Source organism: Tenrec ecaudatus, chromosome 9 (genome assembly GCF_050624435.1).
Source record: "Tenrec ecaudatus isolate mTenEca1 chromosome 9, mTenEca1.hap1, whole genome shotgun sequence".
NCBI lineage: Eukaryota > Metazoa > Chordata > Mammalia > Afrosoricida > Tenrecidae > Tenrec > Tenrec ecaudatus.
Genome location: NC_134538.1, coordinates 132,119,870 through 132,180,817, shown reverse-complemented (window position 1 = coordinate 132,180,817; position 60,948 = coordinate 132,119,870). Strand labels below are relative to the sequence as shown.

General features: G+C 40.7%; 1 protein-coding gene across 2 annotated transcripts; it reads left to right on the top strand.

Annotated features, from left to right (window-relative positions):
• Positions 1 to 700: 700 nt before the first annotated feature.
• TMEM168 (transmembrane protein 168) lies at positions 701 to 37,381 on the top strand. 2 transcript variants are annotated; one of them, XM_075558573.1, is made up of 5 exons: positions 701 to 885; positions 6,528 to 7,784; positions 22,937 to 23,079; positions 23,861 to 24,135; positions 31,918 to 37,381. In XM_075558573.1, exons 2-5 carry the CDS (start codon positions 6,657 to 6,659, stop codon positions 32,463 to 32,465), a joined length of 2,094 nt encoding a protein of 697 aa, XP_075414688.1. In that variant the 5' UTR covers positions 701 to 885; positions 6,528 to 6,656; the 3' UTR covers positions 32,466 to 37,381. The 2 variants fall into 2 exon arrangements, with proteins under 2 accessions (XP_075414688.1, XP_075414687.1); XM_075558572.1 differs by having other exon boundaries at positions 701 to 943.
• Positions 37,382 to 60,948: the final 23,567 nt, after the last annotated feature.

The window sequence follows — 60,948 nt, the reverse complement described above, 5'->3', positions numbered from 1 at the left end:
AATTTGCTTCCCAATAACACAAGGGACCTTCAAAAGTTCATGGGAACTGGGAAGGAAAAGGGCATGGGATTTTCCTATCGATTTTTTGAAGGCCCTTTGCATGAATTTCCATCGGGAATTCCGTGTGTTCAGAACAGAGACAAGAATCACTAGAACCTGAAGCACCTTTCTCATAGGAGAGGGGACCAGTCAGGGGTGCAGAGGGAGGATGAATGGCCAGGGCTGGAGTGTGGAGGACTCTTGGGGGGGGGGGTGGGCAGGCCTGGGGATTACAGGAAAGGGGCTTTACTGAGGGCGGCTGGGCCCAGTCCAAAAGGGCTCTTTGAAGGACAGCCCAAGGGGCTGGGCATTTAGCTCGTCTCTGGACAGAAGGCTGCATGAAAGGGCTACAAAGCCTCGCAGGGTTTATGGTCCACGTGCAGCCGCCCCGCCCATGCTGCCCCAGTTTCGGTCTGGCTGGAGGCGGCGGCGGCCTGGGAGCTTCTTGGGCGCCAGCAGCCTGCCCCTCGCTGATCCCCGCGCTCCCCGTTCTCCAACCCCGTGTTTGGGTCTCGGGGCCGGGCGCGGCCTGGCCTGGCGGGCGCTCGCTCGGGGCCGCGCGCCGGGTCTGCAGGCCGGGCCGGGCCCGGAGGTGCGCTGGGAGGGGCCGCGGCGCGGGCCGCCCCGGGCAGGAAGCGCGCGGCGCGGCTTGGTCCCCGCGGCGCTCCGTACCGCCGCGGATTCGGCGGCGGGAACATGGCGGCCGCGGCGGGGCCCGTAACGGAGAAAGTTTCCAGCGAGACGGACCAGGAGCGCGAGCCCGCGGCCTCGGGTCCCTGAAGCCCTGGGCGTGCCGCCTGCCCTGTCCGAGTCGCAGGCCAGTCCCCAGAGCCCCCTTTCCGCGAGGTGAGCCCGCAGTGGGCTCGCAGGGTTGAGGAAGCGTTGGTGGCGGCGGCCGAGTCAGGTAGGGGAGCCGCGAGGGGACCGGCGGGGCGGCGAGACCCGGGCGCACACCTCCCAGGGCTCCGCGTGGTCCGGGCCGCAGGCTCCGCCCAGCCGGGCTCCCGGGGCGGGGGGTGGGGACCGCCGGCTGGAGAGGAGCTGAAGGTGGGGTGTGGAGGACGCCGGCTCTGGGGCGCCCCCCACCCCCGCTCCCGCCGACGGTCCCCTTCCGCGCGGCGCCGCGTTGGGTGCTTTCCCGTGGTGCTAGCTCTTCCTTCGGGCCTCCCACCTGCCCCTGGGAGGAGGCCGAGCGGGCGACGCAGGGCACTGCCGCCCCGTTGCTGAGAGATGGACTCGTTGAGGTGCCGTTCTGGTCGGTGGAAGTGATCCCCAAAGCCACCGCGGGACTTCAAATAGCACCCAAGCACTGGAATTCCCCGGGCCGGGCTTTTCTGTATCTTTCAGCCATTGCCACTTCCCTTCAAGGAAGACAGAGATAGTTTCTTGGTTGAAAGATGATGCAAATGATAGGTGGTATCGCGCACAGCTCTGGGAACCACTCCTTGGAGGTGGGGCAGGGAAGGAGAACTTCCTGGTTTGTAGGAATTTGGGGGAAGGTGTAACCGTGCCAGGCTTCAGTGAGACTATCTATCTATCTATCTATCTATCTATCTATCTATCTATCTATCTATCTATCTATCTATCTATACAATAATAATGGTTTGATAACTGAGAGCCCTTATTACTGAACTAGCTGTCTCTCTTAATTGTTCATTCAAATGTTCGTGAATGCCTACTTGAGAATGGAGACATTAAACAAGTGGAGTATTTTACGATTTCAGAGGAAGGAACAGCCACTGCCACGGGGTAGATTCCATCCTGTTGTGGCCCTCCCTGCAGGACAGAGTAGAGGTACTTGATCGCCTTTCTGAAAGTAAGTTTTTACAGTAGAGCCAGCTCATCTTTCTGCCAAAGAGAAGGTCAGTTTGTACAGCCAACCATGCCGGCAGTTAGAACCGAGTGATTAGCCCATGGTGCATCAGAACTCCTTCCAAGGAAGCCTAAAAATCTCCCGGCAGCCTCAGCAATTTTTACACATTATGACCCCAGAATAGGACCACTCCTTAGGTTTTCTGAAATGAAACCACCCAGAGCTGCTGGTCAACCCTGGACCCTGTGGTTAGCAGCCCAAGCCTGGGATCTCAGCGGGGCTCGTTCAGAGGAAGGAGTCATAGCGGGCATCTAATGGTCAGGGGGGAACTTAGAAGAAAAGAAAACACTTTGAGTTGAAACAGGGTGAAGAGGAGAGCCTGGTGTGAGAACAAGGGTGGGTCCAGGGGCTTCTTGACTTGAAAGAGTGGGTTTGGGGTTGTTGTTGTTGTTTCCTGCTGAGAGTGGCAGGTCATTCAGACTGCAATACAGTTAAAGGGGAAGAATGGTAAGAGATTAAGCAGGAGAGTTAGATCCAAAGTGCTTTGTGCAAGTTAAAAAGGCTCTGTCGCTAAGGTGGTGGGCAGCCACTCGAAGGCTTTACATGGTAATGATGTGATGCATTTTAAAAAGAACACTTCTTAAGGAAGGACTAGCGTGGATATAGGGACACATCCAAGTTTGAGATGGTGGACAAATTGGAATGGTGACAATGGGGATGGGTAGAGAGGCAGAAACAAGTGGCGTTTAGAAAATAGAAGGAGAATTAAATGCAGGACGTGATGGAGAGGATTAGAGTTTTATGTACGGAATTTTTTTTTTACGATTGTTAAGGAGCTTTGGTGATTCTGTGGCCTCGGTGTTGGGTGTTGGGCTGCCAATGCAAGACCAGCAGCTAGAACACAGTAGCTGGGCTCCTTCCAAGGAAGCTGGTCCTTCTCAGGAACAGGAGGTCATCAGCTCCCCTAGTGATTTACAGTCTTGGAAACCTTACAGAGGTTGCTCTGAGCTGGGATCAACTCATTGGTCATGGATTTGGTTTTAGGTGGATATGAGTTAACTTTCCTTATATAGAGATTAACTCTTTTTGTGTCCTATATATAGCCACATTCTTATCTTCCTCCAGAGTAATTTTTCATGGAAGAATCATAGTGGTGCCAGACTAACTGAAAAGGATTGCAGTGCTTGTTTTAGTCTCTGAATCATATTACTTGTCATTTAAACAGTTCAGAGTAGGGAAAGACTTTTATAAATTAGCCATTAAAAATTATTATTTTCCAAATTATGTTTGGCCCATTAGAAGGTGACTAGATATATCCCATGATGTACAACATTTTACTAGGTTACTTGCATGTTCACTGTTAGTTTATTTTCAGGTTTTGGCCTCTACAGAGAGTTCAATACAGAGCTGGTGCTTTTATTTCTAATGAGATTAATGTATATGGGTAAATAAATAGAGGGATAATAATTGAAGACATAGAAGTAGATGAGATTGTTTAGAGAAAATGTGTAGCAAGAGAACACCAAAAAAGCTTAGAAATGGACAACGAAAAGTAAGCTGAATTAACAAGAAAATCACAGGCTGGTCCTTGGCAGCCAAGGGAAAGGAAGGCTTTAGAAGGTGGTAGGAGAGATCAGGACCAATGGTTGTTTCAAGAAAGAGCAGGATACGGTGACAAGTACACTTTGGATTTAGGAGGATGCAGGTCATTTCAACCTGTGTCAGAACAGTTTACCATCATGTGTTGGGAACCACTGGTGAGTGATTTGAGAAGTGAAGCAGCCAAATATATTTAGCGTTGGGAAGAGGATAGAAATGGAACCTGGGAAAAGATGGGATGAGGACATGTCCTGCATGAGCCTAGGCTTTGCTTTTATTTATTTATTTTTGGTCATTTCAGAACAGATTTATAGAATGTGGAAGTGCTGATGGGCTAGATATAGAGAAGAGAGATATTCTAGAGGCAGAAGGGATACCCCTCTCTCCTTGCATCAGGAAATTTTGGGCCAGGTGGGTTTGTCCTGGTGTTGAAAACTCATGTGAACTCCCTTCTGATACTCTATAGGAGGCAAAATAATGAGAGCAGTGGGTGTGAGGAAGGAAAGAGGTTTGTATAACAGAATGAGAGAATGTTGACCAGGGAAACACCAAAGGATGCCTCCTGGATTTTTTTTTTTTAACACTTTTTTTCCCAGTTAACTTTTTTTAAAAATTATTTTATTAGGGGCTCATACAACTCTTATCACAATCCATCCATACATCAGTTGTATAAAGCACATTTGTACATTCATTGCCCTCATCATTCTCAAAACATTTGCTCTCCGCCTAAGTCCCTAGCATCAGCTCCTCATTTTTCCCCTCCTTCCCCTCTCCCCCCTCCCTCATGAACCCTTGATAATTTATAAGTTATTATTTTGTCATAGCTTGCCCTATCTGGCGTCTCCCTTCACCCACTTTTCTGTTGTTCATCCCCCAGGGAGGCGGTCACATGTAGATCCTTGTAATCAGTTCCCCCTTTCCAACCCACCCTTCTTCTACCCTCCCAGTATTGCCATTCACACCACTGGTCCTGAATGGATCATTCGCCCTGGATTCCCTGTGTTTGCAGTTCCTATCTGTTCCAGTGTACATCCTCTGGTCTAGCCAGACTTGAAAGGTAGAATTCGGATCATGATAGTGGGGGAGGAGGAAGCATTTAGGAACTAGAGGAAAGTTGTATGTTTCATCGTTGCTACATCGCACCCCGACTGGCTCATCTCCTCCCCAAGACCCTTCTGTAAGGGGATTTTCCAGTGGCCTACAAATGGGCTTTGGGTCTCCAGTCCACATTACCTGCCTCATTCACTACAATAAGATTTTTTTGTTCTGATGATGTCTGATACTTGATCCCTTTGACACCTCTTGATCGCACAGGCTGGTGTGCTTCTTCCATATGGGCTTTGTTGCTTCTGACCTAGATGGCCGCTTGTTTACCTTCAAGCCTTTAAGACCCCAGACGCTATATCTTTTGATAGCCAGGCACCATCAGCTTTCTTCGCCACATTTGCTTACGCACCCATTTGTCTTCAGCAATCATATCATGGAGGTGAGCTCACAATGATATGATTTTTGTTCTTTGATGCCTGATAACTGATCCCTTCCACACCTCATGATCACACAGGTTGGTGTGCTTCTTCCATGTGGGCTTTGTTGTTTCTGAGCTAGATGACCTCTTGGTTACCTTCAAGCCTTTAAGACCCCAGACGCTATATCTTTTGATAGCTGGGCACCATCAGCTTTCTTCACATTTGCTTATGCGCCTGCTTTGTCTTCAGCGGTTGTGTTGGGAAGGTGAGCATCACAGAATGCCAGTTTAATAGAAGAAAGTATTCTTGTATTGAGGGAGTGCTTAAGTGGAAGCCCAATATCCATCTGCTACCTTAATACTAAACCTATAAATATATGCACATAGATCTATTTCCCCATCATATATAAATATATTTGCATATGTACATGCCTTTATTTAGACCTCTATAAGTGCCCTTGGCCTCCCAGCTCTTTCCTCTATTTCCCTTGACTTTCCTCCTGTCTCACTATCATGCTCAGTCCCCACCTGGGTTTCAGCAATTCCTCTTGGTTACATTACCCTTGATCACACCCTACCAAGCCTCCTACATCCTCCTCACTACTGATTTGGATCACTTGTTCTCTTGTCCCTGGGTTTGTTAACACCACTACCTTTCCCCCCCACCTCCCCCTCTCCGTTGTCCCCTCAGAACTGTCGGTCCGTTTGTTTCCTCCTTCAAATTGTTCATCCACCCTATCTTATTTAGACAGACCTGTGGAGATAATAACATGCACAAAAGCAAGACAGAGCAAAACCAACCAACAATGTACAACAAAACAACAACAAACGAATGACAAAAAACACAAGAAAGAAAAGCTTGTAGTTAGTTCAAGGACTGTTTTTTGGCCTAGGAGTGTTTTCCAGTCCAGTCTGTTGGTGCACTACGCCCTGTCCCCAAAGTCCTCCTTCAGCATTCCCTGGGGACTTCGCCACTCCGTTCCCTTGCTGTTCTGTTGCACCCCCTTAATGTTTTGCCTCGTTGTGGCTGGATCAGATTGGGCGCAATTCCCACACTGTGCTATGGGTTGTCCCCTGTAGGGCTATGGTGCATCAGAATTTATGGAATTTTAGAACTGTCTCGTTAAAAAATGTAGAGGATTTTAGGCAAGTAGCAACGGTTACTTTTAGTTTAAACTGATGCTTTACAAATTAGAGGTGATAAAGAAGGTACTCATTGCATGTTGAGTAGATTTTCATCCTGCCAAAACTATATGCCACAAGTTAAACCAAGACCAGCATCTGTTATGTGCTTGATGTTAGAAAACCAGGTACTGAAATAAGAATAGAGCAGGTAAATTGTTCTGTGTGAAGGACAGTTTCATCGGTGGTGGTCTCACTGTGCACTCTTAATACAGGGCAAATGGAAAGCACAGATATTTTTGTGTGGATAAACTACCACGTGTTTAAACCAGAGACATGTTACCATGAAGATTCATACAAATACAGATTTAAAAACTAGTTTCTTGAAGAAACTTAATTTTTCACTTAATCACTACATTCTATGAGGAATATACATATGAGGAGTAAAATAAAATTGACACTGAAATATGTTTTTCTTTTTTTTCTTAGATCAATATAAATGAAAATTCCATCTGAGAAAATGTTGAAGTAGGAGTTACGGATACATGGGATTGCCTGGATGAAATACAAGCAGTTAATTTTTGTCAAGTGGGGAGAAAGCCCAAATTGCCAGATTACATGTGTAAATCACTGCGTTATTGCTTTAGTCATTGTCTCTATTTAGCAATGACAAGACTGGAAGAAGTAAATAGAGACGTGAACATGCATTCTTCAGTGCGGTACCTTGGCTACTTAGCCAGAATCAACCTACTGGTCGCAATATGCTTAGGTCTTTATGTAAGATGGGAGAAAACAGCAAATTCCTTGATTTTGGTCATTTTTATCCTTGGTCTTTTTGTTCTGGGAATTGCCAGCATACTCTATTACTATTTTTCAATGGAAGCGGCAAGCTTAAGTCTCTCCAATCTTTGGTTTGGATTCTTGCTCGGCCTCCTGTGTTTTCTTGATAATTCATCCTTTAAAAATGACGTGAAAGAAGAATCAACCAAGTATTTGCTTTTGACTTCCATAGTACTAAGGATATTATGCTCCTTGGTGGAAAGAATCTCTGGTTATGTCCGTCACCGACCCACTGTACTCACCACGGTTGAATCTCTGGAGCTCGCTGGGTTCGCCATCGCCAGCACCACTATGCTGGTGGAAAAGTCTCTGAGTGTCGTGTTCCTTGTCATTGCCCTGGCCATGCTGATCATTGACCTGAGGATGAAGTCTTTTCTAGCGATCCCAAATTTAATTATTTTTGGGGTTTTGTTATTTTTTTCCTCATTGGAGACTCCCCAAAATCCAGTTGCTTTCGCCTGCTTTTTCATCTGTCTCGTCACAGATCCTTTCCTCGACATCTATTTTAGTGGACTCTCGGTGACTGAAAGGTGGAAGCCCTTGTTGTACCGTGGAAGAATTTGCAGAAGACTCTCAGTCGTTTTCATTGGAATGATTGAGCTTACGTTTTCTATTCTTTCAGCATTTAAACTAAGAGACACTCATCTCTGGTATTTTGTAATACCAGGTTTTTCCATTTTTGGAATTTTCTGGCTGATTTGCCATATTATTTTTCTTTTAACTCTTTGGGGATTCCATACCAAATTGAATGACTGTCATAAGGTTTATTCCACCCATCGAGCCGATAACAACAGTCTGGATAGAGTCATGGCATCCAAAGGGATGCGTCATTTTTGCCTAATCTCTGAGCAGTTAGTTTTCTTTAGTCTTCTTGCAACAGCGATTTTTGGAGCAGTTTCTTGGCAGGTAAGCTTACAGCTTGTTTCTTATGTCAGTGCCTGGGTTACGTGATAAAGTGCTGGCTTCAGGATTTGAATGACTAGAATGGTAAGGTTACATTTTGGATTTCTAAAGATAGTTATTTAATACTTATTTAATTTTGACCATAGAATTGAAGCATTGAATAAATCTTGACAGGATAATTAAAAAAAAATTCTTATCACAACTCTTATCACATTCCATACATACATTCATTGTCTATCAAGCACATTTGTACATTGGTTGCCATCATCATTCTCAAAATATTTGCTTTCTACTTGAGCCCTTGGTTTCAGGTCCTCTTTTTTACCCCTCCCTCCCTGTTCCACTCTCCCTCATGAACCCTTGATAGTTTATAAATTATTATTATTTTTTGACAGGATAAGTTAGTTTCAGCTCTAACAAAGTGATACCAGAGTGATAAGAATACTGGGTATTTGATATACATCTCACCTCTTGATTGTTCATTAGTGCAATACTCATAAATCAAAGATCTTGCGAGCAAACAGTGGCATTTGTAGGACACTTAGAGGTTGTATTTTCTAAACCTTACATTTTAAACTGAAAGTCACACATCCAGAGTCTGGCCACACAGCCAGATTGCCTAGCTTCTGTCCAGTTCATGTTTCTTTTATGGGGCCATTTCTTTGAAGTTTAATATGTATATTAAAGAGAATGGAATTTCCCCATTTTTTTACATCCCTTAATGTATGTCTATATTTAATTTCATTTTTTCCCACAAACTTTTTGAAATCCCCTGTGGATGTGTGTATATACCTATGTACGTGTCTGCATATACATACATATAGATTATCATTAGGTGTATGTTAATAATAAAACTTGGTTTTGAATTAATTCATACTTATGACAGACCCATGTGTTACAGATGAGGGTCTTAATTATCAATTAGAGCATTTAATTAATTTTTTTATCCACAATATGTCAGAAAGGTCTTTTTTAGATGAAGACATACTAACTATAGAGTGTAACTTGTATCTTTAGTATAGCAAACTCAGTCTTCCATTTATCGACTATGCCAAGCATTGCATTGAATGCTGAAGATCTAAAGATGAGTAAGAAATGAAGTATTTCTGGGTTTTAAAGATGACACAGAATCCAGGAGGTGGGGGCAGAGGGCAGACATGTAAATAAACAGTTGTGATTACAGGGTGACAAATGGTACTGGTGTTAGGGGCTTTTGGCCAGAAGAGTCACTTCTGCTTGCTGCCAACTCGACTTGCACATTTGTTGCCGTGGACAGAGTCTAGATGTGCATGTTTGAGGAGAGGTGTGTGTGGGCTTGCCTGGCCGTGGTGCTTTTTAGTCATTTAGGGCTGGCACAGGGAGGCAGCTTGTGTGGGAATCGGCTGAATGATGAAAACACCCAAGGGGATTGCCTGAGGATATTTTCTCATTTTGTGCTTCTGTCAGCCCTAGAGACGATCAGAATTATGATTGATGATGTCAGAAACAGTATCAGGAGTTTCTTCGCCTGTGAGCCCCTGCCCTAGCCCTCACTACTTTTCCAAGTTTTCTCATTTCATGCTTGACTACTTTGTCACCAGATCCTGTTAAAACAAATACTTTCTTCAAAGTCATCAAATTTTTCTTATGCTCAAAACACAGATTAATGGTCCTAATTCATAGCAACTTTATAGGAGAGGGTAGAACTCCCCCATAGCATTTGTAAGGTGGTAAGTATATACAGCAACACCTTTCTCTGGGAGAGTGGCTGGTGGGTTTGAACTGCTAGCCTTTGGGTTAAATATTGTATTCTTAGGGCTCCTTCTCGTATGCCAGAGGCCTTCAAATAGGGTGCTCATTCATGGCAGAGCCATGTTACAGAGGAGCTCTTAATTATAGAGACTGTTGAATAATGTTTAGCTGCCCCTAACATATCAGAAAGGTCCAACTTAGATACAGACATACTTAGCTCTGGAGGCATGTTAGTAAAGATATTTTTAAAGAAATCAATTCATAGATTCTTACCTTAAAACCTACTCTTTCCTAAAATTGATCAGCTTGAAAAAGTCCCTTGATTTAGACATGGGCAGAACTCTATGCAATTCTTTGGAGGAAAGGATGAAATTTTCAGTAAGTGGTGTTAGAATAAGAGCACATTCATAAACAACAAAAATGAAAGATTTTTTCCCAGACTTTTTGTTGCTCCAAAACACCAGAAGGATTGAGAGGGAACAGGATTTGAGTCCCTTGAGGATACCCAAATGGCGGGTGTAGCGTTTTAGCATAGTGTCTATCAAAAACTGCGGAATCCTTTGGTGAAGGGCTAGAGAGACGGAAGCGCTGCATTGAGAAATGTGCAGACTAGATGGAAGACATGGGGCAACAATAGCTTGACATTTTGATATTTTTGTTTAATAAGGTATCTGATTGTGTAGCAATGCTTTTTGACTCACCTTCATATATGTTACAGCAGAACTAACTAGCTATGACGCTGATGATAATGAAGTCAGAAACTAGCAAGAGCTCTCCATGTTAAGTAATGTGGTGAGCACCACTGTTGGGCTGTGATCCGCAAGGTCCACAGTTCAAAACCACCAGCCTCTCTGAGGGAGACATGTAAACAGTATCAGTCACAGAAACTCACAAGGACAGTTCTACACTGTCCTGCAGGATCACTATGAGTCATCTTGGCTTGATAGCAATGAGAAGAACCTATCTTGTAAGTTCTTTTTCTTGCCTTTTTACAATGACTAGAGTCTTCAGTAAAATATGGCAGTAGAGTGGTAAGGGGAGTTGTTTCTTTGCCCCCACATTTTAGGGAGAAAATACTCAGTTTTTCACTGTTAGGCATGTTAGCTGCAGGTTTTTGTGCATACCCAAACCAAACGCACTGTTGTTGAGTTGGTTCCGATTCCTTGTGACCCGTGTAGGGTTTCCAAAGCTGTGCATTTTTACGGGAGCAGGTAACTTCATCTTTCTTTTGTGGAGTGGCTGGTGCGTTTCAACTGCTGTGGTTGTCAATCCAATGTATTCTCTTAATCAAATTAGAGGAATTTCCCTTATTTTCATGGCTACTTAAGAGTGTTACATTTTGTCAAAGGGTTTTTCTATATCTCTTCACATGATCGTGCAGCTCTTGTCCTTTCTTTTGGTATATCGCATTAGTATATTTTTGGAACGCAAAACCAACTGTACATTCCTGAGCATGATGTGTAATCCTTTTTACAGTTGCTAAATTTGGTTTCCTCGTAGTAAAGATTTTTGCATCTATTTTCTTTCCTTGTCATGTCATTTTTCTAACTTTGTTAACAGAGTAATACTAGCTTCATCGAGTCAGTTTAGGAAGTTTTTAACCTAATGTTACTGGCAACAGTCTGTGTAGGAGTGCTATGTTTTTCTTGATTAAATTATGGTTAGAATTTGTAAGTGAAGCTGTGTGAGCCTAGACTACTAGTTATGAGGAATACTTTTAATTATTCTACTTTTTTTGCTCATTATAAATCCGTTTATGTTTTCTATTTGTTTTAGGGTTGGTTTTGATAATTTTTTCTTTTCATTTTAATTGAATGATCTTTTGGCATAAAGTTGTTCCAATATTCCTTTATAATCTTTCATTTTACGTAGGTTCTGTTTCCTTCATGACCTTTTTATTTTGTCTTTTTATTTTCCTACTCTTGCTACATAAAAGCTTTTAAATTTGAATTTGTCTAAGAACCAATTTGCATGACAGGTACTCTTTGAGTTACGAATGAAATCAGTGCCTAGAATTTGTTGTGGCTTTAAACCAGAACCAGTACAGTCGTGACCAAGGAAGTATCATCTGAACAAACTGCAATTTCCAAAGTTGTGAGCTAGAAAGATAGTTGGAATGAGAAAATTTACAGGTTGAAGCCATGCTAGAGATGTAATCTCCCACCCACACAAGAGCAGCACACGTGTTCTGTAGTGTCTACTTCTCATGCTTTTGAACACAGTCCAGTCAGCACCTGGTTGCACAAAGATGGTGGCGCCCTACTCACACATGGCCGCCAATGGTGCCACTTTGTGTGTTGCTCTCCTACAGACCTGCAATAATTCAATCTCACTTGCCAGGTTCCTTAAAGGACTCTACACTTCTGTTCAACCTAGAATTTTTTTTCCCCTTTTATCATTTTTGCTGAATCTGCCAAAAAATTGCAAAACTTTGGATCTGTCACTGTTTCACTCTGTTGGTCATGACAGAACTATTTGAAAGGGCAAGTATAGTTGTCTATAAATCGGGGTATTCATAACCTAAGGACTATCTGTCCTTGTGTCCCCTCAGTCGTCCCCTTCCCCCAAACATATACGGACTGTGTTTCATTGATTTCTGCTGTTCCATTGGTGTGATTTCAATGCCTTGCAACCCCACGGACTAAGTAGGACTGTCCTATAGAATTATCGGGTTATTTATGAGTAGGCATTGATGCAAACTCTCTGACAGCGAGTTTGGGGTTTTCTTGGTATGAACTTAATTTTTCTGGAACCAGATTGCTAGATCTTTTCCGCACAGAGCTGCTAGGTTGGTTCAAACTACCATCCTCTCAGGAGCCCTTTCCCTAACCGCTGTACCACCAGAGCTGCTTCATTCAACTGCACTGTGACATTATCATGCCCTTCTTTTGCTTACTTGGGTTTGTTTTTACTGCCCTTTTTCTGGACATGAAATCCCACGAAGAAGCCTAGGTTATTGATTTTTAGATCTTTCCTCCTTCTTATAATAAGCTTCTGTAAACTGTGTTTTTTCTCTACTACTATAGCTGCATCCTATAACTCTTGATATGCTGTTGGTTTTTATTTTCTTTCACGTCGAAATAGTTTGCTCTTATAGTTTTATTGACCAGTGGTTTATTTAGAAATAATGTTGTCATATCCTAATACTTGGAGATTCCTTACATTTCTTTCTGTTGTTGATTTATAATTTAATTCCTTATGATTAAAGGATGTATTTCGTATGATCTCATTCACTTGAAGACTTGGCCATAGCTCTAGTTTAATACCATGCTATGTATCAATTCTTTGCTTTTCATCCATTCTTACAGCCTTGAAATAGTCGTTTGGCAATACTGTCCTCTTTTTCCCCTTTTCTTTTTTTTTTGGTAGGGCAGAGGATTTCCCAACCTTTTCATGTTGCGATAACGTGAGGTGTATGGTGGTGCATTGTATTTTTAACGCTGTCAAATTGTCTCTCAGATGGACTACACCAGTTTTACCTGTCCCACCAGTTGCACATGCTGATTCACACTGAAAACTAGGCTCACATTTTCTACTTCCAGGGTTTTAGTTTTAATTGTAGTAAATGATACAATTTACAGTTTTAACCAGTTTTTAAAACATATTGTGATGAAAATACATATAACAAAATTTGTGCCATTGCAACAATGTCTACATACACAATTCTGTGACTGATCATTCCCACTCTTTCCATAGCATTTTGCGGTCATTAACATAGACTCAGTGCTTCCTAGGCAAAACCTCTCCCTTCTCCCCTCTCTTTCACCTAAGCGAACCCATAGATTTCCACTCAGCAATCTCATGAAGGAGCTTTGGTGGTGTCATGGGTATGTGTTGGGCTGCCATCTGCAAGGTCAGCAGTTGGAAACTCCGAGCTGCTCCTTTAGAGAAATATAAGGCTTCTACTCCCATAAAGAATTACAGTCTTGGGGACCCATAGTGTGGCAGGTCCACCCTTTCCTACAGGGTCACCATGAATTGGAATTGACTTGATGTCAATGAGTTTTTCTTTAACCACTAATAATCTTCTGTTTCTATATATTTAATTATCTCATAAGTGAAGATACTGGTTTTATTTTCCTCAGTATGTTCAAGGTTCATGCATGTGAGCCAAGACATGCAACAAGACCTTATTTTTCTCCATGGTATTCCATTGTATACATAACATATTTGCATATACAGTCATCTGTTGATAGACATTTCCGTTTCCAAATTTTGGCTATTGTGAAAAGTGCTACAGTGAACCTTGGTGTACAGGATCTGTTCATGTTCCTACCGTCAGTTTTCCTAGGTATATACTTAGGATTGGGATACCTGATGATTGAGTAGTTTTCTCACCATTAGTGGATGAAGATCCTAGTTTCTGTACAATTTCACCAACACATGCTGGTTTCCCCCCTCCCCTCCAATATCATTCTGATAAGAGTGAGTGGTACCTCATTGTAGCTTTGACTTGCATCTCTGTGATGGCTAATGAAGGATCCCACGTAACACAGTGGGAGTAAGTGTTGAGCTGCTAACCGAAAGATCACTGGTTTGAACCCACCAGCCCCTCTGCAGGATAAAGATGAGACAGTCTGCTTCCATAAGGATATTCCTTCTCAGAATCTTGAGGAAGCAATTCTGCTCTCTTCTGTAGAGTCACTATGAGTCAGAATTGACTCAGAAGCCGGAGGGGGTGGTGGTGGTGGTTGTGGTTGTTAATGGTTAAATGATGTAAGCATGTTTTCACATCCTTGTTGGCCAGGTAAATATCCCCTTTGGACGGTGAAAATGTACAAGTTTTTTGCCTATGTTATGATTGGGTTGTTTGCCTTTTTTGTTGTTACTATATGCAAGTTGTTTCTGTTTTCTTTTGTTTTTAATAACATTTGCAAATGTTTTCTCTCAATTTGTGGGTTGCCTTTTCATTTTCTTGATAAAATTCTTTCATGAACAAAAGTGCTTAATTTTTATCTATTTTATTGCTGATTAGTTTTTGTTATAAATTTCAACCATTTTACGTGTATTGATTACATTCCTAATACTGTTCAGCTATCATGAAGGATGCCTCTTGTTTTAATTTATTTTTTGTGATTACTATTGAAGTTTAATCTCTTGTAATATACATATAATATTTCTCTCCATGGTATTCCTTTGGGTACATATAACATATCTTGCTTCTACAGTCCTCTGTTGATAGGTATTTCAGTTTCCACAGTTTGGCTATTGTGAAAAGTGCTCTATATATTAGTTTTAAGGTCATCTCCAAGATAGACCCTAGTGATTCCCCCTTCTTGTTATTTATACTGATAGGTAGTCCTCTCTAAGTCATAGCAGCCCTTAGGACAGAATAGAACTACGTAGGCTTTTGGGCTTCCAAGGCTGTGAGTCTTCACTGGAGTAGACACCTCATCTGTCTTCTGCAGAGTGGACAGTGGCTAGTGGGTTTGAACCACAGACTCGCAGTATGAGTGGGAATCAACTCAAAAGCAGTGGGTTTTGGGTTTGGTAGACCTCTCCAACATTGTAACAGCATTGGTTGGTGTGATCAGAAGCATATGGCAGAAAGGATGGTTTATTACTTCTAAAATTCTATTACGAAATTGAATTGTTAAAGACCATTCATGGCTCACTCTCTGGGATTACTTACTCTGGGAGAGGCCAATTGCTAGGTCATGAGAACACAGTCTATGAAAAGGACAGTACAGGAAAGAGTGGAAACTTACAACCAATAGTATTAAAGACCCTGAGACTGAATTAATGATTACATGTGAATCCAGTTGGAGGAGATTTCTCTGCCCAAATTAAATTTTGAAAGGGTGGCAATCCTCGCCGACAACTTGACAATCTCTAACCTCCTGAGATCCCCTGAGCTGGAACCATTCAGCAAAGCCACTCCTGGACTCCTCTGACCTTGAGAAGCTGTGAGATCAAAAATATTTATTTCTTGTGTTAACTTTTAAGTGTTTGGGGTGTGTGTCAAATGTCCTCTCATTTATTCCTCAATGAGTAAAAGCCAGTAAACAAAAACATGCCTAGATTTTCTCCAAAATGGACTCACTTTCTCCAAAATGTCTCATAAAATAGCTATGACCTTCCATTATAGATTCCAGAAATTTAAGCCACTTTTAAAAAACTAATTTGTTTATGAATATTTGTTTCACAGCAGAATTTTATTTTACTAAGCTAAACTTTCCATATAGTGAAATTTCCTCTTGCGTGTCTAATGTTGTGGCATTGACACATGTGGCCCCCACCGACCTAGTCACAGTGTAAGACAGCTCCATCACTCTCCAAAGTCCTTCTTCACCCTGAGTCTTGAGTGTGACTCCTCTGACGTAATGTGACTCATCTAGATTCAGTCAGGCGTGGTACATACGAATAGCTATCCTTTTTATTGCTGAGCAGTATTTGATTGTATAAATGCACTTCATTTTATCCCTTATTCAAATGAAGGGTATTGAAATGTATAATTTTTGGTAGTTATGAATAAAGCTGCTACAAACATTAGTGGATAGGGTTTTATGTGAACATAGTTTTTAATTTTCTTGGTAAGCATAAGTTTAACTTTATTAGAAACTGCTGAATGCTGCATTTTCACCATTAGTGTATTAGAGCCCCAGTCCCAGTTGCTGCACACGCCCTTCCGTGCTTGGTATTGTTTATTTTTAACTCTCATAGTAGGTTGGTAGTAGTAATTCATTTTAGTTTTATTTTACTTTTTCCTGACGATGTTAAACGTCAGTTAACATTTATGTGTTTATTTGCCATCTTTTTTTTTAAATCGCTTTATTAGGGGTTCAACCAACTTTTTTTTTTTAACAATTTATTGGGGCTCATACAATTCTTATCAGAGTTCATACATATACATACATCAATTGTATAAAGCACATCTGTACAGTCTTTGCCCTAATCATTTTTTTCTCCTCTTTTCTTTTTTTACATTTTATTAGGGACTCATATTTGCCATCTTTATGTTCTTTAGTGAAGCACTTGTTCAGATCCTTTGACTGTTTTTCTTTTTTTTTTCTTCACTTTTTTTTATTAGGGACTCATACAACTCCGACTCATACAACTCTTATCACAATCCATGCATATACATACATCAATTGTATAAAGCACATCTGTACATTCTTTGCCCTCATCATTTTCAAAGCATTTGCTCTCCACTTAAGCCCTTTGCATCAAGTCCTCTTTTTTTCCCTTCCCTCCCCGCTTCCCCCTCCCCCGTGAGCCCTTGATAATTTATAAATTATTATTTTGTCATATCTTGCCCTGTGTGGCATCTCCCTTCACCCCTTTTTCTGTTGTCTATCCCCCAGGGAGGAGGCCACATGCAGATCCTTGTAATCGGTTTCCTCTTTCCAACACACTCACCCTCTACCCTCCTAGTATCGCCCTTCATGTTCTCTTAATATTGAATTCTGAGACCTCTTTATTCTAGATCAGTGGTTCTCAACCTTCAAATGTTGTGATCCTTAATACAGTTCCTCATGTTGTGGTGACCCCCCCAGTCATAAAATTATTTTCATTGCTACTTCATCACTGTAATTTTGCTACTGTGATGAATCAGGTGACCCCCGTGAAAGGGTCATTCCGCCCCCAGGTTTGAGAACCACTGTTCTAGATGCAAATCTTTTATCAAACATATGACTTGCAAATATTTTCTCTCAGTATATGGTGTGTCTTTTCATTCTCATTGTTTTTTATTTTAAAGCACAAAGTCTTAATTTTGATATAATATTGTTTATTTTTTTATTTACATGCATCCCCTTTTGATGGCATAGCTGAGAAATCTTTGCCTGGTCTCATTTGAATTGGATCTTTGCCAAAGCCCATTGAAGAGCTTTAAAAAACCTGTTAGTTTCCCTGAGCTTAATAACTTTTTCATAATGAGTCAGTAGTGAGTGTCATTCCAAGCAATTTACATTTTAAAAAACTGGAATTTTAACATTAACTTCTGTTAAGTTTTGTTCATAATCTCATTCCAACTTTAAACTGCACCATTACATCTGTTGTTTCCTGCAATTTGTATTATGTTCTTTGAATGTGGTGTGAATATGCTATTTGCTTTCCTCCTTTATACTTTTTCCTTAAATAAGGCAATGAAAAAAATCTCCACAGTACCATAGCATTTGGTGTACATTTTATTACTCAGCTGTAGGCTTTTCTGAAATTATGATCATTGATAATTCACAGAAGGATAGGAGGGGAGAAATTAGCCATATACCCAAGGAAACATACCCGAAGGCTGTATGTTTGGTTAGAGATTCTCTTGGAGTCTTTCACGTGAGGTTTGATATGCCTTTCATTGCCGTCATTATCACTTGCATATTCCATGAGGTTTGATGTAGCTTTTTGTTGAAGCCAGTTTGACCCAAACCAATGAAGGTATAAGCCATGTTGATTCTTCTAAAGGAGAAGCAATGCTAGTCACTTGCGGTCTGTGACAGATACCGTAACAAGGTCCATTGCAGATCCAAAAGGAAGGGATCTACACATTCATCAGTCTCTATTCTAGCAAGATGGTAGGATCAGACCTATCACCTCACTCACCTGGCATGGGGAATCGAGAGGTTTCAACTCTGCTCAAACTATAGGTGCATAGCTTTTTGTTTTGTCCCTCTCTTTAAAATGTTGGGCTGTTTAAGATGTATGAGAGGGCAACACCAACGGTTTAGCCTTCATGTAGGACAGGCTCATAACCTGCGACATTATGAAAACAAGAGCACCATGCTTCCCTCCACCCCCACTTAAAACAATGTCTTGATCATACTTTATTTATGAAGTACAACCAAGTCATCTCCTCTCTGCCTAACTAGTTTTCTAGCTTTCAAAAACCTAAAAAAAACATATCAAGCAAACAAAAACAACCCAGTTCAATGACTGTAGATACCAATTAAAAATGTTTAATGACAATAAGAGCCTGCCATTTATTAGCTTATTTTCTGTGTGCTAGTCCCTATTCTTTGTACTTTATATATACCTATTTGATATTCATGACACTCAGAGATCAGTAGTGTTACTGTTTCCATTTTGTAGATGAGAACATGCTTGAGGTTAGGAAACGTGTTCAAGCTGGTAAGAAGGAATCCAGGCAATCTGCTTCTACAACCTTTATTCCTAACCAACGAAATGCCATATAATTTTAGAGTTAGAAATGAACAATATAGATCATTTGCTTAAACCACTATATTTGGCCATGAGAAAGTAGAGTGTGAGACACAGGGTCCCATTCCTGTGTGAATGTTACTTCCCCTGTGTCAGGATTGTGGTCTGAAAACATTTTTATGTTTGTTTTATCTGGAGGCTGCTCAGCCAGGTGAACTGTTGATAATGCAGCTACTAGAGAATTAACAACTCAACACAAATTTCCTGTATCATAATGGTCAATTAGATTTCTCTTGTTCATAATGATCTTATTTCAATTTAAAAATGCTTCATTACAAATTAGAGCTGCCACCTACTGTGCTTGGAAAATTTTCCATGTTGTAATCCATACAGTAAGCTCATAAAATAGGTATTATCTCCTATTATAGATTCAAGAAATTAAGACACAAAAAGTTAATTGTTCATGTACACACAAGTAGTTAGTGACTAAGCTATCATTGTATGAAACCTTATGAAGAAATCATTTGACTTGAAAACTGAATTGGCTTTTCTAATATTCTTACATTTTCTGAATTAAGCAAAGTTTGAAAGTTATCTACTGCTTAGTAAATTTGGGTTACTCATGTTGAAGACTAAAATATTTTCATTTATATATATATTTTTACCATTCAATTATATGTTTTGTTTCTTAATTTGGCTTCACTTTCTTTATACTTCTGTGTATAATATTTTCCAAAGTGAATTTACTTAGTGTGATTCTTACAAAAATACTTACAAACAAATAAACAGAAATTATATATCTCATATAAATGCTGTATTGGGGGTGGAGGAGAGGAAGGAGGAGCTGATACCAAGGGCTCAAACACAAAGTAAATGTTTAGAAAATAATTATGGCAACATATATAAATATGCTTGATAGAATTAATGTACGGATTGTTATAAGAGCTGTAAGAGCCTCCAAAAATTATCTTTAAAATACATAAATGCTATATTTTTGTGTGACATGTCAGCATTAGTTCTGGGGCAACTTCAAAAAGTTCATTGAAAGATTCCATTTTTTAAAATTCTAGGTTTTAAAAAAATACTTCTTGAAGGCCCTCATATTTGTCTTAGTTATCTAGTCACTGCGAGTACATGGCTTTCACAAACCAGTGTTTCTATGTTCTCTGTCGTTAGGTGCCACCATGCTGGTTCTGCCCCTTAGTGACCCTGTCTAATACAGAGTGAGGTGCCTAGCCCTGCACTGTCCTCACAACTGTTAGGTGTGAGCTCACTGTTGCAGTCACTGGGCTAACCCATCTTTTTCTCTGCCCCTCAACTCTGCCAAGCATGCTAGCTGTCTCTAGGGAGTAGTCTGACCTGATGCCACGTCCAAAGCAAGTCTCACCCTCACTTCTAAGGAGGCTACAAATCTGAATTCAGGGCGCCAACTCAACGGGAAAGCTTTCTTTCTCTGTCGACTCTGGGGAGTGTCCTTGATGTCAGTTTTCCCCGGGGTCTGGAATTTTCTGGGCACAGGGACATGGGGCCTAAGGGCACTATCAATCCTTACTCTTGACTCGTCTTTCTTGGTAGTTGTAGGTCTCTCCCCTTTGTTTGCCTTGAAAATAAAAGGCGTTATGTCTTGAAAATAAAAGGCGTTACAGACACCTCAGGGAGAATCTCTGTCCATCTGACCAGACCTGTGGACTGATTAAGGGTGTTAAATCCCACAGTAATCCTCTTAGAATGGATTGGCTAATCACATCAGATCACTTCAAGGAGGATGATTACATCATTCCTTAACTGTCCGATCACAGAATCGTGGCCAACTTGACACATGTGTTTGGTACTATAATTTAATAGATGACAGTATCTTGTATTGCAAAAATATATTTAATCCTATCTGGAAAACTTTAGAAATTTAAAATATTTAATGTTTTGACGGACTTGAAAGCAACAATTTAATAGCAAAATAATAGTAACTACTTTTTTTCCTTTATAATTTATTTTTCTTTTAGTTTTAGTTCCATACATTGCTGTCTTGATAAGCAAGTTCTAGTTTTGTAATGCTAAAAGTAGAAAATCATAAAGTTGCCATTTTGTTTGGTATTGACTAATTCTTTTGTGTGAATGACTGACATAATTTGAATGTAATCCTCTTATGTGAATAGTTGATTCAATCAAATCATTTTCCACTTTAATGGAGTAACATATACAGTAGAAGTGAAAGAAAATGAAAAGGAATCAATGAAATTATCATTGTTTACAGATTAGATGATTACATAGCAAACCAATTTAAAAATGCAGGGAGCCCTGGTGGTGGTGTGGGGAGAGCATTAGTCTGGTAACACAGCAGCTTGCAAACTGCTGACTCGGCACCCCGAGGGTTTCGGAGACTGAGCATTTACAGGAGCAGACAGACGGCTGTATCTTTGTGCCTGTCTCCAGTGGGGTTGAGTCAGAAAGAATCCTGGGTGGCATATGGGTTACACGTTGGGCTGCTAACCACGAGGTCAGCAGTTAGAACCGACCAGCCACTCAAAGGGAGAAAGAGGAGACTTGTGCTTCCCTAAAGATTTGCAGAAGCACCCAGGGCACTCCTGTACCCTGCTGTGGGGTCACTGTGAGTCTGAATCAACTCCAGGACAGTGGGTTTGGATTGATTGCACTATTTGTGAGGATGCTATTGTTGGGGGTTCTGCTGCTCCCTTAGAATGCTGGCTTGTTTGGTGCCGCCGAGTTTACTTTCACCTCCTACCGAGCCCAGGTAAGAAATTTGAGAATAATAAAAACTATCTGAAGTTAACATTAAAGTTTAATAAGAATCTAGACAAAGCTAAAATAAAAATGAAATGGAAGATGTCGCTCGAAAATTGGGGTTAACATGAAAACTGGGTGACCACATTAGCTCACAGAATGGACCAAGACTGCATCATTATGTAACTGCTAAATCGACATCATTATGTAACTGCCAAACCACTGAGCATCATAGCCCAGACAAATTGACACACAGCCTTAACCAGCTTTCAACTCACCATCACTATCAGATGTATGGCAGTAATGTGCAAAGTAGGTTTTTACTGTAATCCACTTTCCATTGTACTTTGTCTGAGGCCAAGACTATTCACTTCCCTGATCAATGATCAGAAGGATTTCAATGTAGGCAAAATCCCAGTGAGCACTGCAAATGAATTTTTGGGCTTTCACCATCATCCATAGCCTGCAAACCAGCTGCTCAGAAATTAAGTCCAATAAAATTCTCTCCTCTGATACTGAATTTTACTATTCACGGTCCGTGGATCACAGAGTCTGGTATACTCCTTCCATGTGAATTTAGCTGATAACCTCACTTAGATAGCTGCTTGTTTAAGACAAGCCTTTAAGACCCCAGATATTATTCCTTCTGGTAACTGGGTACTCATCTGATTGCTTCACCACACTTTGCTGTAGCACCCAGATCTTCAGTGATTTCTTCATGAGGGCAGGTATTGAGCAGGGTCACATTGTAAGAACTTAGATAATGGCTTATGATTAAGTGCAAGCTCAAAATCCATTCATATATCTTAAGTTTATCTATCTATATATCTCCCTGGTCCACTTCAGAGGCAGCATTATCAGCTTATTGAGAAATAATTTGAGTAACCTCCGGGAGACACTTGATAATTCTGTGTGCCTCCTTTTATTAATATTCTATCCTTCCTGCTCTTAGAATGTTTAAATATCCTTAATATTTTCTTTCTTTATAATTTTGAATTTAGACATAATAGAACAACTAGGATCGTTTGAAGGGGAAATTTAGGGATTAAAATAAGGATGGCATTACTTTTCATAGCTTTCAGCTCATAATTTTTAAAAACTATTCAGATCTTAGAATCTTAATTTCTCATTCAAAAATAAATGAGTCCTTTATACTCTTTTTGATTAGATACACAAATGCATTATTGTTTTTTTTTTGTTGTTTTTTAATGTCCTGGGAAATTGTGAGTTTCATTAGGAGGGAATTTGCTTTCTGGCTGTTTGTTTTAAGGAAAGAGGTGGTTTGTTTTTGTGTTTTCATTTAGTTGAGATGGGAGGTTGGTAACTGGGAAAAAAATGTGCTATGTTTGTTTTGCCATAACTTCTGAGAAGTTTAGAGATAAATATAGGGCTTGTTACATTAATTAGCTCATCCATGTATACTTGATTGCTTTATGGCTTCAACTTGTAATTATTTTTAGATCGTGAATTATTCTTTCTCCCCTGAGTTTTGAAATAGGCATAAAACTGTGAATAAATATTCGTGTTTGTAAATATACATTCACATGCATATAACCATACCATGCAAACGTGTCCTTTAAAATTTCTTTTAGCCAACAAATGGAATCTTCTTGAGCATGTTTCTCATTGTTTTGCCATTGGAATCCATGGCCCACGGGCTCTTCCATGAGCTGGGTAACTGTTTAGGAGGAACATCTGTTGGATATGCTATTGTGATCCCCACCAACTTCTGCAGGTACAGTAACCCAGTCAAGTAATGCATGACTCCACATTTTCGTAGTGTTTCCTGAATATGACTATAGCATGCTAGCTCATTTTTTTCGAAATGATAATGAGTTATATTTCTTCATTATTTTAGATTTTAGAAAACTTATCTACTCTATATAATGTAATTTTTAGGATTGAAGTTAAGTATTTGTATATCATATATAAGAATTTAAAAACAAGTATTTAACTTTTGATTTAGGAGCCCTGGTGGTGTTGTGGTTACATGGTGGACTATAGTCCCGAAGATCATCAGTTTAGTGCCACCAGCCACTCTGCAGGAGAAAGATGGGGCTACTCCCATCAGGAGTTACAGTCTCAGAAACTTTCAGGGGTAGTTCTACACTGTCCTATAGGGTCACTGTGAATCAGCATTGACTTGATGGCAGATGAGTTGGAACTTTCGATTTTTCTAGAAATCAGAAAACTCAAATGCATTTTTAAAGGTAAGATCCTAACCTAAAAGGGATATCTTGTTTTTAAAAATGCCACGGAAATATAACAGCATGTACACTGGACCATAGAGTCTGAAATTCTAGTTCTGTGTTAACTTGGGAAACCTTGGCATCGGTATCCAAAGTGCAGCTAATACTGTTCTGCTCATCTCGCTGCAGGGATTTTAGAGAAACAAAAAGGGTCTCCCAATTAGCTAGACCAGCTCTTATGATTCCTAGTCATAAATTATGGTTAATAAAGTGACAAGAACAAACACTTGTTAAACATCAAAATAATCTTTTTTTCTCCTATTTCAGTCCTGATGGCCAGCCAACACTTCTTCCACCAGAACACGTTCAGGAGTTAAATCTCAGGTCCACTGGCATGCTCAATGCTATCCAAAGGTTTTTTGCTTGTCATCTGATTGAGACCTATGGATGCGACTACTCCACAAGTGGACTGTCTTTTGAGACTCTGCATTCCAAGCTGAAATCTTTCCTTGAACTTCGGACTGTGGATGGACCTAGACATGATACATACATTTTGTATTACAGTGGGCACACCCATGGCACAGGAGAGTGGGCTTTAGCAGGTAAAGTCACGCCTGGCAGTTTCATCTTGTGATGTTGTACTTGTTCATAGAAACCTGGCCCTCAGACAGAGTAAAGTCCAGGATTCTCAGTTTTTTCTTGCTGGATAGTTTTCCAAATGTACATGTTATGACTCAAATTTGTTTTTCTTCTCTCTAGCGTGCCTCTTTTTCATCATTTTAATAATCTCTAAGATTTTGAGAACTGTATCTGGTAGTGATGGGAAGAAAAGACATTTGCTAGACTTGAGACTTCAAATCAGTGTCCCTTTAAGGAATTTTCAGAATTATTAAATATGGATATAATTTTCAGAAACTGATAAGCTACTCAGTAGCAACTAACAGCAGTAACCCAAGACTTTAAATATCATGGATGCATGTTTTCATTAGTTCTTCACTCATGAGGTTTTATTTGTGTTATGTAGCCAGCATGATACCTTACATGGTGGTAGCAGTGCTTAGATCAGGAGACCTTGGTTCTGGTCTTCATTTGCCACAACTGTTATTTTGGGCAAGTTACTTACGGTAATTTCTGTAGGTTTCAGTGCTCTCGTCTGTGAAAAGATGAGTTAAATAAACATTGAAACCCATTCTGAAGCATTTTTTATGCTGTTCAGTAGGTTAAAAAGCATAAAATAGCTTGGGGATACATGAATTGTGGGAGCCAAGGAAACACTTTGCAAGGGTTATTACTAAGGGAACAATGAAAAGATCTTTTCAATTTGCCATTGTTTCCAGCTTGAATGGAGACCCACCCCTCAAGGCAAGAATTCTGTTTGTATATTGCTATATGCTCAGCCTCTAGATCAGGGGTCCTCAAACTTTTTAAACAGGGGGATAGTTCACTGTCCGTTAGACCTGTTGGAGGGCTGGACTATAGTTTAAAAAAAAATCTATGAACAAATTCCTATGCACACTGCACATAACTTACTTAGAAGTAAAAAAAACAAATGGGTCTAAAACAGCCAGCAGGCCGGATAAATGTCCTCAGCGGGCCACATGTGACCCACAGCCTTAGTTTGCGGATGCCTGCTCTAGATTGTTACTTAGGGGATTAATAAATAATTCAGAGATGAAATCATTGAATGACTTGTCACACAGAAAAGGTTACCTCCTTATTTTATATTGAGTTCTCATATTATTATATCCTGTTTTTCTCCCTTAAAGGATTATAGGTATTTTAAGCAAAGAACACATCAATTAAAAGCATCCACGACTGCGTAAAAGAAGGAAGGAAACAAACTCAAGGTTAACATAGAAATTACTTTAAACCAGCACAATCTCACTGATATATAAGATTTGTAACTCAGATTTTTATTATGGAGACATTTGTTGGAGAGATTTTTTGCAAGACTAACAGTTACTGGGCACTTTGTAACCATCAGCTACTATGCAGATTAGATGGATTATTACATTTCATCCTGAAACCCTTTGGAATAAATGCTGTCACCTCTTATCCTCATTTTTCAATGGATAAAATGGCAGTCAAAAATAGTTTTATGAATTACCTATGGTGATACCATTGATAACTGACAAATTAATGAGTTTTGCTCAGCTTTCCTGACTCTGAAAGTGTATTTTCTTTCCACTAACCATGCTGTTGTTGAGAGTGAAAGCTATGATGCTACAGAAACGGCACTTTCTGATTAGCCAGAGAGTTTGGTCAGACAGATTACCAATTTTTATAAATTTGAACTATAAAAAAAATACTCAACACTAAAGCTATAGGAACATATTGCATCATATTATATGCTTGATTTGTAACTTTTTAAATAATGTAGAAAACATTTCTTTAAGCTTTATGGTTCCTTCATTCTAGATAGAGTATAGAACATTCCGTGTTCTTCAGAGCAAGAAAGCAAATAGTGGCATTCCAATTAAAATCTCTATGGAAATGTAATGTAAGATCTTAATCAGTTAATTATTGAAAATTTAATGCAATGTTTATCATAATATGCTATTTCAAAATCTACCAAGTGTTGGAAAAATGGTATACTTCTACTGGTCATTCATATTTCCTTAATTATTTTAAAGTGTCATAAGAAGATAAGTGTTTTTTGTTTGTTTGCATGAAGATTCTTTTACCTAATATCAAATTATCTGTAATTTCTTTGTTGTTGGTAGAGCTTTTAAAATTTTAAGATTTTTTAAAAAAGTATTGTATAAAGAATGGCTTTGGAAATAAATTTGAAAAATTTAGCTTACCAATATGTATATCAGCTTTCTCTTAGGAAAAGTTGTTGAAACCAAGATAAAAATCATTTAAAGATAAGGTCTTAAATATCCATTTACCATGTGTTAGAAATAATGTAAGATTTAAAATCTCTAAAGTAGGATTATAGTATCTAGGTTACTGGTTAGCTGTTTCAGTACAGATTTAGATGGTTATAATATGCTTTGAAACATGCCACCAACATGTCATATTCATTGCCAGAAAGAACATTTCAAGGGCCAGTTGGTATAGCTATTATTCAGTTTTTTATACCAACCACTAATTCCAAAGATGAAGAATTTGGAGATTTTCATCAACTTCTGCCATCTGAAATTGCTTAAACATGCAGTCAAGATCCAGTCATAATGACTAGTGATTGGAAAGTGAAAGGTGGCAACAAAGAAGGAATCGTAGTTGGGGAATATGGCCTTGGTGGTAGAAGTAATGCTTTAAATCAAATAATAGCATTTTTCAAGATCAACTTATTCATTTTAACACATTTTTTAAAACAGCAGAACAGTGACTGTAAATGTGGACCTTTCCAGATGGAATACATAGGAATCAAATTGACTACCTTTGTGGAAAGAGATGATGGAGAAGAACAAAGAACTAGGAATGACTGTGGAACAGACCATCAATTGCTCATATGCAAGTTCAAGGTGAAGCTGAAGAGGGTTAAAGCAAGTCCCTAAACTCACTAATAGGGCCTAGAAGTCGCCCACCGGAATTCGGAGAGCATCTCAAGAATAGATTGGCCACATTGATCACTAATGACTGAAGATGAGGTAAGTTGTTGGAAGTCATCAGAATTCATCCATGAAGAAAGAAAAGGGCTATTAAAACAGGCAAGAAAGGAGAGGCCACCATGGACTCATAAAAAACTCTGAAATTTGTCCTTGAGAGTGGGGTAACTAAAGTGAGTGGGGAAAGTGATGAAGTAAAGAGCTGAACAGAAGGTTCACAGGGCAGCTCAAAGACTGGAGAGAGAAAATCAAAAGGGAAGAACATGCACAGCATTTCTTAAGTTAAAAAAATGAAAAAATTAAACCTTAAGTTTTAATATTGAGGGATTCTATGGGGAAATGTTGAATGACGCAGTGGGCACCAAAAGAAGATGGAAGACTGGATTTGCAGCCATTTCTGGAGGAAGCAAAGGATCGGGAACCAATGTATTAAAGCAGCAGTTCTCAACCTGTGGGTCGTGACCCCTTTGAGGTCAAACAGCCCTTTCACAGGGGTCACCCGATTCAAAACAGTAGCAAAATTACAGTGATGAAGTAGCAACAAAAATAATTTTATGGTTGGGTTGGTCACCACAACAGGAGGAACTGTATTAAAGGGTCGCGGCGTTAGGAAGGTTGAGAATGCTTCATTAAAGGAAGAACTCTAATCTGCACTGAAAGTCATGATCAGGAACAAGGCTCCCAACAGTTGATGAACACCAGCTGTGATGTTTCAGAAACAGAAGCAGGCTGCAAGTGCTCATTCACCTATATCAAACATTTGGAAGATAGCAATTCTGGTCAGCCAACCGGAAGACATCCATATTTGTGTCCATTCCAAAGAAAAACGATCTAACACAATGTAGAAATTATTAGGCAATAACTTTCACATCACATGCAACTAAAATTTTTGATAAAATTGAGAAGTAGTTGCACATTAAAAGGAAGCTACCATCAATTGAAGCTGGATTCAGAAGGGGATGGGAATAAAGGATATCATTGCTGATGTCAGATGGATCTTGGCTGAAAAAGAGAATACCAGAAAAAAAAAGTCTACATGTGTTTTGTTGACCATACAAAGGCATTCAACTGTGTGGATAATAAATTAATGGAGACTATTTAGAATAAGGAAAATGCTGGATTATTTCATCATGTCCATGTAAAGCCTGTTTGTAGACCCAAAAGGCAGTCATTCCAACAGATTAAGAAAATACTGTGTGGATTGGGCTTGAGAAAGATGTGTGTCAGGACTGTATTCTTTAACCATACTTATTCTGTGTGTATGCTGAGCAGATAATTCAAGAAGCTGAGCTACAAGTGGTAGAATGTGGCATCAGGCATAGAGGAAGATGCAATAACAGCCTGTAATATGCAGCATTCACAACCTGGATTGCGGAAGGTCAGAGGATTTAAAGTCCAGTCTTCTGTATGAATTTCGTCACATGGCATACATAGGAACCAAATAAAGCAATGATCCTCACAACTGAAGCAGTAAACAACATTATGATAAACAGCAAAAGGATATAGGTTGTCAAGGATTTAATTGTACTTAGATCTGCAATCAATAGTGGAAGCAGCAGTCAGAAAATCCAACAACATTCTGCATGAGGCACATCGCTGTGAAAGACTTCTTTGATAGTCTTAAAGTGGAAAGATGCCACTTGGAGAATTAGGATGCACCGGACTCAAGCGATGGTATTTTCAGTCATCTCTTTCACATGCAAAAGATCGACAGTGAATAAGAACGACAAAAGAAGAAATGAAGCCTTTGAATTGTGGTATTGGCGGAGAATATTGACTAGACCGTGAACTGCCGCCCCTGAAAGCAGTTCAGCTAGAATACTCCTAAGAAGATAGCAGCACGTTGTCTCATGGAGTTGAACATGTTATCTGGACGGACCGTTCCCTACAGAAGGACATCCTGCTTGGCAAAGTAAAGAGGATGGATTGACACTGACTGAAACAATAGGTCCCAGCATAGCAGTGATGGTGAAAGTGGTGTGTAGGGCCTGGGCAATTCTAATAGATCAGCAGGGGGTCACTGAATCAAAAGCAACTTGACAACACCTAACAACAACAAATTGATTGTTATAAATAAGTAACAATGCGAATTTGTCCTGGTGTACACTTTGTTCAAAAAACTATTATGAAGAAAAGAAAGAAGTCGTCAAGAAAGCATTGCAAGACAGGGTGCTTCCCTCACCTACAGGAAAAGGAGGTGTTGCCCTATAAGGAGACAGCAGTGTGTTGGCGTGGTCCCAGGTACCTAGGCCACTGGCAGGTAACCAGGTGAACTTAACCAAGATGTTGGCTTTTTTTTTTTTAGCTAGTCCTCCCCTGGCCTGCTCTAGATGTATGACCTGGACATTGGTTCTGCCTCGGAACTAGTATGGAACACCCTTGCTCTGAGGAAAGTGTTTTACTCCATTCCAAACTAAGTTCTACAAGACCTTAAGGAAACATTCTGACTGGATGTTACCTGGACAAGCAAGCAAGACCAGGCCATAACTAAATAATACCACTGTGTGACAGAAAACCTCTACGTGCCCTTCCTTTATGCACAGGGCCTCGTAGAAGATTTGGTCTTTTAACATTTATGAGACCTGAAATGCTTGCCTCTTTGTTTGAGGGTAAAAAATGGTTATGGTAATAATAAGAAGGACATAAATTAATGACAAATGTAGGTAATCTAATAAGAAGTTTATCACAGATAAAGAAAGCCTTTAAAAAGCAGTCTCAATTACTTGAAACACATCAGATGCTGTTATGTGAGATAAATGTAAGTACTTTGCATCTGGGCCAAAAGCCAAGTGCAACTTAGAACTTATTCATACCAGAAAGCAGAGCAAAACAAAACAAGAGAAGAGAAATAGTCGGTTTAAAAGGCTGTAATGCTACTTTTACGTCTCTTGTTGATGCTATCTAAAGAGCATGTAACGGAATTAGTGTCATAATAGATTGTGCTGAAGCATATTGAAATAGCTGTGAGTGGTAAGTTAGGCAATGATGGAAGTTATGGCAGATAGAATGTGTGCATTAACTCTTTTAGTCTGTGTCATCCTCTGGTCTCGGAGGAATTCATGGAGCTGACAATAATGAAAAGTTACCTTTCCTGAGAAAAGTGGCTTCTTGGGGAGGTAGCTGGGAAAGCAGCACCATGTCTATGTGGAGCTGGCGGGAGAGAGCCTGGAGGTGGCACGCACGAGGGCTGCAGCCTGCGAAGCACAGTTTCCATTGTTAAGGTCTAATGTAGACCAGGTGGATGCATAAAATGATATTAATTATATCCAAGATGATGAGGTATCCTAGCTGAAGAGGTCATATCATGAGTAGAATCCAAAAAGGAGGCCTTGTATTTGTGGTGTGATAACAAGGAGGATGGTTGCCCGTGGTATAAAATACAGACTTTTAAAAATTTGTTGTTGAATCTTGTTTGAGTAACTTTTAACCTACTAAAACATGTTTTTCTGGATTTAAAGCAACATATGCTATGTACTTTACAAATGTGTTATATTTGGGGCAATATAGAAATGCATAAAAAAGAAATTGCTAACACCAAGGTAATGTTTTTGTAGATGTAAATCTGTATTATGTATTATAGATCTTTTCTTACATCATTGAGAATAAGGTTCCTCATCTCCCTGTGTTGTTTCAGATTTAAGCTATCTTAGTAGGAGGAGGATTTTTTAGGCAACGTGGCCCTCATTTCTGATTCTTCCTTAGGATAGATTTCTGGAATTGGAGACACTGGGTCAGTGGATGGCTTGTTAAGGCAGCACGAGGGCTAGGGAGAGGTGAGAACTACATTGCCGCTGCACAAAAGTTAAGGGGTGCCAAAACAGTAGTGAAGATAAAGTGCTTCAATGCAGTACCTAAACAAACAACAAGAACTACAGCGATCCAGATGTAAACCCCATTACCTTTAGGCAGGTTTATTGTTCAGAACCTTGAGACCTTGCTGAGTATGTATTTTTTTAAAAATCCTTTGTTGTTCTCCAAGTATAAACTGATGTAAACTGTTTTTAAACTCACTCTTGGTATAGGTAGAAAAAGCGTTTCTTTTCTATTTAGTAGGTATGAGGAGAGTGCAATACTGACTTGTCAGTGGTGTGGAAAAGGGGGCAGCTCTTTCTGTAACTACCCGAGTGGCTTTGTGCGCCGTAAGATCTGGTTTGAGCTTCGTAGCAGAGGAAGCAGCCGTCAGCTCATGAACTTACGGGGAACTGCCCCTGGGGGTTCCTAGGCTGGGAAGCTTTCTGACCTGTGAGGCTGGAAGTTTCAAACTGCCGGCTTTGAGGTTAGCTCACAGGTTAGCAGCTCAACATAGAACCCACTGCCACCAGAGCTCCTGAAAGTAGTCCGAGAGAGTATGTAAATGAATGATCTTGGCTGTATTCCAATGAAAGTATTTTTAGAAATCGATGAAATTTGATTTTTATGTAAATTTCAAATGTCACAAAACATTCTTTTCACTTTATTCATGATGTGAAAATGCAAAACGTACCCCTTCACTTGCAAGCCGTATAGAAATAGGCAGCAGTGTTGGGGGAGCCCAGGGGCCATGGAATGCTGACCTCTGGTGTGGAATATTCACTTTCCTCTATCATTTTTTTTCCTCCCACTAAATTTAACTTTGGAGAACTTTTTTTTTTTGTAGAATATACCCTTTTTTTGGGACTATCAAGAATAATTGATATTTTTTAAAGGTCTGGAGAGATACTTTAAAAGAAAGGCCTCATTCTCTGTATTTATGCTTACATATTTAATTCCAAGAATTTAAAGATTTTAAGACATGCTTAAAATAAGCCTATTTGTAAACGATTGTTCTGCTGCATTTTCTCTCGTTTGCAGGTGGAGACATATTACGCCTTGACACACTTTTGGAGTGGTGGCGAGAAAAGAATGGTTCCTTCTGCTCCAGGCTGATTATCGTATTAGATAGTGAGAATTCCACACCATGGGTCAAAGAAGTGAGAAAAATTAATGACCAGTATATTGCGGTGCAAGGAGCAGAGATGGCAAAGATAGTGGATATTGAAGAAGCTCACCTGCCACAGCTAGGTGACTTCACGAAAGACTGGGTAGAATATAACTGTAACCCCAACCACAGTATCTGCTGGACTGACAAAGGACGCGCGGTGAAGGCAGTCTACGGCGTTTCCAAGCGGTGGAGTGACTACACTCTGCACTTGCCAACAGGAAGCGACGTGGCCAAGCACTGGATGTTACACTTTCCCCGGGTCACATATCCCCTAGTGCATTTGGCAAATTGGTTGTGCGGCCTGAACCTTTTTTGGATCTGCAAGACTTGTTTTAGGTGCTTGAAAAGATTAAAAATGAGTTGGTTCCTTCCTACTGTGCTGGACACAGGACAAGGCTTTAAGCTCGTCAAATCATAATTTGGAGGCCCAAGTGGAATATTCCTGAGACTTCTTTCTATCACTTATCACTCACTTGCCATTTTTTTATATGCTATATTCTTCTTTGTGGAAAACTGCCCTACTTCTGTAGCACCTCTAACTCTCTTCCCAAGTAATGATGGTATCTGAAAGGTTTGGGGAATAAGCATTGCTTTATACTAAAAATACGTTAGAAGTTATAAATGCCGAATCTGTTTAAGTGCAGAAAAGATGTTAAAAATAACAATGTACTTTGACATGTTTGCTTATGTTTCAGATTAGAAACACAAAGTAGTCCTTTATGTTCTGCACCGACCAATGAAGAATTACTATTGCCTTATTTTTTTGCATACATTAGAAATGTCGAGGAGACAATTTGTGTACTCTTTTGAGAAAACTGCCAGTTTGCTTACTGAAGATTCTAGCTGTGACCAGCGAGTTGAGTGCAGCACCATTTGAAGAGCTGCAGACGGCTTTCCTGAGAACGGGAGGTACAACCAGGCTCCCGGCAGGAGGCGGCAGCAGCCACATTCACATGTCTAGGTTGTGAGATGGCGTAAATACAGCAGGAAAGCCTGAATGCGTTTTGTAGGTCAGAACTTTTATTTTTTAATGTAAGTAACTGTCAGGGGCTGAGCCTATACCCAGCATGTCCATGTAGTGTTGGGGCCTCTAAAGGCACTGGTAATTTTAGAACCTTTCTCAGGGTACTTCAATAATTTCCTAAAGAAAAATGTTTCCAACTACAAAATCTTTCCAAATAAATATTCTTCCTTCTCAAAGAGTACTCTTAGAAAAGATATTTAGGAGCATCTCACAGACTGATTCAGGCAATTTCAAGTATTCAGAAAGGATTTTGATCTTTAAGAGTTAAGCTCTTCTATCAAAATTATGTTTTCATAATCTGCTTGTGAGAACATTTATTCTATTTAAGGTCAAAGAATAAGAAGCAAGTTGGTTTTTTCTCTCTTGTACCTGTATTATGGTAAACAACAACAACTTCCCCCCAAAACCCCACAAAACAGCATTCGGTGTTAGCAATTTCAGTTAAGCAAAATGGTGTGGTTGTAAATTTTAAAACATAACCCAGCGTTTTGTCTGATTAAATCTCCTAAGAAGTTATTCACCTCCTATCCCCTTCCTCCTTAGACTCTAGAATTTCACCTCTGAGAAATACAAGCAGAATAGAACTAATTGGGGGAATATTCTAATGTTTGTTGTTCTAACAGTGTGACTTGTTACCATTGAAGCCATTTTTCCAGCCTCGGAGAGGTCAGCGAGCCTCCACCATTTCATGCCTGGTCACTTGAAAAGGACGTTTTCCTTAGTATCAGGGAACTCACACACCACTATCTATGCAGCAGTGCTACAGGCTGATTAGTCTTAGGTTTTGAATATGAATTTCCTAGATTTTTGAAAAGAATTTTGGTAAATATCCATGGTGCATCTAAGTGCAAATAATAGTTACTGAACATTTTAGTATATTAACAATGATTCATTAAAAATGCCTTTGTTGTGAAAAAAAATAGTTGATGCTTGCTGGCAGGTAGAAAAGTTCCTGTTTCTGGTTAAGTATTTATGTCAACATCATCCAAAGACACAAACTAGGGCAAAAGCTAAGTGTTAACATTATAATCTTACAGCTCCAAAGAGAGTTAAATTTCTATGAAGTAAAACCTTTTAAATTTCTTCCTGGGCCAATTTTGAGGAAATTAGCTTTAAAGGTTCACATGCCCCTTTACTCTAAGAAAGCCAAATATAAAAGCAAAGTCTACATTCTTTATGAAGTAGTATTAACAAGTCGATACTAAAAATCACATTTCAAAAAGGTAGCATACAATTTTCGAGCCCAAAGATAACCCTTTGTTATATATTTTCTGTGAACATACAACCAAAACAGGTTCTTAGGCTAAAAATGTAATTTGAGTCAATTTATTAGCCAAGAAGTTACATAGTATCCATTTTGATGAACCGTACAAAAACTAACATTTTTTTCAAAAACATTTTTCCCATCCTGAGGATGGGAAAGCTCACTGGAGGAAGGTTTCTTAAAACCTCCAATTAAAAAATGTTAGCAACAGTAATTGATGGGGTGGAGAAGGAAAACTACTTTATCTAAAGAAGTTATTGGTTAATTTCACCTAAAGATTAAAAATAGGTCTGGTCATTGATGTGACAAATTTTCCCATGGCTGTCATTTCACATGTCATATTTAGGAAGGAGTCATTTGGAGAGGAATTTTTAAAAAATTTTATGATTTCACTAAGAACTAAGTAACATGGAGAGATTTTCAACACAGTGTTGGCTTAACTTATTATTTAGATGTTATTTTGCTATAACCACAAATGCACTAACCCCTAAAAACACCTTTTGTGAAAAGTATACCTACCCCATAAAGTGATAACTTAAGGAAACAATTTATCTTCTTAGGACTTTTCAGTTACACCTTTACTTCATTCAAAGTTTATTTTGCTCTGACTTAAACTCTTCCTCCCTGGCTTACTTGGGTTTATTTGTTGCATAGCTTGGTATTTGGCTTTTCTTGATAAATACAGAATTCTATGGAAAAATACCTTTTTCAAAGGACAGTTTTTATGACCGGTGTTTTCATAAGTTGTATGCTTGTAAAAAGAATTAAAGTGCATTTATACTTAATGCATTAGTGGATAGATTTTTGCTTTAAGATTTCCAGTAGAATCTACTTGTAACTATGTATATCTTGTTTGTAACTTTTTGCTTAATATATTATCTTGCTATTTGAGGTACTGCCTTATCATATTCTTTCACATTTAGGGTTTAGTGTCTTTTTAAGTAATGTCCTACATTACCTTTCCACAGGTGATGTGATAGTTAATATATGCATCACAGAAGAAATGGTTTACTATTAAGAATGTGAATAAGTATACTTGATACTAAATGCTCACAGGAGTTAGATCTGCCAGTACTTTTGAATGCTTCCTGTATGGTAAGCTACTAGACATTTGGGGCCTAGGATTATACATTTTCATACTTTTGGTACATGGTGACCCAGAAGAATGCCTTGCTGATAGCTAGGAGTCATTTATTAAGTATTTTTGGCTAAGTGAATAAATTTAGAATCCTGTAAAGTGAGAACAATTTGATTGTATATTTTTCCATTTTCTTTACACTATTAGTTAAATAGGTTAATATCCTCATTAAACATGCAATTTAACAAAGACAATTACCGCTGTCAAAACAAAAACCCATTGCTATCAAGTGGCCTCCAACTCATAGCTACTCTAACCAGGGTTTCCAAGGCTAGAAATCTTTATGGGAGCAGACAGCCTCAGGTTAATCTTACAGAGCGGCCAGTGTGTTTGCACCTTCATGGTTAGCAGCCTGCTAGCTGCCTAGCCCACAGCGCCACCACACCTCTTTACAGAACCAGTGAATGGAAACAACACATCTCTTATTCATAGTGAAAGAACTATAAAGTTCCGTATTACAAAGCCAAACTAGTTGCCATTGAATCATCTCTCACTCATACCAAACCTATAGGACAGAGTGGGATGTCCCACAGTGCTCCCCAGCTGGAATGTAGGAGCGTGTGGCCAGGTCACAGGCCTGAACCGCCATGTGTGTTTCTGCAGCCACGTGCTTAACTATTGCGTTGCCAGGGTTCCTTATATCAGGATTGATTTGAGTGAAAATCTAACTGATGTTAACCATTTTTTAAAAAGCATTTCTTTTCTTGAGTCTATAGACTCTCATTCTCATTATGATCTTTGTATGATTCAGATAGAATCTTTCATCCCCCCACTGTTAGAAACATCTAGATGGACTGAAGATTTTTCAAAAATAAAAATTATCTAAAAATGTCTGACTCATGAACAAAGAAGGAATTTATCTACAAATTTCAGTGTCAACCAAACTGTGAAGTCAGATGACTAGACTCATGCCTAAGTGGGGTAAGGCCACAGGAACGAAAGCTTGCATCTTACATTCTGGTGGTCTTGCATATAGGTAACGTACGAATCTCAGCTACTAAGTAGTATTGCTCTGGGTAACCATTTTATTGATTTAAGAAATTCTTATTTCTATTCCTCAGGTAGTGGTATTACAAAGCTGATTAGTAAAATTTACAATATTCAAGTTTTTTTAATGTCTAGGAAAGCCATTTTGTTCGATTAAAAGGCAAAACAAAACACAAAATTCATCAAATTGACCCATCATCTTGTATGTTGCCCATGCAGTACTCAGGACTATAAGCCTAAGTAATTAGAAGAAATGCATAGTTTTGGCAAACTTTGGTTTCTTTGTTTTTTGGACCTGTTTATCTCAAGTCAGTTTTTATTAGCAGTGTGTCAGGGATGAGTGAGAAATGTGGCATATCTTCCTGTACCAGCAATGTTTACTCCATCTTAAAAGTATTTTTATATTAAAATACATACCAATGTATTAATGAGTTCTATGCAAAAATTGTGTTGATTTTTAATATAAACCACAAGAATTCACAGCAATTTTAATCTTGCAGTGAGTTATTTCTCTTTTCTTCTCACCCTAGAATGCTTTCGGTCATGTGGACAAAATTTGATTATTTAGGATGTGGTATGTGTTACCTTTTAAAAAATGCTTTTTATGGTTTGGAATGCAGAGAGCACAAATTTTCTCTAAACAGTCTATATGTATATGGAAGTATAGATGGGCACCATTTTAATGTGATTTTATAGTGATATTTGTAGGTTCTTTGAAGTCCTCATACACACTGATTTCTCATTCTAAGAAACAGGGTATTTGTTAAGGAACGTAGAATGGGGATTTAATTTGTAATCCTCTATCCATAGACTTTCCTTTCTTCCCAAACAGAGGTACTGTACTTCCTGTCCGACACCTCAGGATCCCTGTTTTCCTTTCCACATAAAACAACTCATTAATAACAATAAAAGCGACAATGATGACCATCTATTGAGTGTTTACTATGTTCTGTCTAGGCACTGTGCTCAGGACTTCAATTAAATCATCACAACCACCTTTTAATAAGAGACCTTTATGGAATACGGCAGCAGGCAATGAAAATAAGGAACTTTCTTAAACAGCCGTGTCTACGAAATGGGGTTCCCAACGGCTCTAATTCCAAATGTAGTCATGACCGTCCGATCGATTCCCTACTTTCGATGCTCCCACAGGCACTGTCCCTGAGGAATAGAGTATGAATGTCCCCAAGGGTTTTCAGTAGCAGAGAAATTCCCCTTCAATCCGAAATGAGATCTTTACCTTTTTGGATCAGGATCAAGTGACATCGAAGACTGAGCCATTTTTCCTTGCGTTACTCGTAGGAAAGCGACGAGGGAGGATCTTCATGGTGGCACTGAAAAGTATGATTTCTCAGCTTCAGTGGCACTCTCTCTCCACCAGACATTTTGACCAAATCACCAGTGACGTCCCTATTGTCAAATGGATATTGATTTGATCTCCGGGATATTTATTTACCCCTACCTCCATTTTTCTCCGTCTTTCATTTCTGTCATACTCTTGGTTTTCAAACTCTTGGTTACCAAACTATTGGTTTCCCTGCTATTTCTCCAGACGCGTCTGCCTTTGCTATTTTTTCTTTCTCCACTTACATTTTTTTCCTCACACCACACATTCCCCAGACTCTGCTCATTCCCTTATAAGTATTCAGTCCCCTGCTCCACTGCTGGGCTCCTGGCACATTCACTGGTTATGCTCAAATCTCCGTCTCTGGGTCAGACATCTCTGGCTCTCCAGGTACATGTGCTCAGTTACATACTGAGCATTTCCACGTGGGTGTTTTGCAGGCTCCTCAGACTTGCAAGTCCTAAACAGTGCCCTCAAATCGTATACCCTCCCAGTGCCTTCATTCTTGACGGCCTCTCTTTCATACATAACCAGTCATGTATGAGACTAAGCAGTTATTCTCTTAGTCTTGCCAACTCTTTTGTAATATTTTATATAATAGTCCATTGACTCCATTCGCACTGCCTTGTATAGCTTCAACTGGTCCCTTTCTCCTGCCTCAACCCTAAGCTGGGAATCATAACTTAGAATTGGATAACATGTTTCCTCTTACAGTATGTTTTGTTCCGATTATACATACATGTAACCTGAACATACACATCACAAACAAATGTGCTAAACTCAGCCTGTAGTCTTGTGCACAGCTACTTCGGCAGGTCCATGGGCAGTTCATCATGCTGGGCTGGCGAGCATTTATACATGGTCACACACCCTACGGTTGTCCACATGATAGTCTGCACTGCGCACACATGGCTCCTCTGCTTGGGCCACCAGTGAAGTCTATTAAGATGCATTTCTTATTAAAAGTCAAATTTTTATTTCTGAAATGATTCATACTAGAAAACAATATAATTACATTAGAAGACATTGTAATTTGCAAATCCATTTCCAGCCATTATTGGTGCAAAATAAAATCTAATTTATGCCAAAGCATATCAAACCTCCTAATCAATTCTCTTTAATGACTTTCCAGGAAGAACCTGGAACTGGCTCTTAGTCTTCACACAGCCACCGTTATCTTCTAACCACAGTGCTTTAAAAAATATATTCAATCTAGCTTTAGACTCTTTCAGAAATGAAGATTATATCATCTGTTTACCACAAAATGAGAATTTTATCCAAACTGTTAAAAAGGAGGCGTTTAGTTTTCCTTCAGGCTGCATTTCTGCTAGGTACATTGACTTTTCTTTCTGTTCCCTTTGTACTTGCAAACGCCTTCACTGCTGAAGTGACTCCAGTGCTGTAGCAAGGCCCAAGACCATTACAAGAGAGCAAGTTAGAGAAAAGAAAAATCACCACTAAAAAAGATAAATGGTGGCAGACTGATCCTTCAACCTGTTTCTAAGGGAAAACCCCACCCAATAGATGAAAATTTAGCAGAAAACATGAGCTGCCTCATTAACTCTATACCCAAGTTCTATCAGTGATTGATTTTTAATTCCTATGTTCATCATTCATGAGCTACTATCATTCTTTATATACATTTTAAATGAAGCTTTTTAAGTTGAGCTAGTTGTATCATGAAGCTCACTGTATCATCTTTATAAAGCATCTCAAAGGATAATTCGCAAAGAAAGAGCAGAAAGCTGACAAGCTAGAGTATTATTTTGTGATGCAAATGACTAATTGTTAAGTGTCAAATGTGACAGCTCTAATTGCCACTCTATTTGAAATTGCCAATATATCTCAAAGTCTGCTTTTGAAAAATCCAGATAACACTGCTTTCTTTTATTGTATTTCCATACCATCTCTCAGCCAAGTTTTCTCCTAACACCAAGTGGGGCCATCCACATCACAATAGACTTATGATTGATAGAGAGATACCGGTTTGTAAATTGCTGCATGTCAAACAGAAGCAAATTACGGAGAGCAAAATACATTCGTTTTCAGTGTGGATTCTAGAAATGCCAATTTCAAAGATAACAGTGAACAATTCATTGAGCCTTACATGGTTTCCTGAAATTTTTAGTTCTTTTTTTTAATAAGAAATAATTTCTACAGACTGAATCTGTGCAAAGAGATAGTGGTCAGTATCAATCAGAACAAAGCCAGGGTTCAACTATGAAAAAGAGCATTTACTGCTCATACACAAGTAAAAGTTGAAGCTGAAGAAAAGTAAAGCAAGTCCATGAGAGCCAAAGTACCATCCTGAGTATATCCTACCTGAATTTAGAGATCACCTGAAGAATAGAATTGACACATGAAACATTACTGACCAGCCCAGCAGGCCTTGAGGATGATGTTCTCAATTAGAGCAGCCAGTCCACAGAGATGACCACATAGCTGGTCCCACTATGAGACACGATGTCCCTCACTGACCCATAGCCATACAAGGGACAACACTGGAGACACAGTGTGGGAATTGCACCCGATCTGATCCCACCACACCGAGGCAAAACACTAAGCGGTACAACAGAACAGCAAGGGAGCAGAGCAGCAAGGTCCCCAGGGAATACTGAAGGTGGACTTTGGGGCCAGGGCTTGGCGCTCCAACAGACGACTGGAAAACACTCCTAAAGGCCAACAAACAATCCTTTAACTACAAGCTTTCCTTTCTTGGGTTTTGTATTGTCGTTTTTTTTGTCATTGGTTTGTGGTTGTTTTGTTTTATATTGTTGCTAAGTTTTTCTCTGTCTTGTTTTTGTTCATGTTATTATCTCCACAGGTCTGTGTAAATAAAATAGGCTGGATGAATAATCTGGAGGAGAAAACAATGGGACTGACCGTGCTGGGGGGACATGGAAGAGGGGGAGATGTGGGGAGGAAGGTAGTGGTATTAAACCCAGGGACAAGGGAACAACAAGTGATCCAAATTGGTGGTGAGGAGGGTGTAGGAGGCCTGGTAGGGCGTGATTGTATTAGTCTGGGTACTTTAGAGAAACAAATCCACAGCAATTCATGTATAAGAGAGAGTTTTAAGTAAAGATTAAGTGTGCATTAAGAAAACATCACAACCTAATGCTGCCCAAGCGCACAAGTCCAACATTAACCCATATGTCCAACACCAATCTACAAGGTCCTCCTCCATCTCACAAAACAGACACAACGATGCCGACTGCAGGAGGAAAGCCGAGTCAGTGAACTTGTAAACATCTCAGCGCTGGCAGGGGTCTCCACACGGGTGCTCCAGCACCTAGGGCTGCATCGGGGTAAGTCCATGTAGCTTCTTGGGGATGTCTTGCAGGAAGTCAACCTTGCAAGCTGAAGCAGTGAACTGCTAAGGCAGCTGCACCCTGGTGTGACCATCAGAAAGCAAAAGACCCGAGAACTAGAAAGGCGAGACTCACCGAGCCATTTATCCCAACCCCCTTCAATTAACCCCACATGTGTTTATTGGCCAGGTTGGCACAATAACTAAATCAGTGATCAAGAAGAATTACTGAAACCCAAATGAAGACTAAGCATGAAAGTGGGACAAGAGGAAAGTCAAATGAAATAGAGCAAAGAGCTAGGAGGCAAAGGGCATTTATAGAGGTCTAAATAAAGGCATGTTACATATGTAGATATATTTATATATGAGGATGGGGAAATAGATCTATGTGCATATATTTATAGGTTTAGTATTAAGGTGGAAGAAGGACATTAGGCCTCCACTCAAGTACTCCCTCAATGCAAGAATACTATTAAATTGGCATTCTATGATGCTCACCTTCCCGACACAATTGATGAAGACAAAGTGGGTGAATAAGCAAATGTGGTGTAGAAAGCTCATGGTGCCCAGCTATCAAAAGAGATAGCATCTGGGGTCTTAAAGGCTTGAAGGTAAACAAGCGGCCATCTAGCTCAGAAGCAACAAAGCCCACATGTAAGAAGCACACCAGCCTGCATGATCATAAGGTGCCGAAGGGATCAGGTATCGGGCATCATCAGAACAAAAAAATCATATAATTGGGAATGAGAAGTGGGGTGCTGAGCAGAGACCCAAAGCCCATTTGTAGGCCACTGGACATCCCCTTACAGAAGAGTCTCGGGGAGGAGACAAGCCAGTCAGGGTACAATGTAGCAACAATGAAACACAACTTTCCTCTAGTTCCTAAATGTTCCCTTCCCCCTTATCCCCTCCACTAGCATGATCCTAATTCTATCTTACCAATATGGCTAGACCAGAGGATATATACTGGTATAGATAGGAACTGGAAACAGAGAATCCAGGGTGGATGATCCCTTCAGGACCAGTGGTGTGAGGTGATACTGGGAGGGTGGGTTGGAAAGAGGAAACTGATTACAAGGATTTACATATGACCTCTTCCCTGGGGGACAGACAACAGAAAAGTGGGTGAAGGGAGATGCCAGACAGGGCAAGATATGACAAAATAATTTATAAATTACCAAGGGTTCATCAGGGAGGGGGAACCAGGAAGGGAGGGGACAAAATCAGGAGCTGATGTCAGGAGCTTAAGTGGAGAGCAAATGTTTTGAGAATGATGAGGGCAATGAATGTACAAATGTGCTTTACACAATTGATGTATGTATGGATTGTGATAAGCATTATGAGCACCTAATAAAATGATTTTAAAAAACACAAATAACAACCAAAAGGAAACACTACTGACCAAAGATGAAAGTATCAAGGACATGTCATATGAGCAAAGCAAAGTCACTAATGAGACAAGGAAGAAAGAAAACAGAACATCCTAGACAAGGAATGAAACTTCCCCTTGAATGCAATGTAGCTAAAGTGAACTGAAGAGATGATGACTCAAAGGAGCTGAGTAGAAGAATTCAGAAAGTGGCTAGAAAAAACCAAGTAACATAATGAAATATGCAAAGACCTAGAGTTAGACTGTCAAAGGGGAAGAATATGCTTGGGATATCTTAAGCTGAAGGAAAAATATATTGACGTCTCAAGTTGAAATACTTAAGGATTCTATGAGCAAAATATTGAACAATCCAAGACAGATCTCAAGAAAATGGGAGGATTACACAATCACTGTGTCAAAATAATTTGTCAATGTTAAGAAGTAGTATATGATCAAGAACCAATTGTATTGAATGAAGAAAACAAAAAAATACCAAACCAAACTCAATGCCATTGAGTCATAGAGACCCTATAGGACAGAGTAGAACTGGGGTTCCCAGACTGCAATTTGTATGGGTGTAGAACGCACTAAAGATATTGTAGATCAATAGACTCTAGGGACTGATGGATTACTAAAAAATTCAGCAAATGGATACAATTTGAAAGTGCTTACTTATCTGTGCCAAGAAATTTGGAAGACTTGACCAACTAACTGGAAGAGAGCCATACTTGTATCCATTCCACACACTCACAAAAGGGTGATTCAATGGAAAGCATAAAGTATCAAACAATATCATTAATATTCACATGTAGGTAAGACCTTGCTGAAGATAAGTTTCACTGGGTCTCTGAGTAATTAGTGTATTGACAGAGTTGCCAGAAATTCAAGCTGGGTTCAGAAGGCTTACAACAACAACCCTCATTGCTGATGTCAGAGGGATTTTTGCTGAAATCAGGGAACACAGGAAAGATGTTGACTTGTTTTATTTATTGACTGTGCAAAGGTATTAGGCTGTGTGGATCATAACAAATTATGGCTTGCATTGTGAAGAATGAGAATTCCAAAACACTACTTATGCTCATATTTAAACTGGTATGTGCGGGGCCAACAGGCAGCATTTGTTGTTACGAGGCTGGAGCAGGACCGGCTGCCCTCTGTGCTCTTTTGCACATAGGGTCTCCACGAGGCAGAGTTTGGGGAGGTTGTATGGTTTACAATCAGGAGAGGTGTTTATTGGGTTGTACTCTTCCACCATATTTATTAAATTTGTATGCTGAGCAAATAATCTAAGAAGCTGGGTAAATAAAGAATGTGGCACCAGATTTGGAGGAAGACACATTAACAAACTGCAATATACAAATGATACACAGAACATTTACTGATGAAGTTCAAAGACTACAGGCTTCAGATTGAATTATACCTTAACAAAAGAAAACAAAAATTCTCACAGCTAGTCCAATAGAAAACATCACGATAAATGGAGAAAAGTTTGGAGTTGTCAAATATTTTTCTTCCTCGCATGCCTAATCAATACTCATAGAAATAGCTGTCAAACAATCAAACGATGGGAAAATCTGATACAAAAGCCCTCTTTAAAGTGTCACACAGCAAAGATGTCATGTTGCAGACTAAGGTACGCCTGGCCCAAGCCAAGGTATTTTTAATTGCCTCATATGCCTTTGAAAGCTAGACAATGAATAAGCAAGATAAAAAAGAATTGCATTATGGTCTTGGTGGAGAAGATACAAGGCACCACTAATTGCCAGAACGAACAAACGTGTCCTGAGACAAGCATAGCCAGGTGCTCCTTCGAAACCAGCGTGGTGAGGTTCACCTCATGTTCTTTGGTTATGTTAAGAGTCCCTGGAGAGGAAAATTATGCTTGACAAAGCAGACTCCACAAAGGAAGCCCCCTCAAGAGGTGGACTGACCCCTGTGGCTGAAATAATGGGCTCCAGCAACACCTGTGAGGCGGGCGCAGGACCAGGGGTCTTTGTGTTCTCTGCACACAGGGTCTCAGACTCAGAACCATCTTATCAGCACTTTAAGGACATCGTGACTTTTTTTTAAGGCAAATGTAAGACTTTAAAGATGGTTTTATAAACCTATTTACACTCAGTAGTGGGGCAAATCCATTAATGCTAATTTTGCCTTTATTGGAATTAAGACTAAGTTAACCATGAATTAAAGATCAGTCGATTCGGGAGATGATTTTGAATGTACAAGAGGATAGTTGACATTAGCTAACACAGCCAGCCTGTTGTGAGTATGGTAATAATTTCTTCTAGAAAAATTATTAACAGACTCCCCAAGGAGGGAGCCTTGTACTATTTACAAGGCCACCAGTTCACAACCACTAGATGCTATTCTGCTCCATATTTCCCCCACTCCTCCCTTGAATACATTCCCTCGTGTCACTGACTTTTGTGATTTGCTTCAATATCCCACAGAGACTCATGAAACTGGGGAAATGTCTCATGCTGGTGGGTGTTCAGCAACAAATCCAAAGGTCAGGTGAAGGCAAGCTAAATGCAGGGGACAGAGCCAGCAGCCAAAAATGTCTACAAATTTCAGCAGGTCTTCTTGCTTATACCAAAGCTCAGTCAGGAAGTAGGGGTACGGCTTTCAGGTAAGCTGATGTGTGTCAGAACTGTGTCGTGTTACCAGTTATGTTAGTCCAGTTGACTAGAGAAACAAATCCAGAGACACTCAGATGTGTGTAAGAGAGCTTTGTATCGAGGAGAAAATGTATATTGAAAAACATCCCAGCCCAGATCAAGTCCATAAGTCCTATATTAGCCCATATGTCCGGTGCGATTCCATACATTCCTCTCAGATTGGCATAGCACATGTAAAGATGCCAAATGCAGGAAGATCACAGGTCGGTGGGTGGAAAGTCTTGTGGATCCAGTGGCGGTGGAGGCATCTCGATGCTGGCGTGAGTCTCCATGTGGCTCGTCCAGCTTTCTGAGTGTTTACTCCACAGGAAGGTGAAGCAGAGAGAGTGTGTGGTCCACCTCCAGGGAGCAAGAGAGGAAGTTCCCAGAATCCTCATGAGGTCACGCCCACCAGGAGGCATCATCAGACTGTGACCTAATTGAGAGGCTAAACTCTACCCCTTCACTCTCTCAAGTTGACGTGAAATGATGTAACTACCACACCAGTATATATACTCCATGGTATAGTAAGGGGGCAGTGAAAAAGAGGATGGCCCTCAAGGAGAGGAACGCACACAGGGGCTGCAATGAACTGTGAGGAGGGTGCAGGACCAGGCAGTGATTACTTGGGTCTCCGTGAATCTGAGTTGACTTGACAACACCTAATAACAGTCACTGGGGAACCCTGGTGGTGGAGTGGTGACACAGTGGGCTGCTAGCCTCAAGGTCAGCAGTTTGAAAGGTCACCAGCCATTCTGTGGGAGAAATGCAGGGCTCTCTACTTCTGTAAAGTAACAGTCTTGGAAACTCACAGGGGCAGTTCTACCTTGTCCTCCAGGGTCGCTGTGCATTGGCATCTACTAGCTAGCAAGCAGTGAGTTTGCGTTTTAGTTAACAAGAGCCACTATGAGGAAGGAAGATGCAGCTCCCATACAAATTACAGCCTTGGAAACCCTATGGGCCATTCTACCTTGACCCATTGCTTTAAGTCAAAGTTGATGGCACAGTGGGGGCAGAGTGCTCATAGATTGTTTAATAGAAAGTTTTGTTTAAAATCTTTAGACTGCGTATGGCAACTGTGTTAGTCTGGGTAGACTAGAGAAACAAATCTAGGGACACTCATATGTGTATAAGAAAGAGATTGACATACAAGAGCAATGGAACATTGAGAAAACATCCCAACCCAGTCCAGTCCAAGGCCATACGTCTGATGTTAGCCCATATGTCTGATACCAATCTATAAAGTCCTCTTCAGACTGATGAAACACATGCAATGACTCCAAATGTAGAAGATCACAGGCCAGTGTGTAGAAAGTCTTTGGATCCAGTGTCATTGGAAACATCTCAGCGTGGCAAGGGTCTCTGCATCAGGGTGAGTCCATGTGTCTTGTCAGCTGCTATGTCTCCCAGGGTGTGAGCAGAGAGAGAGAAATGCCTCTCACCTCCAAGGAAGAAGTACCGGATTCCACAGAATTCTCAGGAGAAGGCCATGGCCACACAGAGGCCTCGTTGACTAAGATCTGATTGACAAGCTAGACTTCACCCCATACACTCTTAATCCTCAAATTGACAAATGATTATATAACCGCCACAGCAACATAAAGCAATTGTGCTGGTCTGTTCTATAATAAGGTTTTTCTAGCCTACGCTAGTTAATGCAGCAGATATCTGGCATGATGATTTGGGGATGATGTGGAAATTGGGTTCTTTCATAGATTATTTTCCCTAATTAAGGGGATCTGATGAATGACAGATGGGTAGAATGACAAACCTCAGCAGAAAACCACCGAAAAACAGTTCTCAGCTGGGCTGGTGACCTGGCCAATCAGCCAACCAACCAGTTGTCATTGAGTCGACCGGGATTCAGCCTCCTAGTGCCACAGTCCTGCTCCCTCCAGGACTCGCAATAGCTGAATTATCAGACGTAGAGCTCCTGGTCTTCCAAGATTCTCCTGGGTGGACTCAAACCTCCAAATTTTGGTTAGCAGCTAACAGTGTTTACTTACCATCTGCACCACCCAGGGGCTCTGGAGAGCTGGCAGCATGAAGCTTTATAAAGCGTTATTACAGGAAAATGAATAAGCATGCTCCTGCACACAGGACCCCCTGCCCCCTCCCCGAAAGTGCCCACTCAGGGGCAGCCCCACAGGTGCTAGTCTCCTGCCCATATATATGCCTGGGTCTCAGTAGCTACCAATTATCTTCTTTTAAAAATCATTTTATTGGGGGCTCTTACAGCTCTTATCACAATCCATCCATCCATCCATGGTGTCAAGCACATTTGTACATATGTTGCCATCATCATTCTCAAAACATTTGCTTTCTACTTGAGCCCTTGGTATCAGCTCCTCATTTCCCCCCTCCCTCCCAGCTCCCCTCTCCCTCATGTACCCTTGATAATTTATAAATTATTATTTTTCATATTTTACATCATCTGACGTCTTCCTTCACCCACTTCTCCACTGTCTGTCCCCCAGGGAGGAGGTTATATGTAGATGCTTGTAATCTGCTCCCCCTTTCTCTCTCACCTTCCCTCCACCCTCCCGTTATCACTTCTCTCACCACTGGTCCTGAAGGGTTCATCTGTCCTGGATTCCCTGTGTTTCCAGTTCCTATCTGTACCAGGGTACATTCTCCAGTTCAGCCAGATTTGTAAGGTAAAGTTGTGATCATGATAGTGCTGGGGAGGAAACATTCAAGAACTAGAAGAAAATTGTATGTTTAATCATTGCTACACTGCACCCTAACTGGCTCGTATCCTCCCCGCATCCCTTCTGCAAGGGGATGTCCAATTTCCCACAGATGGGCCCTGGGTCCCCACTCTGCGCTTCCCCTCATTCACAATGCTATGATTTATTTTTGTCTTTGATGCCTGATCCCTTCAATACCTTGTGATCTCACAGGTTAGTGTGCTTCTTCCATGTGGGGTTTGTTGTTTCTCAGTTAAATGGCCCCTTGTTTATCTTCCAGCCCATAAGACCCCACATTCTATATCTTTTGATAGCTGGGCACCATCAGCTTTCTTCACTGCATTTGTTTATGTATCCACTTTGTCCTCAGCGATCGAGTCGGGACAGGCTGGTGTGCTTCTTCCATGTGGGTTTTGTTGTTTCTCAGCTAGATGGCCACTTGTTTATCTTCAGGCCTTTAAGGCCAGATGCTATATCTTTTGATAGCCGGGCACCATCAGCTTTCTTCACCACATTTGCTTGTGCACCCATTGTCTTCTGCGATCATGCCAGGAAGGTGAGCATCTCAGACTGCTGACCAATTCTCTTCTTGTTTAACTTGGCAGCCTGCCATATTAACTTATATGGTTTGCTGTCCTTTCTTGTTGGTGCTGTTGATAATAGTCTGGTTACCTAGTTGCCGTTTTATAACCATCTCCCCTTCCCCTCACACCCTAGCCCGCTCCTCCTACTTGTCATCCTCCCAGATTAGGTCCACCAATCTGTTCTTTGAGGAGCCTAGTGGTACAAGGGGTTAAGCTTTAGGCTTCAGAGACTCAGAATTACCAGCTACTCCATGAGAGAGAGATGAGGGGGTCTGCTCCCATTAAGATTTACAGCCTCGGAACCCCACAGGAGCAGTTCTACTCTGTTGTACAGGGTCGCTGTGAGTTAGAATTGACTAGATGGCAGTGGGGTGATCTGTTTTCCACTTTTATAAATTTGCCACTGCAAGGATTTTATCTCGGCTCAACAATGAAAGAAAACAAGAACTGTATAGAGATGGAATCAGCATATCCGACCTTTGGGGATTAACTTTTATTCCCTAATGATCCATCCACATTGTTGCGTGTATTGATCCCTGTCTTTTCATAGCAGAGCAGGATTCCATGGTGTACACACACCTCTGTGTGTTCAAACAGTTGATGTTGAAGACCATTTGGGTTGTTTCCAGTTCAGGCTAGTATGAGTATCGCTGTGAAGGACATTCCTCTGTAGGATTGGTGTATGAAGATATATTGTCATTTCTCTTGAGCTATATTTCCCAGAGTGCAATTCCTGAGCCATATAATAGTAGCATGTCTAATCTTTAAAGAAACTCAATTTTCCAGAGTAACTGAAAGTTACCATTTAAGAAGTATTGTTCACAACACTATCTTTTGTTAACACTGACCAGACAAGAAAAAGAAAACAGACCTTCATCCAAACGTAAGTCATTTAAGGGAAAGAAAACTAAAACCCCATTTGGACCCTGTGTTAGTCCGGGTGGACTAGAGAAACAAAGTCATAGACACTCATATGTGTATAAGAAAGGGCCTTATATAAAGAGTAACTGTACATGAAGAAAACATCCCAAGCCGGTCCAGATCAAGTTCATAAGTCTGATATTAGCCCATATGTCCAATACCAATCTATAAAGTCCTCTTCAGACTCATAAAACACACACAATGATGCTGAATTCAGGAAGATCACAGGCCAGTGGGTGGGAAATCTCGTAGATCCAGTGGTGTTGTAAGCATCTCAACTATGGCAGGGGTCTCCACATGCCTCCTCCTGCTCAGGGCACTAGTGTAGTTCCATGTGTCTTGTCAGCTGCAATGTCTCCCTGGGAGTGAGCTTGTGTCCTGCCTCCAGCGAGCTATTTATCTCCTTAAGCACCTCCAAATTAGGTCATCGGGCTACAACCTGATTGACAGGCTAGACTCAACCCTTTCACTCTTACTTCCTCTCAAACTGACAACAGATGATAGAACTACTACAGACCCTTTGATCACAACTCAATGAAGAAAATAAGTATTATATCCAGTTGCCTTTAAAGCAAAGCAGTTTGTTAATAAAATCAACTCAAGTTTTCCAAATAATTTTCATGTTGAGCGAGGAGCTGGCTGTTAGCAGCACTTCCCTGGGGCATTGACATAATGTTTGGCATTGAGAAGAAATCAAGTGTTTGACTCAATGCTTTGGAATGAAAATACAGAAAATATGTTCCTTATACTCCCAATACATAAGTCTATTTGTCTTCATTTATTTTTATTAAGGGACAAGCACTCAGAAAGACAGAGATATTTCTTTTCCAAAAACAAGATAAACCCTATTCTTAGAGGCTGAAAAAATTAAAATTTCAGAAGATTTTTGAATAATTCAGAAGATTCTGAACCTCAAGGCATAATATGCTCATTATGAAATCATTACTGCACAGCAAGTAATTTGGGGCCAGTCACTCTGCTCTTCTGAAATCTAAAGCCAACAGGAGTTATGTACCGAAGACATTATAGTCTACCTGTACAGGGCCATTCCCAACCTTAACTATGTATACACCCCAAACCAGATTGAAACGCTATCACAGAAGGCTACCTGCATGCAAACTACTCAAGAGTTTGTATTTTATTTTCATACCTGTTGCCTACATTCCTGATCATTCCAGTTTAGCATCTAATGCTACTCTCTACACAATTCTCCTCACCCATGCCAGACTGTGAAGAAATCATAGCTCCAAAGACGTCAACTGCAGGACAGGTCCTTAGGAATCCTACTTATGGTCACAGTTGGTTCTGCTGGTTCCTTTTACATTATCCAAGCTAAGTGATTTCTCATCCTTAGTAACCCACTATTACCGAGTTGATTCTGATACATAGCAACTCTAGATAGGGTTTCTGAGGCTCTCCATCTATATGGGAAAAGAAAGCCTCCTCTTTCTCCCACAGTATACTGATGTGTTTGATTCACAGATTTTTAGTCAGTAGCTTATCAATAGCATGTCATCACTCCTCTGTCCCTGGGACAGTGCTACATTTTCTTTGTTTGTTCTTAGCTTCCTTATTATCAGTAATTTTCCTCTGCAACATTTGTATTAATACATTATCATCAACCTGACAATGAACAATTTAGTTAAGTCTTTTTTCTACTGGATTACTAGTACTCCTTCCCTTCACATAATTATATCCTTAATGATGAATTTATGTTTCCTATTAGTGTAATGAAAACCCCTGTGGGCTATAGTTCTGCTTTGACACACATGGGGTGTCATGAGTTGGATCAACCTGATGGCAACTGATAACGATGATCATTTGTATTCAACAAGTGTAACACATATTCATTGCGTGCTTGTCATTCCCACTGGGATATCACTGGAGAGACTGCGTTGAAAAGATTAATGTAGTCACTCTCCTAATGGAGCTTGTACTCTAATGAAGGAGACAGACTATTGATTATTAAACAGATCATCACCCAATTAATTATAGCATTAGCATGTATTTTAAAAGCTACTAGGAATCATGAAAATATTCCACCATCTTTTAATTTCATTTTACCACAACTTTATGAAGTCGATATATATATATATACATTCATAAAACATATATATGTATATATAAATATATAAATATTTATATAAATATATAAATATTTATATAAATATACACACATATATTGCTTTGTTTTTTATTTTTTTAATTTCTTCTCTACTGCTTCTTTTTTTAATTAAAAGATCATTTTATCAGAGCTCTCACAGCTGTTATAACAGTCTATACATCAATTGAATCAAGCATATTTGTATATCTGCCGCCATATTCTTTTCTAAACATTTACTTTCTATTGAGCCCTTGGCATCAACTCCTCGTTTTTCCTTCGCCACAACCCTCGTGACCCCTTGATAAATTAGAAATTATTCTTTCCATATCTTACACCGACCCGCTGTCTCCCTTCCCCCACAGTTTCTGCTGTTCATCTCCCTGGTGGGGGGATGTGGTTATGTGTCAATCATTGCAAAGGATTCCCCCTTCCTCCCTTCCTCTCCCCACTTTCCCCTGCCCTCCTGGTATTGCCACTCCCATTCCTGTTCCTGCATTTCGTGTGTTGTGAGCTCTTATCTCTTATCTGTACCTGTACACATACTCTGGTCTAGCCCACCATGAAACCCAGGACTCAAGACATGATAGTGGGGGTGAGGAAACCTGAAGGAACCAGAGGATTATTATGTGTTTCATCGGTGCTATGCTGTTATCCCTTCCTTGTGACCCTTCTGTGAGGTGATATCCCATTGTCTACAGATGGGTCTTGGGTCTCTGTTCCAAATCTTTCATTCTCAACAATATGGTTTTGCATGTTTGTTTTGGGTCTTCTGATGCCTGTTACCAGATCCCGTCGACACCTCATGATCATACATGGTGTGCTTCTTCCATGTGGGCTTGTTGCTTCTCTGCTAGATAACTGCTTGTTTAACTTCACGCCTTCAAGACCCCAGGCACCATCAGCTTTCTTCACCAAATTTGCTTACCCATTGTGTCTTCAGCCATTGTGCCGGGAGGGTGAGCATCACCGGAAGCCAGGTTGTTAGAACAAAGACACACGTATATTGTGAAGGGAATTGTATAAGGGATAGAAAAAGTAATGTTCAATCTGAGATCTGAAATGATTTAGAGTTAATCAAATGGTACAGGCAGAGTGTGAAGGGTTTTGAGAGAGAAGTTCTGGAGCACAGTTAAGAAGTCACTGAAGGTCAAAGTGGCTAGCATTAAAGAGACTAACTAGGGATACTATCTTATATTCACTGCCATCAAGTTGATGCCGACTCATAGTGACCCTATAGGACAGGTAGAACTGCCCCATGAGTTTCCAAGACTGTAACTGTTAATGGCCTGATTATGATTAAAGGCCTGTATTCTCCCAACTAGGGATATTGCTGGGGAAATAGACTGAAGGCAGATAATGGTTGGCCTCGGAGACTCTGAATTTTATCCAAAATTTTAAGGAGCATTTGTAGAATTTTCAGGCAAGCAGATTTCCATGACAGATTTGCATTAAAAATGAAAGTTCAAAGCCCTAAAAAGTGACACCACTGACATCACTCATGGAGGCCCTTCTGACCCTTGTAGAGTGTCTGAGGAATTGAATCTTCATGGTAACAGACAGCCTTATCTTTCTCCTGAGGAGCAGCTGGTAGGTTTGAACTTCCAGCTTTGTGGTTAGTAGTCTAGCGCTTACCTAACAACACCACTCTTAGAAAACAAAATTAATTCACTATCGTGACTTATCCTGAAGGAGAGCAAGAGTGGATAGGAGGCTAATTTCAAATTCTTTAGAGTTCACTGGAAGATGATGTATTTTTAGATTATGTTGGCATCAAATGAGAGTAACATATTTGGGATTTAAAAACTAACAAGATGTGGTTTCTAGCCAAAGCAACCAAGTAGATAGGGCTGGTTTAGAGTATTTCAATTCAGTGTATGACTTACTGTTCGGGACCGGATACAAGTTCCACAAGAACAAGAATTTTAGCTGGTGTGTTCACTGTAGTATCCGAGTTTCCTGAGAAATGTTCAAGTGGAGATGATGAACAGGAATGAGATTATATGGATTTGTAACTCCGGACAGAAGTAGAAGTCACAGCGTACAGAAGTCAGGGGAATGATGGATTCTTTGGGGGAAGCTGAAGGGTGGGTGGGAGAAGACAAGGTCAAGGACTGATGATGCCCGGCTTACTTACTATCAGTTCTCTGCAACACCCAACAAGGTTGCCAAGGCATTTCATTCTCATGCTTGCCTTGTTCGGTGTGAGACCTAATGAAGTCGGATCTCGGCATGGGTGCTGAGGCTGTCCCGATACTAGTCTCTCCCATTGTCGCACTCACTTGAGATCTGCCCTACAAGAATACGAGGCCCCTTGATGCTGTGTAATACCAAGTCCATTTTTAACTCAGCAACCCAATGAATGTCACAGAACAGAATTGCCCCCATCAAATTTCCTAGAGGGTAAGCTTTACAGGTGCAAATTGACAGGTCTTCCTATCAGCAGCCTCTGGTTAGCCGGTGAGTGCTTAACCAGTGCACCACCAGAGCTCCTTACTAAACCCTTGAAACCCCAAACCCAATGTCATCAAGTCAGTTCCGGCTCATTGCAGCACTCACTCGCTCGCTCACTCACTCATTTGCTCACTCACTCTCACTCACTCATTCACTCTCTCACTTGCTCGCTCTCTCTCACTCACTCACTCATTCACTCTCTCACTCGCTTGCTCACTCACTCTCACTTTCATTCACTTGCTCACTCACTCACTCTCTCTCACTCACTCACTCACTCTCACTCTCATTCATTTGCTCACTCACTCTCACTTGCTCACTCACTCTCTCACTCATTCTAACTCTCACTCATTCACTCACTAATTCACTCACTCGCTCACTCACTTACTCTCTCACTCTCACTCGCTTGCTCACTCACTCTCACACTCACTCACTCTTACTCTCACTTGTTCGCTCACTCTCACTCTCACACTCACTCATTCACTCTCACTCACTCACTCACTCTCACTTGCTCACTCACTCACTCATTTACTAACTCTCACTCACTCTCACACTCACTCACTCACTCTTACTCTCACTCGCTCACTCTCATTCACTCTCACACTCACTCATTCACTCTCACTTGCTCACTCACTCTCACTTGCTCACTCACTCACTCACTCATTCACTCACTCACTCTCACTCACTAACTCACTCTCACACTCACTCATTCACTCTTACTCTCTCACTCGCTCGTTCACTCGCTCACTCTCACACTCACTCATTCACTCTTACTCTTGTCAGTATACGAGGGTGTACCCCCAAAACCGCATCAATAGTGCACATTGTTCCTGTTAGGTGAGCATCCAGCAACTTGTTCTGAGATAGGCCACCCAGTGGCTTCACCTGGGAGGGTTCTCTCTGGCCCCAGTGAATTTTTTTTATAACAGCAGTTTCACTCAAATTTTGTGTGTGTGTGTGATTGCCAAATTAAGAGAACAGCATTCAGGTGTGAAATTTTGTTTCCTGATAGGAAAAAATGCCGCAGAAACTTGTGACATTGAACACAGATTACAAGGAACAGCCTCTTGGAAAAAACTGAAGTGTACAAGTGGGTTGCTTGTTTCAAAAAAAGTGAAATGTCGATTGATGACACATGGTTCGGACATCTCTCAACTAACAGATTAAAATGTCGATGCATAGTCCATTTGGAGCTCCTTTCCACCAGGTCAGGCTATATTAATCAAGCTTTCTATTTAGAGGTTCTGAAAAGATTGTGTAACAGTGTGAGACAAAAGAGGCCTGGTTTGTGACAGAAGGGGGGCTGGTTTTGCCACCACAACAATGTACCTGCTCACACAACCATCTCAGTACACCAGTTTTAGGCAAAACAAACAAACAAACAGCATGCCTCTCTTGTCCCATGCACCTTAATCACTTGACCTCACTCTCTGTGACTTCTTTTCATTTCCACAAATGAAAAGGACATGAAAGAACAGCGATTTGATGACTTAGAGGAGGTGCAGAAAATAATGAGGGAGATGCTGTCAGCCATCCAAACTGATGAGATTGAAAAATGTTTCCAAGAATGGAATCACAGGTTTGACAAATGCATTAAGTGTAATTGAGAGTACTTTGACAGCGATAAGGTTGTTTTGTAAACAAACAAACAAATTCAACACCTAACTTGGAAAACAAAAAATCTGGGGTGTTTGGGTAGCCCCTTGTATAATACCTCCAAATCTTTAGTGAGTGATGCTCCTCGAATAAGCATGATTGCTCTCTAAGTGAGAATACCACCCGTTAATGTGTCCATTTTTTCTAGATACTACTCATTTTATTATTGTTGCTTTTTCAAAACACTGTTCGTCCGATGAAAGCATGATTCTCCCCATGAGATGAGAAAGGCCATTCTGTAGACCGGGAATAAGGACAATTACCTTGCAGGGCTGGCGTCAGGATGAAGTGAATTAAGCATTCAGAACCGTCTCTGACACATAGCAAGCTAAATTAGTGTTGGCTGTTGCTGCTGCTGCTGTTGCTGCTGCTGCTGCTGCTGCTGCTACTGCTGCTGCCAGCCATAATTTCTTGTTATCTGCACTGGAGATTATCCTCAGGGTGGGGATAAAAACTATGTTGGAATCACAGTCATTATTGTTTTTTTTAATGTAACATTGATTACTAAGCAGGAATTTTGCATATAATTCAAGTAATTTAGAAGGCACCAGGAGGACCATGATTCAAACGTCTTCTTTAAACTTCACAACACCCTCCCCACTCGATCCCCAAGAATGCTGACGCTGTCCTCAGGGAGCAAATTCCCTGCTGAGGCCACATCCCCACAGCAGCTGATTCCACTGAATTGGAAGTGCAGACGCCACACGATCTGAGGCAACCAAAAGCCTTGCTCATCCATCTCTCGTCTCAAAATCCCGGCTCGACTTTTTCAATCGTCAGTCAGACTTACCTTCCTTAACATGGTCTCTGTTTCCTTTCCTACCTCTCTGGTCACTCTTATCCGAAGCCTGTCCTCCTGACCCTCGGCCATGGTCGGTTCTGGTCCATTCAACGCTTCCTGGAGTCTCTGACCAGGCTGACCACTGGGTTCTTCCTCTGCACCATCTCTGTACCCGTCTCTTGAGTCCACACTCTTGATGCAGACCCTGGGCAGCTTCTTGGGTTCTGACCCGCCGTCTTTCTCGGGCAGTCCTGTCTGGTGATGGCTACACCATAGCACAGCAGAAGCTTGAGGAGATGGCTGCGCGTCCACAGGGAAGTGTATCTTTAGGAAGAGCTCTGAGTTACTCTGAATTCATCTCTTGGAGCCTGTGCTCCAGCTGAGCATCTAAAAAATATTCAAGGTGTTTCCCTTTCTTTTGGGACCTTCGTGGCAAGAAGACTGGAAGATGAAGTTATCCCAACGATGCACTGCCAAAGCGACAGTGTCTAAAGCAGGGGTTCTCAACCTTCCTAATGCCGGGACCCTTTCATTACAGTTCCTCATATGGTGGTGACCCCCCAACCATCAAATTATTTTTGTTGCTACTTCACCACTGTCATTTTGCCACTGTTATGAATCAGGTGACCCCTGTGATTGGGTCATTTGACCACAAAGGGGTCGCAACCCACAGATTGAGAACCGCTGCGTTAGAGGCACATCTGCTTACGATCACTCAACCGGCTTGTTGTCTTTGAGGCAACATTGAGACATGGTGGCCTCATGGGTGTCACAGTAGAGCAGAGCTCCATAGGATTTGTTTGAGCCCGTCTTCTAAGGTGCCTCTGGGTGGACTGGAGCGTCCAGCCTTTTGGTAGGAGCCAATCAGTATAGCCATTTGCACTACAAACCAGTAGGGGCGCTAGCAAACGCATCAGAAGAGAGGATGCTCAAATGACCTGATACAACAAAGACATCAAACTCTCCTGAGCACTTGAAATACGCCCAAAGGAAGACACTTGACAAGGCTTAAGGGAAGCTTGGTCATCAATGCCAGTAGTTCTCTGGAGAGCTGGCAGAAAGTGCAGAATTCTAGGCTTTCCTCTTAAGTTCTGACTTAGTAGACCACCTGTGGGTCCTGACCGTCTAATTTTTAATAGTTTTATTGGCATATACTTCACATCTCATGCTATTTCATCGTTCAATCATAGTAAGAAGATTTGTACAATTATCAACCCAATGTCCAAACTTTTTTCCCCTCATCCTCATTATTCTTAGCTCCTTATCTTCGTCTCCTGCCATGCCCCTATCCAGTTACTATCTCCTTAGATCGACATATCCTGGGTTTTATACATAGAAAATCATACAAAAACAAAGCACAATCATACAAAACCATACGGAGCAAACAAAGGAACAAACCCAACATTCCAACTACAATGACTAGAAAAAACAGAAAAACCTCAAAGGGGAAGCAGAAAATATTCAAAAACTGAAAAACTTTAAAATGGGTCAAAGGGGAGATCACACTACAACGCATTACATTTTAACCTAACTACATCTGCCACAATTGACTTTACAATGTTCTCTGTATGATAGGAAGGCTATTCACACCCTGGACTATGGTCAAAGGGAATGCACCGGGAATTCACGGGGACCCTGCAAATGGGTTTTGAACTTCCACTGTCCTCCATAGCCTTCTGCAAACTGGGTGTTCCCAATTTAATCTCTGACACCATTCCCTCCTTCGGATTTGGATTTTATTTATTTACTTTATATAATATTTTTAATTGGCATGTCTTACTCATTCGAATATATCCTTCCCTTCCCATACAGTTTTGTGGTTCAGGCCCTTCAGGTGGGGTTCTACAATCATCAATGCTATCACTCCCCTCACCCTCTCACTTCAGGAACCCTTAGGGAACCATTACTCCTGTCACTGTCTCTGAGGGGTTGTCTATACTGACGACCATCTACGAAGCAATCTTAAATAAACAAATGAACATATGCACATCTAACATGATTAATGAGGTATATCACATAAAGACCTGATAGTAAGGGGAGGAAACAGTAAAGAAGCAGAGGATAGTTATGTGGTTCATCAGTGCCACCCTGCACCCTGGATTTATCATCCCTTCCATGTCGAGAGGGACTGTGGCTGATGAAGTTTGGGTCTTCACCGCATCCACTCCCCTTCATACTGATTTGGTTGCGCATTTTTTGACCTTCTGATACCTCTTCCCATTGACACCTCATGATCACACAGCCTGGTGTGCTGCTTCCATGTGGGCTTTGGTGCTTCCCTGTTAGATATGTGCTTGTTTAACTACAAGCCTTTAAGACTCCTGATGCTATATCTTTTGATAGCCGGGCACCATCTGCTTTGTTCACCATTTGCTTATGCACCCATTTTATCTTAAGTGATCGTGTCAGGAAGGTGGGTATCATTTAATGCCTTCCCTGATTGATAATGTTTCAATCTCATCAGTGATTTTTATTACGTTCTAGGTTCAAACCCACCAGCTGATCCTTGGGAGAAAGCTGAGGCTATCTGCCCCTATAAAGATTTATAGCCCCAGAAACCCTGTACAGGGTTGGAATCAACCCAATGGCGATGTGTTTTAGGTTATGATCCTCCATGGCTTTTGCCTGCCACAAACAGGGCTTCCAATTGATTCGTTCTGGTTCAACCCTATATTGAGAATTTGCATTTCCACCCCAGATAGACTGACTTAGAGCCTACGCTTTAATAAGCTCCCCGGGCGATCCTTTTTGATTTTTATAGCTATTTAGCCGTAGGAATCGCCTTCATCTGGGGATCTTGTTAATCTGTAGGTTGTGATTTAGTATCTCTGGGGCAGAAATGCAAAATCTCTGCAGGGGACAGGACTGGAATGAACTGGCTGGAAGCCCTGTCCACAAGAGTCTCTTGATGTTCCTGCATGCGCCTGCACAATCTTCTATCACCCATGAAGTGAACTGTCTTAACCACCTGCCACACTCCCCTGGGGCTGACTCCTCTCTCTGGGCAGCCTGCCTTCAGTCACTCCCTGTATATGGTTCTGGATTTGATAGAGATTGGGAGTGTTCTATTTTTGGAAGCACCCCAATACACAAGACTTTCTGAAACAATACCCAGACACATTTAATTTATAGGACATCTTTTTGGTTGTATCACTTCAGAGTCACTAACAGTAAAAATACCTCTGAACTGACTTACGAAATAAAATAAGCCACGAACACTAAAGCTCTGACATCTTTAAGAGAATTGCTATTTTCTGATTTTTTTCCTTCAGAAAAGTCTTTTGTGTTCCCATTCATGAATAATGGATGACATTTCTTTAAGACATCTCATTATGCTTGCAGCATGCAAATATGAAGGTTCTTAAAATGGCCACCTGTCAAATATCGATGATTTCTATTTGTCTGCTGTTACTGTAATTGACTAAACACTCGGTTCTCCTGATTATGGGTTCCCTTGTAAACCACTTACTTTCTGAGGATAAGCAGCTGTGTTGACGCGGCTATGAGTTTCTGGTTTCATCAGGAAGTTTGCAGCATGGGATTCAAGAGCAGTAAGCAGCCGCAGCACCCAGCCGCCAGCCGGGACGCGTAGGATTTTACTGGGAAGGGCAAAACTCCCATCGATGTTGTATATGTCCTAGAACACACGAGTGCATGTATCAACTCGCTGCAGCTACAGTCCTTGCAAGTACAAAACACTGTTAACCCTTTAGGATGCTTTTGCTGTTGTTAGTTGGCCAAGTGAAGTCGAATTCAAGGCTATCGAGGAAAAGTGGCCCGGCCCTGCACCAAGCATGCGTGTGTTCGAATCCACTGTTGTGGCCATTGCCCCAGTCTATCTCACGGAGATCTCCCCTTTCCATGATCCTCTGTTTTACCAAACATGAGATCTACTCCCAGTGATGGGCCTTTGTTAGTGACAAACTTTTCAGAATAGAGTTGATTACTTTTTAGGATAGACTTAGTTAACAATCCAAGACCTGAATTTAACCAAGAACACAAGCTCTCTTGTGTTCCTGCCCTGCCCCAAACTGTTCTCTCTGGGCCCTTCTCAGGCAGAGAACATTGAAATCTTTAAGATTTTTTGCTTAGAGATTTAGGATAAATATTCAGAGAAATGGGAGACAAAAGAGGCAGCAAAGTAAAGGAAAAACAAAGGGTGGGGAGGAAGGCCACCAGAAATAGCAGAAACCAAGAGGCTAGGAAGGAAATAGCAGAAACTAAGAGATTAGGATGGAAATCCAGGCTGTGAAGTGGCAGGTGAGAAGGTGAGTGGGAGGAGGAACAGAGGGGACTGAAGCTTGTAAGGTACCTGAGAAGAGAGAGCTAGAAAGAGACTCAATACTCGTCTTGGGCAGGTTGAATATCACAACTCCTCTCTCTCTCTCTACTATATTACTACTCATTGTATTTTTTAAATCATTTTATTGGGGGCTCTTACAACTTTTGTTACAATCCATATATCAATTGTATCTGACATATTCGTACATATATTCCATCGCTCTTTTCTAGACATTTATTTTCCATTGAGCCCTTGGGATCAGCTCCTTTTTCCACCCCCTTCTCCTTCCCCCGACTCCCAACCCTGATGACCCCTTGATAGATTGTAGATTGTTAATTATT

Coding starts and splice junctions, on each gene's coding strand:
- TMEM168 (XM_075558573.1), top strand. CDS start 6,657: ATGTGTAAATCACTGCGTTATTGCTTTAGTCATTGTCTCTATTTAGCA. Junction 23,080..23,860: donor ATCCCCACCAACTTCTGCAG/GTACAGTAACCC, acceptor CTCCTATTTCAG/TCCTGATGGCCAGCCAACAC. Junction 24,136..31,917: donor AGGAGAGTGGGCTTTAGCAG/GTAAAGTCACGC, acceptor TCTCGTTTGCAG/GTGGAGACATATTACGCCTT.